Source organism: Cheilinus undulatus, linkage group 10 (assembly GCF_018320785.1).
Source record: "Cheilinus undulatus linkage group 10, ASM1832078v1, whole genome shotgun sequence".
Classification (NCBI taxonomy): domain Eukaryota; kingdom Metazoa; phylum Chordata; class Actinopteri; order Labriformes; family Labridae; genus Cheilinus; species Cheilinus undulatus.
In genome coordinates this window covers 13,982,865-14,054,953 of record NC_054874.1, presented here as the reverse complement: position 1 = coordinate 14,054,953, position 72,089 = coordinate 13,982,865, and the positions used below count along the sequence as shown (strand labels likewise).

At 39.3% G+C, this 72,089-nt stretch overlaps 1 protein-coding gene across 3 annotated transcripts; it reads left to right on the top strand.

Moving 5' to 3' along the window:
* The first annotated feature begins 44,023 nt into the window (after positions 1 to 44,023).
* Positions 44,024 to 54,770, top strand: adrb2a (adrenoceptor beta 2, surface a). Of its 3 annotated transcripts, none has more exons than XR_005992456.1 (3): positions 44,024 to 44,175; positions 44,450 to 45,868; positions 49,906 to 54,770. XR_005992456.1 is itself a non-coding variant. In XM_041797377.1 (2 exons), the coding sequence occupies exon 2, from the start codon at positions 44,450 to 44,452 to the stop codon at positions 45,704 to 45,706; it is 1,257 nt and encodes a 418-aa protein (XP_041653311.1). In that variant the 5' UTR covers positions 44,024 to 44,175; the 3' UTR covers positions 45,707 to 54,770. The 3 variants fall into 3 exon arrangements, 1 of the variants encoding a protein (XP_041653311.1); XR_005992455.1 differs by having other exon boundaries at positions 46,373 to 54,770; XM_041797377.1 differs by having other exon boundaries at positions 44,450 to 54,770.
* Positions 54,771 to 72,089: the final 17,319 nt, after the last annotated feature.

Genomic DNA, 72,089 nt, shown 5'->3' with positions numbered 1-72,089 from the left:
GTTGTAACTGATGGCTTGTGAGAACTTAAAGCTAAAGAGGGAGTTTTCTGAACCAAAATAAACTAAATTCACAAGTACAAATTGGTCTACACATTTGCAGATTTGCATACTTGTGGATTTGTGCTTGCATTTGTGGATTTTTGTGCAAATTTGCAAATCTTTTTACAGATTTGCAAATATCTGCATGCTTCTGCAGATATGTACACACATTTGCATTTTTGTGCATGGATTTGCAGGTTTGTTCGCACACACTTATAGATTTGTACATGCATCTGCAAATTTGTGTGCAGATCTTTGTATGCATTTGCAATAGTTTTGCATAATAGCTCCACACATTGTGCCTAATGTGAAAAGCTTGATTTTGTTCTTATTTTCCATAACTTCACTGTAGGTACTATTGAAGAGGACCATACTGTTATTGCTCTAACCTCAGGACAATCTTTGTACACTTCTCAAATAATGACAATGTCTGCTGACACAAAGCAATCTGTCTTTTTAATGCTCATGAGTCTTGAAGAATACGGGCTGATCGCAGCTGTTGAGATCTTTTTTTTATTTGGATCAATGTTCTAGCCCATCACTGAAAGCTTCAAACACACGCAAGCACTCTATGTAATGAGGAGAAATCATGTTTTTTTTTGATAGGAGAGGGGAGGATGAAAGGCCAAAGCCTTTGATTCATGCTCGTATCAAAGCTCTGTCTCACACAGTTGTATTGATCGTGTCAGTGTGCTGTAAAGAATGATTGTCTGTGTCCTAGTGGGAGAAACCATTTAGCTCCACTGTTCCTAAAATCAAAACCACACCGATCTTCAGCCTGCCTGCACAGAGGGTCGAAATACAGCATGGAAGGTTTACAAGAGGCTTATTGATAAATACTTAAGGCTCAGGTTGTGCTGCTCGGTCCACATGTTTAGCAGAGGGATTTCTCTTTGTGAACATTAACATCCTAATGCAAATCAAAGCACTGAGGAGGTTTTTTTCACTGAGGCGTGCTGGATGGGTAGAGTTAAGTATTAAATCTACATGATCCCTCAGGACTAGAACTAGCGGAAAGAGAGGCAGAGAGCAGCCTACTTTAACAAAGGCAGTCTAGCACATAGCACAGTGTGACGAGTTTGCTACAACAAGAAGTTTCTTCCTTTTATGCAGTGATGCCAAATTAGCAAGTGAAACAACAGGGATTTATGCTTCTATGAAAGCCTCACTCTTTAAGCCACCAATTAGTTAACTGAAGAATGAGTGAAACCACAACGCTACCCAAGGAAGAGTTTTTCTAACTGGAGCTCCTAAGAAAAGTAACTTTAAAACATGAAGTTAAAACTTAATAAGTTAAATGTAAATGAAAAGGAATATATCAGTCTAAGATGCTGCCTAACTTTGTCGCAAAAGTTGAACATAATGTTGATTTTTCCATCCATCCATCGACATATACATTCATGCATAGATACATTTTCTTCCACTCATCCAGGGCTGGGTCACAATGCCCCCCCCCAATATACGAGCTCCTTGCCCTATTGTTAAGACTTAATAAGGGGCAGCCCCCTTGAGCAAGCTTGATGACAAGTGTCTGGTGGCTTGGTTTCTAACCACTGGGCCAGGCAAGGCTTAGTCTGCACTGTAAACCCTGATATAAAACTCAAAATTTTAGAGATAGCTGTCTAGCAGTTTTTTTAATCAATACTCACTGAAAAAGTAGTATTTGTAATGAGCAAGTACTTAGCCACTTTAAGTTAAATCAACTCATTGATATCAACATTGCAACATGTTAGGATAACACAGCTTTACTTTTTTAGTTTATCTGAGCAGTGGAAACTTTCCCGACCTTAGAAATTCAGTTTAAATCCAACTTTAAAAGTGTTCAAATGCTTTTCTTTGACCTACGTGTTTCCGATCTATTGCAATTTCCACATACTGTACATGCTATATCAGAGGTGCTCCCCACAGGTAGGATTCTCTGTGTGGGTAAATCCACTCATGGTGCAAAAAGGTCTAATACCAAAAAGCATTAGAAAAGTAAAGCTGAAATTGCTGTTTTGTATTTTGAGTTGCCAAACACGGGGCCACTGCCTGCAGGAATGGGCTTAGGGGTTGGGTGCAAAGCAAAGTGGGTGGTAGGAGACGGTGCAGACCGGGGCGTTCTGACCCTCTGACACCTCACTAGTTGAATTATCCAGTTACACATGCACATGCTCACAGCTGTCGGTTTACTTTGTGCTGGTATGTAGCTGATGCTGACAAGTAGGAGAGACACAACAATGGAGAAGATGCTTCTGGATTTTGTTCTGTGATGACAAAAAGAAGTATTTTTTTTAGGAACGTAACTTTTATGGAATGAACAAATGATTGGTTGAATTGCAGAACTAATGCATAACATTACTTGTTCCAACAACAAAGGTAATCAGAGTACTCTATCAGGTGACTTTGTAACACATACCCTCTGTACTGATGAGGTGAAGGCAAAAACAGAAAACCTATGAGGGGGCTATGCTGGATGTAATGGGATAACAGAAGAGGACACCCGGGGATTTAATGCACAGATGGTCAGAGAAAAGAGACACCGGTAAGTCTTCTTAGAGTAGGATGAGACACAAGACAGGAAACCCAGGGAGGGGGATTCTTAAAGGTCATAAGAAAGGAAATGACAAAATTGTATACGAATAATGAAAACGTGACTCAATGATTGGTGGAGTGTTCCCTCTGGGTAGCCAGCCAAAATTAAATGATGGAAAGACCAGTCAAAAGAAGGGGCAACAAAGATGACAGGGGAGAGAGAGAGAGAGGAAACAAACTAGGCCCATATTAAGTTAACATTCAAACTGAAATATCCGGTTACCAAAAGTGATCCTTTTTTCTTTCAGTCTAGTTTAGTCAGTGAGAACTCCACGTTGGGACACTTGGAGGTTGTTAAAAAAAAAAATTAAATCGTTAAATTAACTTAAAAAACCCAAATAACCATAGCAGCACTGTTTGCCCGAGTTAACAGGACACATAAGTAATTTTAAGTAGACAGTATTTGGTCATTTTTACCATGTTTTGTCATTGTGCTCAAATTTTTTGTTTTTACAATTATCACTTAATCTGCAGAGTTCTCCCAGAATGCCCTTGGGCATTAGAGACTTTTACACCATGAGTGAAGTTACCCACACAGTTAGTCAGTCAGAAAACTCCTGCCTTTGGAGAACAAGAACAAACAATATATGGTATACTGAACAAGATGAAAGAGCACATACTGATTCTATGTGCAACTTTCAGTTACTCTAACCTGTAGTCATTTAGAATGGCCTACCTTAAGTGGCCTAAAGGTGTCCAAGATTCAAGTACTGAAACACACACGGGGAAATTATAAGGACAAGGAACATGACACTTTACAAAAAGTACTTGATCATGGTGGTGTTTGTTGGATTTAAACAGAATTTTTAAGTGCAGGAAAGTTTCCCCATCATAGATTTACTTAAAAAAAAATTTCACATAATTGTACAAGTGAAATTGAGTTCATCTAACTTAAAATGCCACCAAACAAATGTTGTTTTCTTCAGTGAGTATTATTTAAAATCTTTTTAGGTTATCAGTTGCCTCTAACATTTTGGGTTCAATAAAATTGTTGGGGTTTTACAATGTAAATTATATATTTATAGTTGAGTCAAACTCAAAAATGTATTTCTAGTACTTCAAAACTTTGACGTGATCAGTTAAAATAAATATTTTAAGTACTTTTTATCTTGTTCGGTTTTACAGTGCAGTTTGAATGGAAACAACAGTCGCATTAACATAAATGTGCACTCATAAATCAGTTTCTAACACTTTCCATTTTCAGGCACCTGAATGCTGCTGCCATCTATAAGAACAGCTGCAAAATTGTATCCATGCAAACACCAGCATGCTATTGTCCATTGTTCTTAAATACTCTTTAAGTTTATCACTTCAAAGTAACCCTGGAGAAAGACAAGGTTGTTGTCTGAAGGAGCTCCACATATCCAAGAGTCTGCATATTTCTAACTTTATTATACTATTGCAGAGCTAATTAATTCATGTGTACAACAAATAAGTTGACCAACCAGGAGGAAAAGTCCATTTTTAAACTTTATCTCTGGTCCTGTTTAATGCACTTCTCCGTTCTCCTCTAACATTAACACATCGCTGTGGTCCTTGGGGAGGATTTACAACTGTGTGTGTGTGTTGGCAGTTGCATGCTTGTGTGTGAATATCTCCCACTGCTAGGCACGTCAGCATTGCATGTCACCATTTGGCTAAATGAGGTTTCCACTTACAGGCTGCTGGCTGCAGTAACAGTTAAATGTGTGGCTCTGCCCGTTGTCTATCTCTCTCCAAACAAGGTGAACAATCAACGCTGTGGTCAGTGTGGGAATAAGTGAGCCAGAGGAACACAATAAGGCTGATGATACAGAGCTAATGTTCATGTTTTAATGACCACCCCTATGTTTTTAGTGGAGTACTTACATTATTTTAAATAATGAAAACAGCCTTTTTGAAGTCTAGCTACAAATTCTCTCTTGGATTGAGATCTGGACTCTGACTCCAGAACATTCACCTTGTTGTCTTCAAACCACTCTATGTAGCATTCACTGTAAGTTTCAGGTGATTGTCTTACTGGAAAATAAATCTTCTGCCAGACCGTAGTTCTCTAGATGACTGAATAAAATTGTCCTGCAAATTTTCTATATTTCAACTTTACAAGCCTTACAGGGCTGGCTGCTGAGAAGCATCCCCACAGCATGATGCCGCCAACAACTGGCTTCACAGTGAGGTTGGTGTGTTTATTGTGATGTAAAGTGTCAGGTGTCCAACAAACATAGCGTCTTTATGATGGCCAAAAGCACTGTTTTGGTCTCATCAGACTAAAGAACTTTCTTCCACTGGACCATGGAGTCTCCCACATCTTTTGGTGAACTCTGGTCTAGATTTAATATAAATTTTCTTCAACAGTGGCTTTCTTTTTGCCACTCCCCCATAAAGCTTTGACTGGTGAAGAACCCAGGCTACAGTTGTTGTATGCAAAGTCCCTCCCATCTCAGTTGCTGAAGCTTGGAAATCCCTCTGAGTAGTCAATAAATGTCTTGGTAACCTCTCTCACTAGTCTACTTCTTGTGCGGTCACTCAATTTGTGAGGACGGCCTGATCTAGGCAATACACATGTGCCATATTCTTTCTACTTCCTGATGATGGATTAAACTGAACTGAACTGGATGTTCAGTGCCTTGGAAATCTGTATCCATCTCCTGACTTATACTTTCCAATAACATTTTCTCTGATTTGCTTGGCATGTTCTTTTGTCTTCATGGTGTAATAGTAGCCAGGAATACTGATTAACCAATGACTGAGCCTTCCACACACAGGTGTCTTCATACTACAATCACTTGAGACACATCCATTGTACTCAGGTGATCCCATTTCACTAATTGGGAGACTATGAGCACTGATTGCCTGGACCTCTGTTGAATTAGTCACTTTAAAGGGAGTGCAATATTTATGGAATCACTTATTTACAGAAGATGTTTTTTTTTAATTATTACTTTATAGAGATCTGTTTTGAACCTTGACATTTAAGCCAAATTATATTGGCCCTGATTGGTATATAAACTCAATAAAAGGGTCAAACATCCAAGGGGGTAAATACTTTTTATTGGCACTTTATATGCCTTCACAGCCAGCAGATAAAACTGACCCATCATTTGAGTGCACTGATTTTCACAAACAGCACTGATCAAGTAGAATAAATTAACTACAGACAGCTTATTAGCCACACAGAGAGAACAGGATCAGCTGTTGAGTGATGATCCATCACATCCAAAATTGTCTCAGGACTGATCGCTCAGCCCTGCAATGTCCCCATCTCCAGAATCTTCTCTGCTCAAAGCACTGAGCAAAACTACTGACCTTTCACAATAATGAATATCTTTTTTTTGGCTGTGGTGTCTTTTTGACTAGGTGGTGCAGCAACAGAGAGAAGTTGTCTCCATGGCAACATTTATTGCTTATCTACTGGGGTGGAATAGGGCGCTTTCACATTAGGCCCAGTTGTTTCAAACCGCGCTGCGGCGCAATTCCTCCACCCCACCCCTTCCCCCCACTGGCTTGCTTTCACACTAGCAACATCTAGCTGTGCCAGGGCACACTTGGGTATTTACTCAGTCTGAAACAGCAGGTGGCGGTATGCACGTAGCTGGTTTACAACCCCACAAAGGAGGAGAAAGAAGAAGAAGCTACCATGGCAACCACTGCAGTCATTACCTGAGCAAAGATTATTTTTGTTTTGACCTGGCAAAAAGTCTATCCTGCAGCCATGGATGATTTAAAATCACTTTTTAAGATGCCAGCAACTTCGCTCTTTGTATCTGCACATATACTACAGCTCAGAGGATTCAATGGGCTCGCACTGAGCAGATACAGTGGTTTTTGAGGTGACAGGAGACTTTTATTGCCTTTGCCCCTCCTCTCAGTGACTCCAACTTGAGTTCATCTTTAAGGTGAGTCACAGCAGACTGTTTATTGTGACTGGATTCTGATGATTTCCGCTCTTTATTGAGGAAAAATGTGAACAAACTGCCGCACTGTGGAAAGAAGTTTAGTTTTTACGATGATGTCATAAAACTAATACGATGCTCTGTCCCAAACCTGAGTGCGGTTGTATTCACATCGCATCCAAACCATGCCAAAGTCCACTTGAATCGTGCTCGAGCCCACCTCCCCAAATGGGCCCGGGTGCGGTTCGATTGCATTCACACTACCCAAACGAACCGGACTTTGGGTTCAAGTGCACTCGGATCCAGGACGGGGCCCCTAGTGGGAAAGCCACCTAAATCAGTGCTCTCTTATGGGATACATTTTACCCACATGGCCATGGAAATAATGGCCTTTCAAGAGAATCCAGATTTTTTAAAAACAACAACAGGTGCTAAATGACAAACTTTATAGGAAAAATCAAATGACTGATTTTAAAATGCTATTAATATAAACCAGGCACTCCAAACAACAAAATGTGCAAATGAGGAAGGAAATACTAAAAAGCCTTTATTGTAATGGCCAAAACATTAAAAAGCCAACATGTTTCAACCAAACTGGTCTTCTTCAGGGCTAATGGGTGTTCAGATGTTTGTTAGCCCTGAAGAAGACCAGTTTGGTTGAAACATGTTGGCTTTTTAATGATTTGGCCATTACAATAAAGGCTTTTTAGTATTTCCTTCCTCATTTGCTCATTTTGTTATTTGGAGTGCCTAGTTTTCTCCTCTTTTTTGGACAGTTTTTTTCCCCCTGTTTTCCAAGAGCACCCAATTTTGGTTTAATATTGAACACCTTAGTCATATTGAGCAGCCAGTCAACCTCCCTCCTTTGCTATTAATACAAAGTTTAAGTCAGACACAATTTTAAAAAACAGCCTTGGGGAAATGTACCTGATGGCACCCCAGTGTTAAACCTGTAGTCAGTGTGTTGAAGGGTGTAGCCTCTAGGCCTGTATGTGAGAACATGCTCCACCAAGTAAGCTTAACTAGCAACCATGATGGCCACTTTTAACAGATTTTCTCCCTCATTCTATGGAAGTCTTCATGACATGAAAACTTGGGTTTACTGTTGAGTAAATCCACCTTTGAAGGGCAGTTTTTAACTCATGCTATTGTTTTGATTGAGGGAATACAGAATTTAGATACTGTAAATTAAAGAGCTGTATCTTTATGTGATTGACAGAAGAACATGCACTCCCCTGTGGAGAATCTGAACTATTGTTATCACATGCTAACACTGAGCACTAACACCTGACATGAGTCATAGGACCCCTCCATTCTCTGCTTTGTCTCTAGTGCTACCTCTAACTCTTTATGGCCCACTCCCACACACACACACACACATTAACACACACTTGCATACATTATGGCTGCACGCTCAAATCAAGAGTTCTCAGGCATGTTAGTCCTTTTGGAACACCAGGGAACATTTCTCTGCCGATTAGCACTCCAGAGAACATACACATATGCAAAGCTGCAGCAGTGATAGTGGAGAGAGAGTGCAATGGGAAACACTCACATCTCATCTCTCACACAGGAAGAAGAGGCTTTGTCAGCAGAGAAATTGCTCAATTTGAATGTTGATGGTGTTACTGTTAGATTATAGAGCAAAAATTTAATAATATAGAGGAACAGAGAAGGACATTTAAAGTTGTCTAGGCTAAACAGAGTTATAAAAAGAGTTTATTTTCCATTCTTGAACACATTTTCTCAGTTTCTAACTGGCAATGTACAACTCTCCAAAACCAAACAGTTGAAGGTTGTTTAAAAAAGAGTTGTATTAATTTAAAAGTCCAAAAAGGTATTTCTGCTCTATTTTTCAACATGGTGGCACAGGGGCTGGTGCTTTTGCCTCACAAGCAAGGTTCCAGTTTCACTTCCTGGTCAGGGCCTTTCTGTGCAGTTTGCATGTGTGGATTTTCTCAGGGTACTCCAGCTTCCTCCAACCGCTAAAGCAGTGGTTCTCAACTGGTGGGCTGGGACCCAAAAGTAGGTCGCAGAGCACTTTTCAGTGGGTTGCAACTATGTGTTTGAAAACACAAGTTGTGGCAAAAGTCCTGAAGTTCTTATCTGACATGCATTGATTCTTTTTTATTTTACCCTGGTTTACTATGAAATGGGTAAATTAAATTTTTTTTTCTGTGTCTTCAGAATTTTATGTTGGTAACTTTTTTTTTTTTCTAAAATTGTTGCACAGTTTTAAGAAGCAGCTCCTGGTTGATTGGTGAACCTCTGTTCACCATTTTCTACTGAGAGACTCCGCCTCACTAAAATGCTCCTGTTACACCCCTAAATGTTACTGACCTGTGTAAATTAACCCAATTATTTGCAAAATGCTCCTCTAATGCCACTCACTTTTCTAGACTTTTGTTGCCCTGTCCCTACTTTTTGAGATGTATTGCTGCAATAAAATTCAAATGCAGATCATTGCATGCCATTTTTGCACAGCGACCCAACTTTTTTGGAATTTAGCATGCTCCTTGCACAGGCAGATAGTTAAAAAAAATTATTTTAACAACTGTAACCAAGTTGTATTGCTCTGTAGTCAAAATAAGCACTGAGATCCATTTTCTTCTCTTTAATGCACTTTTTTATGGGATGTTGTTAAACGCTGTTAAAGTTTAAAACGTGGTGCTTTGTCATGGAGGTCAGTGTGTTCCTGTGGTGTGATATCTGTTATTCTTCACTAACTGACATCTTTATTTGGGGGAAAAGCAAAAACCCTCGATGCTGTGTTTGTCAAACACCCAAACTTCCCTAAAGTGAGCAGGCCAGCAGCCAGTCGCTGACTTCACTTATGCCTCCTAAGTGGTTATGCAATCTCAATTTGCTTCTTCCTCTGGGTGGTATCTGATAAGCGCCAACAGTGTGTGTCTTGGCAGCAGAAAAGAAGAACGAGAAGTGAAGGCGAGAGCAGAAATGCACAGTAAAGAACACCTCCCAGTGGCACCATAAGGCCGCCTAAGTTGAGCAATCAGCATTTCTGGGGTTTGCTTTTAGAGAAAAAAGAATTTTTATCACTTCATTCAATCAAACAGCCTTGGACCAGGGGAAAGTGTGAATCACACTGAATACTGAGTGTTAATGAATCATTCAAAAATCACATGGCACAAAAAGAGTCAGCGCAAACTTTAGAAACAACACATGAAAAAGCGTCCATCCATCCATTCATCATCCACACCACTCCTCCCAGTCTGGGTATCAGCTGAAGTTAATGTCACTGGGTAAGGGGTGAGAGCACCCTGAACTGTTGATTAAAGGGTTAATCTATAGAGACAAATAAGCAGCAGTGCTCACCCTGACAGGCAATTTAGAGTCTGTAATTAACCTAATCAGCATGTTCATGGTTTGTGGAAGGTAGCAGGACTGCCCGGAGAACGTGCAAACCCCACACAGAAAAGCAGGTCAAACCCAGATTCAAACCAGGAACCATTCTTGTTGTGAGTCACTAGATCAAACTCTGCACCATCGTGCAGCTGCCCCCCCCCCTCAACATAACATCCAATGCAGGTCACTTTTCTCTAATTTTACCCAAAAGGTTCAATATGTTACATTTTTCTGCTGAAATGTCGACATTGGTTAAAAAATGACTCTACTAATATTTTATTTCTCCTTTACTTTAGCTTTTACAATACCTCAATTATTTCTAACAGTTTTCAAAGCCAGAGAAAGTCTTTATTTTTGTAGTTAAAACCTGAACGCGTCACATTGGCTGCTATGTTGGAGCTGCCATGAAAAACACAACAGGTTGATCACTGATGTTTAGCCACTGTATGCTGCTGGTTCATATGCATAAGTTGTATGTTTGTGCATGTTTCCTTTCAAGTCAAAGACCCAAGGGCCCATCACAATAGTCAGTGTACCCCTTCCAACACACACTCACTCATTGGGTTTGGACTGAGATCTTAAATTCTTGAGATTTTAGATTTTGAAATCTTGTGCTTTGTACCACATTCATCCACTGCAATCACTCCATCAACACTAAAAGTTTAAGTCATTCAAAGAAAAGTTATCAGTAATCACCACAACATAATGAGAAAAGCAGTTAAGTGAAACACAAATGTTATTTCTAAGGGTCAGGGGCAGGATCATTCAGTTATACAATGCTCTCATCTAATTTCATGTAAAATGACAGATACTGTCACTTATTGTTCCTTCTATTGTTAGAAAGCTAATCATCTTAAGGCTCCTGGCACCACTGTAAAGACTTGAACTGACAATGTGTCTGAATCCGCTGCACATTTAACTTCATGTACTTTTCACCGTTACCAAGGAGAAGGCGAAGTTGCATCGTGCTTCCTAACATGTGGGGCTACTTACACCATCTCTGAAGAATCAAGCACAATCCTTCCCATTTTGTTAGTGTAAAAAAGACTCAAATTGACATGGAGCAGCAGGACAGACGGCCAAAGCAGAGCCCATAATCAAACTTGGTAAAAGTGATTATGAAATACATTTTTTTCCCTCATTTCATATGCTGAAAAAAAATGAAGACAGGCTACAAATTCTGTTGCAACTCTTGAGTTTCCCCTCTGGGGATCAACAAGTGATAATCCTATCTTTTTAAAGCAACTGTGCCAAAATATTAATTATATTGTACTCTGCAGGTGGATTTGTTGTATTTGTATTTTGTCTGGTTTAAGCTGTAAAGACTGTTGAGATAACAGCTGTGCTATAGCAGCCCAGGATTGTAATTCAGTCTTGAGCTGCTACCTCCTATGGATACATAACATTTATCAAGCACAGTTTCACACCATTAATCATTATTTTGAGCTGAAAATCAGTTTTTCCCTGTTTCACAATCCTTCCATTTCTCTCTTCTATATCATGTATCAGCTATTTAAACCTTTTATTCCCTCAGTACAGTTGACAAGTGCCAGCCAATCTTCACATTCTGTATTGTTAACATCATCAGCCAATGATTTTATTACAATCTAAGAAGTATTTATAGTTGTATTATTACTCCATTCAGGAAAATTGGGACACCGTATGTATTTCAGAACAGAAATACACACTAAGTTAAAATCCTGACCAGCAAAAGCTGACCACAAAATATTTAATAAATACGAGTAACATTATCTATGTAACTTTGTAAAATTTAGCTATGCTCATGTTGCTAAAACTAACTTACCTATCAATAATGTTGCTAGCAGAGGTCACTTAAACTGAATATTCTCCGTCATTGACAGATTTTTTTGAAGGATGACGGAGAATTTTGAAGGCTGTCCGTCATTTTGATGGGCTGGAATGATGAGGATGAGCCTGCATTTCAGCGCACACACACAGACAGATGCATAGACCTTTACCATTTTGTACACATGGACTATCAAGGAGGTTATTTAATCTATTTTAAATGTTGTACCTAGTGGGCTCTCTCACTGACCTCGACATCGTAGATTAATGAAAGCGCGTCAGTCTCCGTGCTGACAGCGCACTGAGAGGCTGCTGCAGGTGTCTCAGTTCACAGGACAGCATGCTGAGTTCCCTCTGCTTCCACCTCGCTTGCTCACCACCGAAACCTCACTTTAAACACCGTAGTTTTCCCGTGTATTATGTGAATATCTACCATAGAAATATAACAGATAATGGTATATATTTGTAGCCTATTTACAGGTCATAACAGAGACAGAAATAAAAGTCGTTCTCCATCTCTCCAACTTGTCTCAGCGCTATGACGCATGAGTGATTCCTGTATGAGCCTCTGTTAGGATGGATCCAGCGAGATTTTGAAGGAGGGACAGAGACACAGGCTCACAGTACAAAACAATTTGCCACATTCTACAAATTTTCGCAGTCAAGGCAAATACAAACGCAATGGACTCAGTGTGCAAGGTCCAAGTGCATGACTTTTTTTTGGATCACGACTCCTATGGAGCAGACATATGCGCACAGCTCCACAGTGCAGCTTTTTAACAACTTGTTATCAGCTATGGTTGTCAAACTACAACATCTTGATATTAAAAATATCCTCCAAACTGTGCGCTATATCTTAAATGGGTCAGTCATAGTTGCTGGCTTAAAGACAAGAACTGTTGCTCCACCGTCACTGCGTAAAAATGACGAGGAGTAAGCACTGTACTGTTGTGTTCATCTTTCTCTCAGTGCCATTAAAATGCAGAACCTCAAAGATTGTTTTTTGAATATAAGTTTAGAAATGGTGCTTCATTAATTAAACACTACTAATAAAATCTTATTGAATTATATCATATTACAGCTATTAAAGAGGAAATCATAATGACGGATTGTAAAATGGCATGATGGAATTTTTACGACCCTTTCCATCAAAATGATGGACAACAAAAATGTCCAGTGCAACCTCTGGTAGCTAGGTAGCTTAAGCTATGCTTACAAGCAGCTATGCAAGCTACATATACTAAATACATATCTAAGTTAGCTTTAGCTACAATTGATAAAGCTCGCATTGCTAAAACTAACTTAACTATAAATATGACAGCTGCATAGCTAACATATCATGGCAGCTAACACTGCTAAACCAAAACTCTTAAAGCAACTATGTAAGCTACATAAATGATCTATATAGCTACGCTAGCTTAAGCTATGCTCGAGTTCACATTGCTAAAGCTAACCTAACTCTAGATAACATAGCAACATAGCTGACATAAATGAGTAGCATATGTAGGTAAAGCTAAGTTCTCAAAGCAGCTATGTAAACTACATACATTATCTATTACTAATTTAGCTTTAACTGTGCTCAAGCTCATGTTGCTGAAGCTAACTAGATAATGTAACTTGGTAGCTAACATAGGTTGGTAGCTACCGTAGCTAGATTTTATCTCTCCAAGTATGTGAACTATGTGAACTACGTAGTACATCTAAATATCTGAGTCAGTTCATGCAACATTTGCTCAAGCTCTTATTGCTAAAGCTTACTTAACTATCAGTAGTTAAGTAAGTTACTAAATGTAGCTACATGGCCAACATAGCCAGGAAGCTAACATTGCAAACCTAAGCCCTTAAAGAAGCTATGTAAGCTTTGTCAATGAACTACATAGCCAGTGTAGTTTTAGCAACATTTGCTCAAGATCATATTGCTAAAGCTAAATTAACTATAGATGCTGTAGCTTTGTAGCTAACAAAGCTAGGCAGCTAACGTAGCCAAAGCTAAACTCTTAAGGCTGCTATGTAAGATCTATAGATTATCTATGTTGCTAAGTTTGCTTCAGCTCTTTTTGTTCAAGCTCATGTTGCTAAAGCTAACTTAACTATAGATTACATAGCTATGTAACCAATGTAGATATGTGGCTAATGTAGCTGAAGCTAAACTCTCAAAGCAGCTACGTAAAGCACATAGGTTATCTATGTAGCAAAGTTAGCTTTAGCTATGTTTGCCGAAACTCACATTGCTAAAGCCTACTTAGCTACACTGGCTTATGTAATAACATTGGTTGCATAGCAAGAGTTGCTTTGTTTGCTTTAGGTTAAGCTTGCGCAAAAAAAAAAAACATTGTTCCTTTCTGAGATATAAAGCATTCCTGTGAGAGTGGCTGTCAGAGACGTACAGTCTGCAGTCAGACCCCTCTTACTTTTTTTTGTATACCTGTTCAGCTGCTCATAAACAAAAATATCTTATCAGCCAATCAAATGGCAGCAACCAATACATTTAGACACGTAGACATGGTCAAGACGTGCTTTAGACGTGCCACTCTGATCATCAGAGTGGCGGAGAAGGTGATTTAAGTGACTTTTATAATATTAGATTTAAACCACAGCATACGCCAGGCCTCTGTGAAGGTTCATGCAATAACAGAGCTCTTTATCATTCACAATCAGCTATACACGTGGTAAATATATCCTCTTTATCTCTCTAGAGACCTCCTGAGTATAAATGTTAGCAAGCTGTAAAGCATTACTTTTTAAAGCCGTTTCCATTCTCTCGTATATTCTTGAGTTCCAGCCTGTCTTTTTGTCCTTAAAATAACAAAGTAATGTGTGTGCTCAGCTTTGGTGTGTTTCTGCTGGCAGATTTACAAAAAGAGGTCAAAGATTAATTGATTATATCTGTGATAAGGAAGTCAAAACACTGTTCTCTTTCTCATGGAGGATGAAATAAAAACAAGGTGATTTTTCTCCAGACAGGACAGATTAATCATGAATTTGTACAAATACATGACTCCAGCTGAGAAACAAATCCAAGAACACAAGGTTTGTTCAATGTACCCTGTGATTTTGGTTCATTTATGAGGCCATGTCACCGTCTCATAAAGTCATTAGTGTGATAACGATGGCTGATTAGCCTCATCCTGCAGGCTCGTCTTATCCTTCTCAGGCTGAGATCACAGAGATTCGTCACAGGGAGAGCAGCTCGCTTACATTTGTCTCCATTAGCTTTTACAGACAGAGTGAGAAATTAGAAGGCTCCTTAAGGAAAGGATGAGGCTGTAAAGTCTGCAGGCGTGTGCTCCTGCACGCCAGCAACAAAGATTAAAAGGACTCGTTCATGTTCAAACTTCACAGTTTTGAATTTAAAATTAAGGTCACGCTAACTCAGCAATGCTTTAACCCAAAAAAGAAAATGCTTTTTTGTGTTTAGGCTGTTTGTTTACGCAGAGTTTGGGGCCTAAAACCTTTTACCCCTAAGACTTCTGCACGTTCATTTGGCTGCTAGGTAGACTCCAACATCAAAGGTGGACTCCTGAGTTCTGTCCATATTTTATGGAAATGCATTCTCTGTAGTTTAGGTTCACTTGGAGTAACAACGCCATCTCATCCTCTGTCCTGAAAACATTGGTGCTTTAGCCATTTTTTTTTTTTTAGATGCTCAAATTCCTCATAGTCTCCAGCACAGCTATCCTCACATGAAGCCTACTCCAGGGCAAATTGCTCCCTTTCTATTCAATCATTTGGATTACACAGCATGTACCCTGGTATATCTGTGTGTGTCAGAAGCCCCACTCCGCTCTACTTCCCTTCCCCAAATCTATTTTCAGCAGAGGCCACTGCCAAAACATATTGATCCACATAGAGCAGATCTACCCAAACAGGAATGAGAAAGCACAGAGCATCAGGTTAAGTTCAAATACAACACAATACATGCAGCCATCAGTCATCCAGAGGGTCATAACCTTACCCATGATGCCATGGATGGAGACAAATTTAAACAAAGTACATTTTTGAGGTAGAAAAGCACAGGATATTATTTGAAACCAAACATTTCTTTGTAAAATAAACATTTTGATATCCCCACGATTAAAGCAAAGTGAACAGCAAATCAGCCTCAGAAAGACAACCTCATACTTTACTTTACATACTACTGTCATGTTAGACTCGGTTGTTATCACTTGATCTTGTAAACCCTGTGTGAACCATGATCTTATGATGTTGTTCAGAGCTGCTCAGTGCTGCAGAAACATGCATTTAAGCACACATTGATTTTTGGCCTGCATGGGCCTAATATGTCCTAAATCACGTGGAGCCTCTGTACCCGTTTATAGGACTTTATAGCCTAGCTTGCTTTCCAATACTCTGAGCACTCTTTCCTTAACCGCTTAAAGCCTGTTGTATCATATTTGATACATACTTTTATGATACCTCTATGTAATCAATATGATCAATAAATAACAAAAAAAAAATTCTGAATACAATATGATAACTGATTAAAATGCCATAAAGTGAATTATCAGTTACCAAAAACACCTAATGTATCAAATGAGATACAAAAAATATATATGTTAAATTTTATGGACAATGAGAATTTTCTGGCTATAATTTGTGTATTCAGGCATTAAGGGGTTAAATGAGCAACACGGTCTGAAATTTCTTCTGGCTAATATAATTACTATTAGCAAGTATTCCTTTAACCAACAAAAAAAGTGCATGCAGAGACAAGTCAGAGAGAGAGAGGCAGAAAGGGAGAGAGAGAGAGAGAGAGAGATGTCAACTTGATAAATATGCCCATAACCTGATATTTTTAATTAATACACTGCCTATAAAAAATATTCACCCATTTGGATGTTCTTTGGATGTTCCTCTTTTATTGATTTTTTGACCAGTCATGGTCAATATGATTTACCTGTCTGACGATGAACATTTCAAAGTGAAAACAGATTTCTACAAAGTAATGTCAATTAAATAAAACCATGCAATGTAAAATAAGTGACTGCATAAATATGCACCCCTTGCAAGTCAGAACTTAGTAGATGCACCTTTGGCTGCAATCGCAACATTGAGTCTGTGTGGATAGATCTCAGTCACGCTTGCACATATCTTCAAGTCCAGCCACAAATTCTCTTTTGGATTAAGGTCTAGGCTTTGACTCGGCCACTCCAGAACATTCACCTTGTTGTCTTTAAAAAAATACTGTGTAGCTCTCGCTCCATGCTTCGGTTTACTGTCTTGCTGGAAAAATAAATCTTCTCCCAAGCCATAGTTCTCTTGCGGACTGATTAAGATTGTCCTTTATGATTTTCTATATATTGCCGCATTCATTTTCCCCTCTACCTTTACAACCTTCCAGGGCTGGCTGCTGAGAAGCATCCCCACAGCATGATGCTGCTATCACCGTGCTTCATGGTGTGGATAGTGTGTTTGTGGTGATTTGCTGTCTTGTCTGATGGCCAAAAAGCACTAATTGTTCACATCACACGACAAACTTTCTCTCCAACTTGACCATGGAGTCTCCCACATGCTTTTCAGTGAACTCTAGTCAAGATTGAATGTGAGTTTTTCTTCACCAGTGGCTTTCTTGCATAAAGCTTTGACTGGTGAAAGAACCAATAACAACAACAGTTGTTGTATACAGAGTCTCTCCCATCTCAGCCGCTAAAGCTTGTAACTCCTTAGAGTAGTCAGATGTCTTGGTGGCCTCTGTCACTCATCTCCTCTCACAGTCACTTAGTTTGAAAGGACGACTGATCCAGGCAGATTTACACATGTGCCATATTCCTTCCATTTCTTTTGCAAATTCAACTGAACACTGGGGGATGTTCAGTGCCTTTGATTATTAATTTTTTTTTTGTTATTATTATTTTTGTATCCCCCCAACTTATAATTTTAAAAACTTTTTCTCTGATTTGCTTGGAGTGTTCTTTTGTCTTCATGGTGTAATGGTAGCCAGGGACACAAATTTAACCAGAAACTGGACCTTCCAGACACATGTGTCTTTATACTATAATCACCTGAAACAAATGCACTGCACTCATGTGATCTGCATTTCACTAATTGTGAGACTAGTAGCACCGATTGGCTGGACCTAGGTCAGTCACTTTAAAAGAGTTCAATATCTATGCAGTTACTTATTTTCCCATTCATATTTTTATTCAAATGGCATTACTTCGTTGAAATCTGTTTTCACTTGAAAGTATTTTTTTGTGACATTTCTATAAAATCAGTGAAAGGGTTACAACGCCCAAGAGGTGAACACTCTTTAGAGGCACTGTGATTATTGTAATTAAATGTAATGAATTATAATTAGACAGAACAGGCATAATTATATCTGTCCTAATGGTCCAGTCCCCTTCAATGGCATTCTTATGATTCATTTGTCCTTTTTGACAGCCTTTAGTGTTGGTGATATAAAATACTCATGGGAATGAAAATCTTGCCTGGGAGTCATTTCACGCTCACCACTGGCTTCACCGGAACCAAAGATAATTCACCTCTGTACCCAGAGGTATGAAGCATCTGTCAGCCGATCGTGGATGATGATTGCAGATGGTTCTAAGATTGACATGCAGAAACAGACACTGAAATATGACAACAGTGTTTTATGTTTGCATCTAAATTTCTAGAATACTTACTAAAGGAGTAACAATCTTTTTGCCATAGGCAGCTCAAACTCATACGTAAAGATGACCTCCTGACCTTTTGATATGAGTCAGTGTATACAACAATTCAATAGATCTGTCATTATCATTGTATTACTTATAGCATTGATGTTCAAGACTGACAAGTGCCTCTTATGTTGCTGTCATAAGAAACTATTAGGCTTGTATAAGACAGCAAATAGAGCATGACTGTCAATCAAATCACTCATGTATAGCATGGCAGTAGCTGAGCTCCTCCTGCAGCTCCACTGAGGCTGGAAAAATTCTCTCTCATTTGTCACAAGCAGCAATTTGGGGGGGGGTTGAGGGTCTGAAATGAGAGAGTAGAGTTTTTTATTCTTCAGAGGAATATTTTTACAGGGAAGGTCTTTAAAGCTTTTCTTTTCCCAAGTGTTTCACATTTTATTTTTGCCACATGCAGTGAGCAACAGTCATGTTTTGGGCAATTTGCTGCTGTGTGAAGGTAGTTTTTCCATTAGCATATAAAAATGAGAGTATTAAAACTCTGTGTCAATAATTTCTTCAGCAGGTGACTGTGGCAGGGGCAGGGGCTTTAACCCAGTGTGCCTTTACACCTCTAGCTTCTTTGATGATTCACTGCTGCACTTTTTCATGGGTTGCTATATGCATTGAAATATTGTAAAGCAAATCAAAGCACACACCACTCAGGCTGTCCTTACATCACAGCCTGCTTTTCCTACTGCACAGGTAAACAAATGCAAAATGTACAGCATGAGTCGCACTTAGCATTGCAGGTCCACTCTAAGATGCTATAGCTAGTTACCCTGCCAACAAAATGGTAAATGGACTGGAGCTTTTCCAGTCGTCTGACTACATTCACACACTGATGGCAGCAGCAGAGGCTGCTATGGAGGATTGGCCTTCAGTATTTGCTAATCCCATTCGTACCCATTTTTGCAGAACCAACAAAGCAGTGGAAGCAAAAGTGGGGTTAAGTGACTTGCCCATGGACACATCGACATGAGCTGAGGATCAAACCCACAACCATACAATTGCGGGACAACCAACTCTGACCACTGAGCCACAGTCGCCCCATCATGTGTTAATGTGAAGGATCAAGGAGGTCAAATGTGTCATGGCCTTTGGGTAGATGAGCATGTTATTAGTCAAATGTTTGACATAAGAATAGAGATGTTAGCAAAATTCAAAAGTTAGAGTTCAACTTGTGACCGTGTAAAGTGGTTTTAACTGGCATATATGATTAGCTGGTTTTCATAAAATAATAAACAATGAACCACTAACTCTAGTACTCGTAAAAGTTGCTGACAATCTGCTGATTCCATGGCTGAAGATTTCCGAACTTCCACTGCAGCTGCATGTGGTCCTCACATCACCAAGTCCAGTGCAAAGCCCCAGATGTAGTGGTGTAAAGCACACCAACACTGGGCTGTGGAGCAGTCAGTGGAAATGTGTTCTATGTAGTGAGGAATCACATATTCCTGTTTGGAAGCCAGATAGGTGAGCCTGGTTTTGGGGGATGCCAGGAGAACATTACCTGCCTAACTGCACTGTGCTAACTGTGAAGTTTGGTGGAGGAGGGATAATGATAGTGGGCTGTTTTCAGGGTTTGAACTAGACCACTTATCCCCAGTGAAGGTCTTAATGCTTTAGCAAGACATTTTGGACAATGCTATGCTTCCAACTTTGTGGCAACAGTTTGGGGAAAGTCCATTTCTATTCCAACATGACTGTACAACAGAGCACAAAGCAAGGACTATAAAGACATGGTCTGATGGGTTTGGTGTGGAGGAACTTGACTGGCCTGCACAGAGCCCTGACCTTAACCCCATGGAGCACCTTTGGGATGAAGTGGAATGGAGATTCTGAGTCAGACTTCCTCATCTAAGGCTATGTTCACACTGCAGTTTAAAGTGACCTGAATATGATTTTTTGCACACACGTGACTTGTATCTGATTTTTTTGCTGACAGTGTGAACAGTGCAAGTCACATTGAAACTGACCAGTTCAAATCAGACTTCCACCACTTTCATATGAGCTTCTGAATCAGCTACGTATCTGATCTTTTGGAATTTGACTGCGGTGTGAACACACAGAAGAAATCAGATCTGAGAAAAGATCCAAAATGCAGTCTGAACGTAGCCTTACATCAGTGCCTGACCTCATAAATGCTCTGCAGAATGAATGAGCACTAATCCCCTCAGAAGTTTGTATGTAGCCTTCCTAGAAGAGTGGAGGTTGTTGCAGCTACAAAGGGCTGCCAACTTCATATTAAAGGTTATGCTTTTGAATAAAATGTCATTACAGTCCCTGCTGGTGTAACGGTCAGGCAGCCACATATTTGTGTCCATGTTATGTGTCCAAACATCTTTTTATTATGAACTTTGTTTGGGGTTGTTGCTCTTACTATAGTGAAGGGTCCAGAGATAGATTTAATAATCCTGGAGAGAGGGGTATGAGATTTTTGAAAATAAGTGAAAATTTCTTCTTCCAATAACTTGTGTTCTGCCCGCAACTTGAACTCTAGATTAGATTTGATCTGCTCTTCACACATCCGCTCTTTAACTCAGCACTACTTCCTGATTTGACCAACAAATATGATCACACTGATAGCTGCAGTCATCCTCAGGAAATCCTCCAAAAAACCCCAGAAACTGTTGGTTTGAACTTTACTCTGTATTGATGTATTAGAAATGCTGAGAAGCACACAAATGTATGCTATATCCAAATGCACAGTATGCAATTTTTTTCACTAGGCTCTGCTGATCTCTGCTCTTTATTTATTTTTTTTATTTTGAATTGAGGACTCTATTTGGTAAAAATGTGTTCCATAGGATGTATTTTCTGAACATTAAACCACTGTTTCTGTTTCATGAATGAATTTCACATAAAGGGGGAGAGAAGCTGCTAAAAGTGGCCATCATGGTTTGCACCTCATGCTATTTGCAAAGCACAGTGATGGGGTTCACAACCCCACTGTTTCCACAGCCCAGCCTGTCTTTATGAATTTTACCTCCCTGCAGGTGACTTGACCCTGTTTATTAAAAACCAGGAAATTCAGAAAAAAGCATTCTGTACAAACCAGGTAAGTTTTTCTTTAGGAACGACAGAAGTGACAGAACATGCAAGCGATGTAAGAAAATAACCATGTTTCATCACAAGTAAGCAGCACAAAACATGAATGCAATACAGCAACAGAACAGCACTCAACTGACATAGGAGAAGTATGTTTTGAAAAGTAAGTAAATATTTTAATGCAAAAATGTGATGTTTTTTCACCTCACATAAACATGGTAATGTATGTTGTAACTTTCTCTGCAACACTTGCCTCTAGATTTGTGTACATGACTTCCGGAGCAGACATGATTCAAGTGTTTGTTGTTCACTAACAAGTACATTTTGTGCAACAGAAAAATACAGAGCTGAGAAAAGATCTTCCATCAAATGACTAAGCCGTCATGTTGCTTTGTTAAAGCAGCCGTCTCAAACTCAAATGGAAAATAGCCTGTTCTCACAAAAGGATTAAGGTTTTTTGTTGTGAATCAGGTACTCAGAAAATCAGCATTTCTTTGTGACAGCCTTTTGGGAGCTTTGAGTGGAAAATAACATCCTTTTCTTTGTGATGGCAAGAGCTTTATGCAAATTCTAAAATATGAACTCAAAATTTGATTTGGATTTGATGGACGCTCTTAGATGTGCGGTTTGTGGAGAGAAGACACTCCAGCTAGTTGAACTTCTTACACTGACCATATAGATGCTCTAGGTGAAAATGACGGTAGGATTTTTAGTTTTTATAGTCTTTAAAATGATGGAAAAATAATCTAAGATCCAGCGAGAGATTTGAAATTGCAGATATGTTTTCTTTAGATACTTTGATCAGTGATTCAAATGCTCTGATGGTTCTTGAGAAGAAATCTCATACTCCAATTCTTTGAATGCATACAGTGCTTAACAAATTTACTAGACCACTACCCAAAGTAAAGTTTATGCCACAGATGCCCTAAATTAACAGCATTGGTAATAACCAAAATCATTGTTTATGTTTCTGCAATGGTTAATACACCGATATGTAGAAGCTCTTTAACCCAAATGATATTTTTAATGCTAAAATATAATTATTATTGTTATCCATGAATTTTCAAATTAACTGATTTACAATAAAACTGAAAAAATAGTAAAGCACATTTTAATTTCTTGATTAATATGTCAAATTATAGTTATTTACTTGCATTACTGAACAGAAAAATTAGTTTTAGTGGTTGAATTTTATGCTTGATTAATTTCTGACTTCCCAGAGAAGCCCAGTGAGCCGGCTCAAATTTGAGTATAAAAAGGTGAATTCAGTTTGAAATTCCTCTTTCCTGTTCAAAATAGTAAAACGTGGAGAGCTCACTGAAAAGAAAGAGTCTGCATTAAAGCACTTCATGATGCTGGATGGTCTCTGAGACAAATATATGTAAAATGTAATATAAATATGACAGGTGATCTAATAAATTTGTTAAGCACTGTATATAAATTATATTTCTTTTGTCATGTGATTCATGTTTTTTTTAAGACATTATTCTTCATTTAGAAGAGAAATAGTCTTTCGCCAATTTCAAGCTTCACTGAAGTGAACTGCCAAGTCAGAGGCCTACCTCCACTGTGCATTAAACTAGGAGAGACACAGAAATTCAAAGGCCTCTGCACAGTTGCTTTATAAAACTTACAGGACCTAACAGAAAAACTGGGATTACAGAAGAAATGCAGCGTGCTGTAATGTAATGACTAAAGACCCAATGATTTAAGTGACAACAGAATTTTTAATGTGAGCTTTGGGTCAAAGTCACAAATAATGCATGAATTTACATTAGGCAGAATCCTCCCTCAAAGTCCTTTTAGGGAAAAGAAGCAACAAGGACGTTTCATAAAGGCCAAAAAGAACGGAACGCTTTATGCTTTACTTGTCTACAGGGAGGTGGGGAGGCTTGAAGGTGCACAGCCAGGGTGCAAACCCAGGGTACAGAGTGCAAAGAGATTGGATTAAGTCTCTTGTTTAAACATGGGTGTGTTTTGGGGGTAACATTAATCCCATTCAGGGTCGTGGGGGGCTGGAGCCTATCCCAGCTGTCATCAAGCAAGAGGCAGGGTACACCCTGGATTGCTTGCCAGCCAATTGCAGGGCTGACATACAGAGACAACCAGTCGCACTCACACTCACTGCTATGTCAATTTAGAGTCGCCTATTATCCAAATGATGCATGTCTTTGGTGTTGGGAGAAGGCCGGAGTACCCAGAGAGAACCCAAGCATGCATGGGGAGAACATGCAAACTCCATGCAGAAAGGCCCTGACTGGGAACAAGGAACCTTCTTACTGCGATGCTACAATGCTTGGTCATTTTATTCCTTTTTTACTAAAGTGAACTGAAGCTGGAATTCAGAACATGTGCACATTTTTATATAAAAAAGTTCAGTCTGAACATTGAATAGCTTGTCTTTGGGGCACAGACAGCCTCATGGTTAGGTCATGCCCCATGTACGTGAGCAACCCAAGCTGAAGTCTAATAAGTGGCTCTTTCACTATTCGATCCACTGGCAGATCATCTCTTTCTAATAAAGGCACAAAAGCCCTAAAGTGAATCCTGACAGTATTCTTTTTATTCAGATTCTAAAAAACATCCCAACCTTTCTGGAACTGGGGTCTTTATATGTATATAAGTATGCTGAGGTATCTTGTACCCCATAGACTGCACATTCACAACCCACTTTTGGGCCCTGACCCACCATTTCCATTTCCATGAATTCTAGATTCATATTATACAAAGTGAAATATTCCGTGACTTTTTTGTTTTAATGTTTATCAGAACACCTTACAGCTCATAACAAAAAACAAACAAAAATACATTCACTCAAAATATTAGAATATCATAACACATAAAAATGTTGACCTTCTTGAAAATTATGCTCATTTATACTCTCAGTATTTGGTTAGAGGTCTTTTTGCACAAATTGCTGCATCTATGCAATGCAGCATGCAGGCAATTTGTCCGTGGCACAGCTGGGGTGTTGTGACGCTCAGGTTGCTCTGATAGCAGCCTTCAGCTCGTCTGTATTGTTGAGTCTGGTGACTAATTTTCCTCTTCACAATTCCCCAGAGATTCTCTACAGGGTTCACGTCAGACCAGTTGGCTGGCCAATCAAACACAGTAACACTATGGTCAGCAAACCAGTTTCTGGCAGTTCAGGATCAGGATCTCCATAAATTTCTCAGCAGATGGAAGTGCTCTATAATCTCCTGGTAGACGGCTGATAGTGTTGACTTGGCTTGATGCAGCAAAGTGGACCAACACCGACAGATGACATGGCACCCCAAACCCTCACTGACTGTGGAAACTGAAAACACTGGACTTCAATCACTGTGGATTCTGTGGCTCTCTGATCTTGATTGCCAAATGAAATGCAAAATCTAGTTTCATCTGAAAACAGGACTTTCACTGAGCAACAGTCCGGTTCTTATTCTCCTTATCCCAGATAAGACACTTATGATGTCTGTAGTTCAGGATTGGCTTGGCACTAAGAACCCAACACTTGTGGTCCATTTCCTGGACCTGACCATATGTGGCGGCTCTTGATCCACTGACTCCAGCCTCAGTCCACTCCTTGTGAAGCTCTCCTAAATTCTTGAATCTGCTTTGTTTGGCAGTCTCCTGAAGGCTGAGCTCATTTTTCCCTTCCAGTCAACTTCCCATGAATCTGCTTTGACACAGCGTCTGAGAACAGCCTGCCCTTTCAGCAGTGACCTTCTGTGGCTTACCCTCCTTGTAGAAGGTGTCAACGACTGTCCTCTGGACTTTTGTCAAGTCAGCAGTCTTTCCCATGATTGCGGTTGTGTCAACTGAACCAGAGTGAGAGAATGAATGCTCAGGTAACCTTTGTAAATTGGATTTTTCCAATTATTCTAATACTTTGACACAGTGGATTTTTAATTGAACTTTAAGCTGTAATCGTCAACAATAAAACAAAAACTTTTACATGATATTCTAATTTTTTAACATGCAACTGTGTTATGTATAATGTTGAAAAAAATCTACATTTGATTACATTTGATTGTATTAGATGCTTGTATCCTCAGGTTTTGGTCATTTTATGTTGCCATGATAAAGTACAGATCAGTTAACAATGAAGACAGCAGAGCTGTAGGAAACACCGACCTGCTGATCAGTCAGACTTGAGAGTCACTGGTATCCTAGAAATAAGCAGCTGTCCCAAGAAGAAGACACATTGCATCTCACTGATGCAGATATAATCTCTGTTAAAAAGTAGATATAAATACAATTTTGAAGCTCAACTTGAAGGTCAGTGATCAGGATAGGATTAGCATTGCAAATATCAGTGCACTTTAACTTGTGAGCGTTACCCATCAGATTGAATTTACTGCCCCGTATACTATTTCTACTGTGTTAATGAAAGCTGAATTTAACAGAACAATAATTTAAGGATATTTTGTGTTTTTGCGTTTACCCATTCATCTGTTCTAAGATTTAACCCTGCCAAATAAAAGCCGCTCCCTCCTCTCGTGTTATCATGAACACATAAGGATCCCATCACGACTGCTCCGCTCCGTCCTTGTCTCTCGTACAGTAAATACTTCTCATGTCTCTTGGTTCCAGCAGACACAAACCATTCATGACCACAGCTATTTATACAGGCTGGACGTCTGCCAAGGTTACGACAAATAACAAATCCAGAGACAGTCGTTGGTTTCAGATCTCTTTCTTTGTTGTGGAGTGGGTCAAAAGGTCACTTTTTACAGCAATTAATTACTTTAACAGAGGTTTGAAGGTGACACTGAGAAAGCAAGGAGCTGTGGGAGGAAGTTTGAGAGGATGTTAGAGTCGTTAGTTGCTTCCTTAAGAGGCAAAGAGACAGAAATCAGCACATGCCCTGTTTATTCTCACATTAATCAGAGTAGAAGTGGGGAGCACAAAGGACTCTTATTTCATGGGTCAGCCCTTTTATGAGGATAAGAGTGCAGCCCTGCTTGTGCGACCTCCAGTCTCTGAAAGTGGAAAGAGAGGTAGACCGTTAAGTTATTAGGGTCATGGAGTCAGACACCCACTCAACCTTTAGAGTGATAAAATTTTTTTTAGTATTCTAGGTTTGTTGTGTGACAGGCAGCTGTATATGAACCAGTGTTTGAGTCAAATCATGAAAACATTCCTATTTATATAAAATAAGTTTCACAATCATGAAAAATGAGGCAGTAATATCTGATCTAGGATGATGTGTACGTGTTTTGAATGTGCCGAGAAACAGACGATCTCCTCTCAAATAAAAAAAAAAAAAGCCACAACCTGAATGGTGTACACATACTGTATGTCTGCTCTACTGGACTGGTCAGATCCATGTTTCATCCACAATCACATTCATGTTATAACAGACAGTTTAGAGCTAAATGTCTCTGTTTCATTTTTAAATCCTGCATTTAACACTTCAGATATTCCTAATATTTCATTTCTAAATGGAGGGATATTACGCTTTTCACATTTATGAGATGGCCAGATTGTTAACTTGCTGCTAAAAACACAATTTCCTGATAATGCTCTTAAAAGAAGACTTCAACGATGAAAAGAAGAGGAGACTATTATTGTCCTAAACTTGGCTCAGTATTTATACAAAGTGTTCCCTCCCTTGTATGTTTTATCCTTTTATTTATTTTATACATCAATCAGGCTCAATAGAATTTGGCTTTTTGGACAAAAAATACAAAAAATACAAAAAAACCTCTTTAATGCCAAAGTGAAAACAGATTTTTACAAAGTAATGCCAAATAATAATGTGTAAGGTAAAATAAGTTACTGCATAAATCATTAAACTGGCGGCTCGAGGGCCGTATCAGGCCCCTCGATGCTTCCTGTCCGGCCCCCAGAAGGAGAAGAGAAGATGTTATAGTTTTAAGAATATCTGTTGACTTTAAATGTTGTCGGCTGTTAAATCATCCCAAAAACAATCAATATTTATTTATTCATTTAGTTTGTTTTGTTTTTACAGAAAATCACTTGTCAGCCATTGTTAGTTAATATTTGAAAAAAAAAATTAAGACTGGCAGAAATGTTTAAAAAATGGCCAGATAAAGTGGTGAAAGGGCGTTACCACGAATTTCCACGTAAGATGACTGCGCTGCACACAGATTCACAGCAGGTTTGACCCGACCAAAGGCGAGTGACCTCGCCCAATGGAAGTAAGTCAAGAGGCGCTGCGGCGTGCAGCTCTGATCAGCAGGCAGAGATCACGGGAGAACTGCAAGTTCACGCAATAATAGTATGTCAACAGTGGACTATTTACCTTTTGAGGTTACTTTATTCTATCTAGTATATCCTTTCCAGTATAAGTCCATGATATCATTGCTTCCGCCACTGGGTGAGTACATTAGGAAAGATCTGTGTTTTTTGCAAAATTCTTTGGCTAAATATCCTCAAAAGTTAACCTTTCCTCGTCAATGGCGTCGTTGTAGCTCTGTGACCCACTGACCTCTCAGTGACCCTTTGCTCTCGCTGCAGGATGACACATAATGTTGATATAGTGACAAATCTGTGCATTGTGTTGTATTTTGAAAGAACCGAATATTCCTGCTTATGACTTCCTCTTTTGGGTATTGACGCGGTTTGGCAGCGGCTGGTGCTGAAAATAGACCTGCAACGTATTTAGAACAAAGCGGAGTGAAGTGTCTGTACAGGCACGCACCGCTGCCGGTCTGGAGCGCTGGCTGCAGAAATGGTCTAATAGACTAGAGAAGGAGCGATTCGCTCTGCAGTACAATTCACCGGTGGATCGCAGCACGGCCGCTGTGTGTGCAAATTGGAGGTAAGAGAGTGGCAAAAATGGGTGATAAGTGCCAAAATGTGTGTGAGTTGTGGAGTGGCACAAAGGGACAAAAATTGTCTGGGAAAGTGGTGAAAGGAGGTTAAAATGTCGCTAAAATTGGTAGAAGAGGAAAAAAGGGACAAAAAATATCAAAAATGGGTTGAAGGTGGCAGAAATGGTGCCATAAGAGTAATGAAAAGGGGTTAAAAAGCAGCAATAAATCCATGAAGAGTGGCAAAAAAATGGATAATAGGGTGGCACCAAGGGGATAAAACATGCAGGAAAAGTGGTCAAAAGGGTTAAAGAATTGAAAAAATAGGTTAAAGAGGCAGAAAGGGGCAAGAAGCGTCAAAAATGGGTTACAAATTAAAAAACATTAGAAACAATAGCCTGGCAAAGTAATAAAAAAGGGGTTAAAGAGTGGCAGAATGTGTGAAAAGTGGCAAAAATGTTACAGAAACTGTCAAATGAAGTAGTGAAAAGGGGTTAAAAAGTGTCAAGGATGAGTTAATATTGGTGCAAAATCACAGCTGGGAAGGGCCCATTCTCTGGGATTTTCTCCTGGGCAGGGCTGTCTCTTGTGGCTTGCTGTATTATAGATAATATGGATAGATCTCACTGATAATACCTCAAAATTTCCTGCATTTTGAAAGAAAATAGAATTAATAATACCATATGGTAATCCTACCATATATATTTTTTTTATTTTTATTTTTATTTGAAAGTCTGGCCCCCAAAATCCCTGTCAAGACTAGATGTGGCCCTTGTGCAAATGTACTTGATGACCCCTGATATAAATATTCACCACCTTCAAAGTGACTGAGCTAATTTAGCAGAGGTCCAGCCAATTGGTGCTAGTAGTCACACAGGGGATCACCTGAGTGCAGTGAATGTGACACCTGTGTCTGGAAGGTCCAGTCACTTGTAATTCAACATTCCTGGCTACCATGACAACATCAAGACAAAAGAACACTCCAAGCAACTCAGAGAAAAGGTTATTGAACAGTATAAGTCAGGGGATGGGTACAAAAAATGTCAAGGCACTGAACATTCCCCAGAGTTCAGTTAAATCCATCATCGAGAAATAGAAAGAATGTGGCACATGAATAAATCTGCCTACATCAGAACGTCCTCACAAACTTAGTGACCATGCAAGTAGGAGACTAGTGAGAGAGGGAGTTACAAGCTTCAACAGCTGAGATGGGAGAAAATCTGCACACAAGAGTTTCCTGGGTTCTTTACCAGTCAAAGCTTTATGGAAGAGTGGAAAAGAGAAAGCCACTGTTGAAGAAGGTTCAGATTAAATCTCGACTAGGCGTGTGGGGGACTCCATGGTCAAGTGGAAAAAAGTTCTTTTGGTCTGTTTCTTGGCAATCACATGAGATGCTATGTTTAGAAAATATCAAACACTGCACATCACCAGAAACACACCATTCCCACCATGAAGCACGGTGGTGTCAGCATCATGTTGTGGGGATACTTTTCAACAGAATGAGCCCTAGAAGGCCTGTAAAGGTAGAGGGTAAAATGAATGTGGAAAAATATAGGACATCCTGGAGGACATGCTAGATTTATTTTCCTGCAAGACAATGACCGAAGCCTACAGTGAAACCTACACATAAATGGTTTAAAGGCAACACGGTTAATGTTTTGGAGTGGCCAAGTCTAAGCCAATCCAATAAAGAATTTGTGGCTGAACTGTTCACCCCTAATCCTTGCACAAAAGACAACAAGAATGGAGTAAAACTGCAGTGTCCAGATGTGAAAGCCTGATTGAGACCTATCCACACAGACCCAAAGGTGCATCTACTAAATACTGACTTGGAGGGGGTGAATATTTATGCAGTCGCTTATTTTACATGGCATATTGGCATTACTTTACAGAATTCTATGTGTAATTACTATGCACATGGTGGTTTAATGTTTGGTCTTTATAAAAAATAAAACAAAGTATGCTTTTATCCTGAGATAACATTAATCATGAATCGATGCTACCTTCTTTAACATAAATGAACAAATTATGCATCAGTTAAATGGAATTTTAGATCTCACTTTAAAAGGATTGAGTGTGCTCAAAGTTTCTGAGGGCTAAAATAAAACCAGAAAATGAAAATGGTATGCATGATTATTCAATTACATAAATACAAATTGGTCTTTTAAATTCATGTAATGGTTAATAAGGCTGGCAAATCCAATATTGGTCCCAAGATCTAGTTCTGCCCTTTTCATCTGTGTGTTTGGGAGACAAAGTGATAGCTGTTCATTTATTTATATCTCTATTTACTGTGCAGCCATCACCTGACATCCTCACAGCTTAAGGCCATTAACAGTGAATGAGACACACAACGATTAGGACTCAAGTGGCAGCAAGACCCATGAGTGAAAACAGCAGCATGCTACAGAAATGCCTTATACTGTGAGAGAAAGGAGTATTTCATTCCTTTTATGCCTCCACGCTGGGGAAAGTAAGAACTGAAGGTGTTGTGATTTTGGTTTGTCCATGTGTTTATGTCCATCCAACTGTCCAGATCAACCTTGAGCACATACAAGTAATTTTTCACGCACCATTTCAGCCCCATACACTCGACTTGCGCTGTAATCCTCCATTTGTTACAAAACATGCACCTACACGGATAAAGAAATAAGGTTTCCCCACCTGCCCTTCTTTGTGGCCCACCACCGCACTTTCACTGCCAGTGTAATTGTTTACCTAAGGAAGCATGTAACTGCCAGGCGCTGGCTCCAGTTTATGTTAGTGGTTAAATCTGAGGTGTCTTAAACCAATTCTAATTTCCCTCTGTGCTTACCAGAAGTCCACAGGGACTCTGTTGCAGAACTGGACCAATTTGCTGGCTAATCAAATCCTCACAAGGACAGTAAAGCATTCGTTTTTTTCCCTATAGGGATACCCAAAGGTAATAATTTAGCGCAGGCCCTGACCGCCCAGTTCATAAAATAAATCCTCCCTGAAACTCCAGAGATAAGGCTGACTCCCCCACAGTCTGGTTAACTAAATAGGTGGTCAGGTCAATGGGGCATTTAACCTTTAACCTTAGCAAACATGTTTAATAAGAATCAAATGTGTTTATCTCTGTGCACCACGTTCATTAAGACAGATAAAAGTAAAAATATCCTCCTTTGCATTTTCTCAAACTGGAAAGCTAATTTTCTGAAGAATGCCATGTTGTAATTTTTTGTTAAATTCAGACGTTTACTGTACCTTTTATTCTCAGTAACATTATACTCAAACTATTAAAGACACAAATGAAGAGTGCCTATAAAATGTATTCATCCTCTTGGATGTTTTACCCTTTTATTGATTTTACAAATTAATCCTGGTAAATATAATTTGTTTTTGTGACCAAAAATTACCAAAAAAATCTCTCTAATTTCAAGGTGAAAACATACTAATATCAAATTGAAACATGTCATGTAGAATAAGTGACAGCATACATTTTCACCTCCTCCAAGTCAGTATTTAGTAGAGGCACCTTTGGAGTCAAAACCCAGACCTCAATCCAATAGAAAATTTGTGGCTGGACTTGCAAAGACGAATGGAGTAAAGTTGCAGTGTCCAGATGTGCAAGCCTGATCCACCTATCCACACAGACTCAGTGCTGTGATTGCAGCCGCCACTCCAGAATATTTATCATGATGTCCATTTCTGTGTAGCTTTAGCTGTATGCTTTGGGTCATTGTTGTGTGCAGACTGAATAAGACTGTCCTCCAGGCCTTTCTAACATTTTACCACTTTTATTATAGCCTCTACCTTTACAGGCCTTCCAGTTCCAGCTGCTGAGAAGCACCCCCACTGCATGATGCTGCCACCACTGTGCTTCACAGTGGGGATGGTTTGTTTGTGGTGATGTGAAGTGTTTGGTGTCTGCCAAAAATATAAAATCTTGTCTGATAGGCCAAAGCATTTTGGTCTCATGAGACTAAAGAACTTTCTACCACTTAAACATGGAGTCTCCCACATGACTTTTGGTAAACCCAGGTGATCCCTATTTCACTAAATGTGAGACTACTTTGAGAGCACCAGTTGGATGAACCTCTGTTGAAATATGTCAGTTACTATAAAGGGGATGAATATCTATGCAATTTCTTATTTTACGTTACACATTCTTATTCAATTGACATTACTTTGTAGTTATCTGTTTTCACTTCGACATGAAAGAGTTTGTTTTTGTATTTTTTTGTCTAAAAAGCCAAATTATATTGATCATGATTAATTCAAGGGTAAACACTTTTTGTATTAACTGTAGATTTCCCCACCACAAAGCTCTCGATTAACATGACCTGCCAAATTGAGTGTTTACAGTTCATCCACAATTATATCCTCTTTGATGTTTTTTCTAATCAAGTTAGAAACTGTAGAGGAAAAAAAATCAAGATTTTATACCTTTGAATATTCTGATGTTGAGATGAATGCAAGGTTAATCATTACTTGTAAAAATGAGTTCCAAGGATTTTAGGTTTTTGAAAGCCTTATCCATGAACCGGTGTTGATTTATGTTTCACCCTAAAACACATCAGAACCTGGGAGATGAACCTGAGGTGTAACACTGGTCAGACCCTCATAACAACAATTTCTAATTTATCTTTTGTATCAGTGAAGCTGTGTCTGGAAGCCACAGCCCACACGTTGTTTAACCCTACAGTGATGTGTTTTTACAACCTCTTCCTCCGCATGAACTTTACCAGGGCCAGAGTGAATGAACAATAACTAACACCCTTTTCGTCTTTGTATGGTCTGAGTGGTTTGCAGTAATAATGAATACAAAAATGCTGTTGTTTATCTCAGCCCATGAAATTCCAGCTTTGATCCCCTCTGATTTGAACAGAATCACACTTTCCTCTGTTTTAGCAGTGCCATCAGTGTTTGATTTTTGCTCTTTTGTTTTGAGTTGGACCTCACCCATGGTCCCCTAGGGACCTCTAATACAGCACCAATCAGTAGTGCCTTTTCTGGATAATTCCCAAGAGGAATGTCTTTGTTCCAAGGAGTTAAATAAGGACATGACTGGCTCAGAAAGGATAAGACATGGCTCGACAGTCAGAATTACATGTATGTAATTGATGTCTGTTTGCTAAAATAATTCCTGCAGGGGTGAGAAAGTAATGGTTTGTGAAGCATGCAACATGTAACAAATGAAGGAATTCATAGCTATCACATGATGTCACACACTCATAGTACCGCTCTTGGTGGGTAAAAATGGGTAAAAAATAGCAAAAATTGTGTTAAAACAGTGGCATAAATTAGCGTAAAGTGGCAAAAAAAAGTTCCACAGTTGAGGGAAAAACTGCAAAAATTGGTTAAAGTGGAAAGAAAGGATGACAAACAGCAAAATTTAGTTAAAAGTTACAAAAAAAAGAAGTAACAATCGGCTGAAAGTGGCTGAAAAAGTGTTGAAAAGGGGTTAAAAAGTAGCACAAATATATAATTCCATCATCAGAACTCAATGATAATTTAACACGTTCTCAGGTCTAAAATGAGGCAGCTGTTAGCCAGCACACTAGTACTAATGTTACATCAATAAATCATAACTGGGTAGGGCCCATTCTCTGGGGTTTTCAGGGGCTCAGCTCTGCTTATTGGAGCTGCACATGTCGCTCTGGTGGTGAATCTTACAGACTGAACGTTTGTCCATTCCACTTCTGAGAATTTTTTTTAAAGTCCTGCCCTTCCCCAACACTGCATGGGAGGTTTCCTAGAATGAATGTGAAATATATCCCATGCAACGGGCAAATGAAAAGGCCATCTGGCATGTCAGATTAGAATTTCTTGTTTGCACAGCTGCATTACTGACCCAAAGACATCATAACTTAATAAAGCTGTTTGTACTTCTGTCAGCTCTATCCTGCTGGCACAGTAATGACAAGGATGCTCCACTACCATAGTTACACCAGCATGTAAACATCACCAAAGCTAAGCTGTGGCTGGGAATGTTCTGAATTTTGGAGATTTAATATCTGAGCAGCTGTATAATCACAGGCAGTTTCACCACAAGGCAAAGGTAAGCAATTGCCTGGGGTCCTGCACTCTAAGGGGCTTCGAGATCTTGTCCCTATTGGTAGCACTGGGCAATATATGCTGACTTTAATAATTATATTAAATTATATTTTCTAACAAAATGTAGGAGCTGCTCCTTGCCAGTTCTTCCCACGTTTCCAATGTTCACTCTCTAAGTTAAGAATATAACTAAAGATAATGATGTTTCTGTTCTTTTTGACACCACTGATACTTAAAATCACTGACAGTATAATTTTCAATGCAAAAATTTGGTTTCTAAGACTTCTGTTTTTGTGGTATCATATTAAAGTTTAGAATTCTGGTCTTGGATTCGCATCTGTGCAAAGTAGCATGCAGTCAGTCAGCCTGTGGCACTGCTGGGGTGTTGTATTGTTGAGTCTAGTGTCTCCTCTTTCTCTTGAAATTTCCCAGAGATTCTCTACGGGGTTCATGTCAGACAAGTTGGTCGGCCAATCAAACACAGTAATACCAAGGTCAGTGAACCAGTGTAGTTTTGGCTTCATTGTGGGCATGTGCCAAGTCCTGTTGGAAAAGGAAATCAGTATCTCTGTAAATTTCTCAGCAGATAGAAGCATGAAGTTCTCTAAAATCTCCTGGTGGATGGCTGACAGCATTGACCCTGGACTCCATCCACTGTCCTTCTCTGTCATACAGGCATAAAAAGCCCAAAATTAATCTTAAAAAGTAGGGCTTTAGTTCTGCTAACCCTTTTCTACCTGCTGTTCTTCAGGCTCAGACATGTGAATCTAAGTAATAAGGTGGATAAGCCTTTCTTTGGCTGTGTTTATTATTACAGATTTGAGACAATGTGCTATATGTATGAGGCAGTGGTAAAGAAATTTGACATTTACAAAAACAAATGAGGCAGCCTGTTTCTAAGCTCTCATTTCCTCTCATGCTCCTGAAGCCTCTCCCTATAGACCAACAATGCCTCCAGGTATTGTTCCTGCCAGATTACAGGAAAAATCAAGTGAGGAGGTGGTAGGTGGGAGGCCAGGTGCAGGTGGGGTCACCGGGTTAACATTACAACTTTCTGTGAAGATGAAATCCCAGAGGAGATGGTGTTCAGGGAAGACAGATTCATTTGAAGAGTGTTTGACGTAACCGAGTCGTGTGCAGTATCTAACTGTAGACAGGATTTAAGAGTGTTACGGGGTGATCCAAATGTGAACCGGCTCTGCCTGGGAGTGACAGGATACAGGAAGACAGATGTCACAGACTGAGGAAACCAGACATGATTAATCGAACATGCAGAGCCACAGTTTCTAAAACAGAGCACACAAGTGGATTTACATTAGATTGAGAGTATTAAGCCCTTAAAGAGTATAGAGGGATAAGCAGACATGAAAAGTCTTAATAGTGTAAGTGGCACTTACAGAAAAATACTGAGAAGACAGGGCCACTATGATAAACCTCACCTTTAATTTACTGAAATTAGTAAATCCATCCAGCACCACAAACACGGCCCAGAAAGAGGGGTTAGTCGGGCCCTTCTGGAGATCCTTTAAAGTCTCTGCAAAGCAGTAAAAGCATGTTATTAGGGTTGTTGTATGGCAGAAGGCTGTGTTTTTAACATCCAAGTATTGCAGGAATGAAAAACATCACTAAAAACATTTCAAATAATGATCAAATGTGGCAGTAAAATCTGCTCTAGGGTGCTGTGGGCAGGCCACCCACAAGAAAGATGATCCACTCTCAAAATTCTAAAAAATGCCACAATCTCAACAACAAAGATCCAGGCATTTGGGATATCTTGGAAGCTGTCATTGAATCTGTCTGTGGATGATGAGGGCATAGGAGTTGTAGAGCAGTTCACCTACCATGGTGGCATAATCCATCAATCTGCTGGACTTCTTTATGATAACTTCTCTTTGGTGCATTTTGGGGTATCGTTGGCAAGACCATGTGTCTGATACTGATGTGCTCAGGAGAGCAGGGATGGGAAGAATCAGCTGCCTATACAGGAACAGCAGCTGCGCTCTTATGGGGACCTGGCGTCATTTCCCAGACCTGATCCAGCTCACCGCTTACTGACTGCCCAGGACCCAGTGAGTTGGTCTAGATGCTGGGGGTGGCCACATGTGTTGTGGAGGGGGCAGATAAGAAGATACCTGGAGATAAGGCATGGACCTGGACAATGGACAGAGAGGAGAAAGAAGGAGAGTTTACAATTTATTATAGGAAAAGAAATGAAAAAGTTGAAGTTTATAGAGGCTGAAGCATAACACTACATAAACTGTGACATGATAACTGGGGGAGAAACCCCCAAACCCTCTATTGAGGCCTTTTAACCATTTCGTCTCACCTGGACTTACTGTCTGAAAACGCTTGCAATACATCAGCCCTATGATGCACATTTAAGTTGTTAACATTGTTTTTTTTCAGGACAACATGGGCTTTAAGAATACATGTGCTGCAGCAATGCCACTCGAATTTTACAAGAGTTATAAAGACAAAAGATAAAATCAAATGGAAATTAAAACTCCAATGACCAAGACTTTTTTTTTGGAACAAACTTTATCCCCATCTCTTGGTGACCAAAAAAAAAGAAAAAAAAAATCATTCTGTGACAAAAGTCTTCATATAGTTGAAAAAAAAAGTCCTTGCGCTTCTTTGTGTTAGCCTTATTGGAGACTTTATTCAAACATCACAGGCTCTCTGTCTCTCTCTCTCTTTTAAGAGCTATTCAGGCCCTTTCCTGAATTATATACCCACCCAGACGTGCAGTTTGGCAAAACATGACAAAACGATGGAACAGCGTGCTATTGGTTGTCACAGCTCATGTGACCAAACAATGTGGTGGCTAATGCTAAGCTAACAGCAGCAGAAACAATAAAATTGATTAAAAATGTATTTTAAAAAAGACATTAAACATTGGTTACTGGTGTAGATTTAATCTTTAAATGCTCTGGACAGTCACCCAAGTTCCAGGCCTGCTAGAAAAATCTCTTTAAGGGCTACAAAGGCTTTGATAGTGTCATCAGAACGGCAAATTGACGGGCTGCACGAAGAAAAAAAAAGTAAGTGGCTACAACTCATGGTTTAAAAGTTGTTTAACTTTTTGGAACCTCTGTTCCTGTCCTATATGAGAGAGTCTCAGAGGGCTTTTAATGGGCCCACTGACGCCCTTGTTATACCTTTGCTGTACTTAAATCATGATGTGAGGTCTCTAATGAATTTATGTTTGTCATTTCACAGTGAATTATATGAAAAATGTTTCTTACCAAAGGCAAAAAAAAAAAACAAAAAAAAAACAATCCTACTCTAAAATTAGTGTTGGGAATGATGGGTGCCAAACTGGAATCTCACCTTGGGTTCAAAATGGCTAAAGCCCTGCCTAAACCTGAAAGAGTGGAAAAGCTTTCCAGTGGTCTTTATAAGAAATGCAGGCATTTATAGTTGTTAGTCTTTTTTAAACCTGACCTTGAGACGGAGCAGATAGCACAGTTTGGACACCCCTGTCTTTAAGGTGGAATGCTGAATGTACTCAGTAACCTTTAAATTACTCAGTGGAGCAGAGTGAAAACATAAAAAGTCATCTGAGAATGAGGCTCAACATGTTCCCTCTTTTCTGGCTGTGAAAGTGATGCCACACAGGAATCCCATTTGTTTTGCAAATTTCTTTTAGAGGTAGAAAGTGTGACGTTGACATTTTCATCCCAAAAATGCAAATCACCTTGATAAATACCAGAGATACTCAGAAATAGAAAAGGGATGTGCTCATGCCAGTATCAGAGAAGTATGTGTTGATGCATTGTATATTTCCTGGACACAAGTAGAAATTGAAAGAGTATCCTCCTTATCTGAAGCCCTGATGTTATCTGTATGAATTCTGGGCATGACCTCTAGTGCCTCCTGTAACAGTGATGGTGAGGTGTGTTTATTTATGTTTCACCTTTCAAACACCAGGCTATTCAAAGTGCCTTACAGGGCCATAAAAGACTTTCTAACAGGGTTGGGTCAATGCATTTAACTCACACTTACTAGACATTTATGTGCTAGCAAATGTGCAGATAAATTCATATGCATGCATAGGTTTGACCATGCAAATGTGAAAACACACATCTATGCACAGGTATAAAATATGTGTATGCACATGCAGTCATATAAGTGTATATGTACATGTGCATGCCATTGAAGGGTTACAAGGATAGTACACATGTAGTAGTTATTCACTGAAAGAAAAACAGTAAACAGAGACTCATGAAGAGAATAGGAGACTAAAGACAAATCTACCTGACCTGTGACCCAACAGCCTTGACCCAGCATTTGGGTTTTGAAAATAACCCAGCTTTGTGTATGATATCTACTGCAAATGTACCGCAGTAGTCTGTGAATTCACCCAGATTTGGGAGGATCAAAATAACAGTCTGAATTTATCTCAGTCTGGAGGGAAACATATGTGTCATTTCCTCCAACTGATGTTCCTCCAAGGCCCGCAGTCTAGCAGCAGGCAATGCATGCATGGGATCATTTTTTTTAACATCAGTGAAGCCAAAGAAAATGCTTTTCAACATTGGTATAAATGCTGAGTACTGCTGATTAGTTCTCCGTCATTGGTCATATGGACTCATGTGAAAGCACTCTGTGAAGCACAGAACATGGATGAAGCACAATGCCTGTGAAGCCTGCATTTATTCAAGGTTTTAGCTCTGGAAGTGATCAACACTTCTTCTCAGTAAGGTCATGACAGTCCTGGACACAGAAACACTTGGAAGCACCCTCGGAGATCTAAACACATCCTCTTTTCTCAAGGCTCGTGTGTGATTCGTTCTCAATCATGATGGTTTTATTATTCACAAACCCAGCACGACCTCTTACTGTACTGTATATCAACTAAATGGCCTCCTCATGTGATTACCAGGGAGAAGACGAGTCCAAAATCAATACAGGACCGGCTGAGAGAATATCGATACATTGATGAGGAGTAATATCTGTGAGACTGCTGATCTTTCAGTTTATTAGTGTGATACACATAAAACACAGAAAAATGGCTTACAATGCTGAAATAATTGATGAAACCACACCATGTGAAGAAAATACTTACCAGCTTTTTTAACGTTGTGACATGTAAGATCTTTAGTAGAATATGTCAGGAGTTGTTTGAAATTAGGGCATCCAAGTTTAACCCTCAAACGCCTCTGAATTAAATCGAAAAAAAAATTGTATGAACTGAAGACCACTCCTTTGGCCACTATGAGGTTACCAGTCAGGTACTACAAGGATGAATTCTAGGACTGTTACTTTTTATTCTGTGCATGTTAACCCTGGGTGGTTTCATCAGGAGGCATGGCATCTATTTCCACACCTATGCTGATGACACTCAGCTCTATGTGGCTTTGTAATTTCATGATACCAGACAAATATATTTATGTTTTAACTGTATTTTAGATAGGGAGCTCAGTGGAAGTTCAAGTAGGAAGTCTAACTTATTCATTAGTCACCACTCAGTCATATCTCTCCCTTCTTCCATTCTTTCTCTCTTCCTGCTCTGGTGATCAGCTGATTATGGGCATTCACTCTCTTAGGAACTAAGCTAATCAGATTTGCTACAAACTTGACTGACCAATCATCATGCATCTGTCATATTTTAAACCTGTTGTCCTATCTTTCACAGTCAGCCTGCAGATGCTGCAACCCTCCTCCACCCCAGCCACCTCCATTCAGTTCATCAGCGTCTAGTCCAGATCCTCACAGGTCTTCTGCTCATGCCTGCATATCTTGGTTTTCTTTGCCATGCCTTCTCATTTGTGTCCCTGTCCAGCTTCTCAGAAGTCTACTCCTCATCTCATCCTGCATCCCTAATAAACACCACCCTCAGTCTAGACTCCATGGGGGGTATCATATTCCTGCTTTCTGCAGGATACATGAATTCATCACAATGCACATTTCTCTTTCATCAAAATTAGTGAGGCAAATAATTGTTAACATTGTACTAAGTCTCTCCTGGTTGAAGTTGTATCACTGGTTCAAAGGCTCAGAGAGGGAATTTGGCACCCAAACTTCACAAAATAGGATGCAACTCAAGCCAAGGAGCACAAAGTACTTTTTAATTTTGGTTTCTAGGCTTGTGTTTAAGGGTGTCACAAAAACAGAACTTTATTTCTTGCAAAATATTGTGAGAGCAAGGCCATTCCCCTTCCTGTGCTCAACAGAAAGACTAATGCATGCTTTTATAACTAACAGGCTAGACTACTGGACGCTCTCCTTTCTGCTTCAGCCAATTCAGAGTTCTGCTGCACAAGTACTGACAAAGACCAAAAGGATGGCACAAATCACACCAATTTTAAAGTCCTTTGCTGGTAGTCAGTTATTATTTTTCCGTATTGATTTTAAATTCTTTTACTTGTTTAGAAAGCAGTACATAGCCTTGCACCAGATGACCTTTTCAGAGATGTTATAGATTTTGAACCAGAATCGCCACTCAGATCTTCAGGATCTTCTCTCTCTCAGAGCAGAACAAAAATGTTTGGCTCTGCTGCTTTCAGCTGTTACGCTTCGAGATGGTGGAACAGCCTTACAAGATCTGAGAGAGGCAGAGAATATCAAGACATTTAAACACAACCTAAAAATATCATTAATATAGTCTGACCATTAAATAACATATAATAACTTCATGAGTCTTATTTATCATGATCACAATTGTATTTCTATTTCCATTTATGGGTTTACAATTCTATTTCAATCAGGTGAATATAATGTGGCTTTTTCCACAAATATATTTTGCAAAAAAAAAAAAAATACTCCTCAGTGTCAAAGTGAAAACAGATGTCTAGAAATAAATGGCAATTGAATAAAAACACGTAATGTAAAATATGTGGTTTAATAATTTATAATAACTCAATGAAGTGACCTAATTCAACAGAGGTCCAGCCAATTAGTGAAATGGGGATCTCCTGAATGGACTGAGTGTGTCTCAAGTGATTGTAGTATAATGACACCTGTATCTGGAAGGTACAGGTACATTCATCAGTATTCCTGGCTACCATCACACCATGATGAGAAAAGAACACTCCAAGCATCTTAAAGAAAAGGTTATCAAAAGTATAAGTAAGGGGATGGATGCAAAAAAATCAAGTCACTGAACATTCCCCAGAACTCAGTGAAATCCATCACCAAGAAATGGAAGGAATGTGGCATGTGTAAATCTGCCTAGATCAGGCTGTCCTCACAAACTGAGTGACCGTCAAAGAAGAGACTAGTGAGAGAGACCACATCAGCAGTTGAGATAGAAGAGGCTCTGAATACAACTATTGCCCAGGTTCTTCACCAGTCAAAGCTTTATGGGAGAGTGGAAAAGAGAAAGCCACTGTTAAAAAAACTCATTAAATCTCAACTACAGTTCCCCAAAAGGCATGTGGGAGACTCCATGGTCATATGGGAGACAGTTCTTTGGTCTGATGAGACCAAAATGGTGCTTTTTGGCCATCAGACAAGGCGACAAACACTGCACATCACCACAAACACACCATCCCCACTGTGAAGCATGGTGGTGCAGCATCATGCTGTGGGGATGCTTCTCAGCAGACAGCCCTGGAAGGCTTGTAAAAGTAGAAGGTAAAATGAATGTGGCCAAACATAGGAAAATCCTGGACGATAGTCTTATTTAGTCTGCTAGAGAACTAGGGCTTGGAAGATTTATTTTCCAGCAAGACAATTTCCTGAAGCATACTTTAAAAGCTACACAGAAATGTCTCAGAGGGAGCACGAAGGTGGTCGAGTGGTTTAAGGTGTCACCCATATACGGGGGCGGCCAGGGTTCGAATCCGGCCTGTGGCCCTTCACTGCATGTGTATCCCCACTCCCTTCCCTGTTTCAAATCAAATAAAGGCATGAAAGAGGCCAAAAAGAAATGTTTAAAAGACAACAAGGTGTATGTTCTGGAGTGGCTGAGTCAAAGCCCAGTTCATGGCTGAACTTGGAAAGGGTTGTTCACATTCGATCCCTGTGCAACCTGACAGAGCTTGCAAAGAAGAAAGGAGTAAAATTGCAGTGTCCAGATGTGCAAGCCTGATTAAGACCTATCCACACAGACTCGGTGCTGTGATCGCAGCCAAAGGGGCATACAGTTACAGTTACAGTCACTTAAGTAAGTGTCATTAGTTACTTTCCATCTCTGGTTAAAGGCCGTGGGAAAAGTGTGCTGTCTCTTTTGAGCTCTGAGGTGATGGAAGCTGGCACCTAATCACCTGCTTCCAAATCAGCCAATAGAAGTAGTAGTAGTAGCCTGGTTTTGAACCATTTGGACTCAAATGTTGAAATTTGAACCCTAACTGATCAACAGTACTACTAAATACTCATATACTTTACATGAGTTTTCAGCTTGGAAAAAAAAAAAAAAAACTGTCCGAGGGTTTAGTTACTCCTTAATTGGATGCTGTTATAATGACATGGGTCTGCGTTCATGTCACGACCTCAACTTGCCTGGCTTGTCTTTTTTCTTTTACTTGCAGATAAGATCAGCTCTAAAAGCCTTTGTGTCCATAGCAACAACCTCTGCCCACTCACACAATTTATAAACTACTTTAAAATCCAGGGGTCTGGTTTCTTCTCTGTATAAGCTCGCTCTTTGGACTTGGACAAACATAAAAGAGTCTTAATGCGACCCTGATCATCAACAGATTCATTTTTACATTTGGTTACACAACATGTTTAAAGGTAGGAGAGAGTGGGGCACAACCTTACACATTTTTGGCTCAATAATTAAAAAAATATTTGCCTTCCATTAATCATGACCGAAAAAACATCTCTGCCACAAATTAACAGTGGAATTTTGTTTTTATGTTTAACTGCTTTTTAGAAAATTGCTCTGATATTGACAGAAGTGAAATTTTACAACTTACCCCAAAGACGGGGTTGGAACATCAAGGGGGGTTGGTTGTAAGACTTGCCAGAAAAGTTAGATTGAACACAATTCAATACAGTTCTCATCATATATACTGGTGCATCTCAACAAATCAAAATGTTTTATAGCTGAGCGGTGCATCTCTTTTGTTGTTGTTTTGACTGAGAGCCCCCTGGTGGTGGAATCTATATTTAGTGCATTTAATACCAGACACAGAAAGTTTTTAATCACCTCTTCCATTTGAACTGTTTGGCAGAGACTTCACAAGCTCCTTATTCTTATGAGCAGTTTTTGAGTTTATTGCAGCAGTATGAGGATTTTTTTTCGTGTCCTGCAGGGTTCAATCAAGACTAGGAGTACGGATTTTAAAGTAGGGGGGATTTTGTTTTGTAGTTTAACCTTTAGATAATCATCAATCCAACAGTGCAAAAACCCAATTTATTTTCATTCCTACAGCGAAGTCAAAGACATTTTTTGTGCATGGTCTCATTTACATTTTTTTGTTTGCATGGAAGGAAAACAAATCACACAAACACAGAGAGGTTTTTTCAGGACAAAGAAAGACGTCATCTGTAAAAGCGCCATATAAGTCAAACATTATACAGTCAAGAGTGCTTTAATTTGCCAGCTGGATTACATTTGCCCCCAACTTTCTCCTCAAGACTCAAAGAAACTGCACCTGTTTTTGATAAGATCCAGACTTACAGCTGCACAACTGAGCTAAATATTTCATTTATTTTCCTTCAAACTCTGCAGTTTGAGCATAAGCAAAACTCCATGGAAAGTTTATAAAATTTTTCAAAAAAGAAGAAAAAAGTCTTTGCATTCGTCTGCAGCTCTTGTCACATGCAGCCCTGCAGCAGCCGGCTGCAGGGACAATGTGTTCAAGCTCTCTGGAGCTCTCAGCACCCTCTGCAGGCTTGCTGCCTGATTGGCTGAACACTGACCATGATGTCATCACTGCACGTTATAAGGGCTCTGACAAATAGCCCGGGAGACACATTAGAGGAAGCACAGCTCAACTGAGGGACTGAGTGAGTGAGTGAGACACATGGTGATCAAGAGACACGGCGAGCAGACAGAAGGGCATGTGACGGTGAATACTTTGTAGGAAGTAGGTGAAAAGTGACAATTCTACGTTGTATGGGAGGCTACAACAACCTGTGGAGGTTTGTACTTTTCTTTGTATTTGGAGTGTTCAGCTTGCTTTCCATCATTTCAAGTGTTTTTTAGTGGTGTTTGTGCCTTTATTTTAGTTCCTTTTTTAGTTAATGTATAAGCAGCATCAGACTCTTTAGTGCTATTTTGATAAATTAGTTTCACATGCATGCATGAGTTTTAATTTTTTGTTTTTCTTCCTTACCTTGAGGTTTAAATTGTGCCCCTTACTTTTGTTTTTCTGCATGTTTGTCTCTGTGTGATGTCTACAAACAATCTTGTCAGATGGGAAGTACAATCCCCCCAGGAAACCTCAATGTGAGTGCAGGGATGATCAACTCCTCCTCAGAAGGAGCCACGAGCAAGGAGGGCTACAGTGAGGCAACAATGATCCTGCTGGGCATGGTTATGTCTTTGCTGGTTTTGTGCATCGTCTTTGGAAACATCCTGGTCATCACAGCGATCGCACGTTTCCAACGTCTTCAAAATGTCACCAATTGCTTCATCACCTCCCTGGCCTGCGCTGACCTGGTCATGGGTCTCATTGTGATTCCTTTCGGTGCCTGTTATATCATCTTTAAGACCTGGCACTTCGGCAGTTTCTGGTGTGAGTTCTGGACTGCGACTGATGTGCTCTGTGTGACAGCGAGCATCGAGACCCTGTGCGTGATAGCTATAGATCGATATCTGGCCATCACTTCACCTTTCAGATACCAGTCCATGCTGACCAAGTGCAGGGCTCGCATCGTGGTCGTCCTGGTGTGGGTGATCGCTGCCTTGATATCTTTCCTGCCCATTCACATGAAGTGGTGGATATCAGATGATAAGGAAGCCAAGGAGTGCATCGCGAACAGCAGCTGCTGTGAGTTCTACACCAACATGGCGTATGCTATCACCTCCTCCATTGTCTCCTTCTACATCCCTTTGGTCATCATGGTTTTTGTCTATAGCCGTGTTTTCCAAGAGGCCAAACGTCAGTTAAAGAAGATTGACCAAAGTGTTGGACGCTTCCACAACAGCGACAACAGCAACCTCAAATCTCTAGAGGCCAGCAACGGGCGCAGCCAAAAGAAGGCTAAGTTCTGCCTGCGGGAGCACAAAGCCCTAAAGACGCTGGGCATCATCATGGGGATCTTCACATTGTGCTGGCTGCCCTTCTTCCTCCTCAACGTGCTGGTGGCCATATGGAAGGAGCTCCACCATGACCTCACCTTCAGGATACTCAACTGGATAGGTTACGCAAACTCGGCTTTCAACCCGCTCATTTACTGCCGAAGCCCCGAGTTCAGATACGCATTTAAGGAAATCCTCTGCATGAAGAGGCACCGCCTGGGTAACTCCGGTCCTGTGAACGGCTACATTTACAGCAGGCACAGCTGGCAGAGCGAGCAGCAAGGCAGGAGTAAGGGCAACTCGGAGGACAGTGATGCCAATGAAGGGTGTCTGGGGAAGGGGGCTGAGGTCTGCAGTGTTGTGGACAGATCAGTGGACCCCAATGGGAATTGCAGCAAAGGTTTATCAACCGTAACGACTGTCCTTTAAAACTCTGAGACTTGGACGACCCAGACATGTTTACACTGCTTTCAAAAACTTTTTTTTCCGATTGACTAATGGCTGTAAAGCCAGTTGAGCCACCGATGGAATCTCTAGAGACCGCTTTGGAGAAACTGAAACGCTCAAATGAGGAAAAACAGACTAAATACTGTAGGTAGATCACTTCTCTTTTTGTTACACTTTAATTCCCATCTACCTCATTCAATGCTATTTTTCATTTTTGTTTCTTAACCAAGTTCACATTAATTGCTGGCCACAGGGTATCTCTGCTACCTTTTAAAACTGGTCTGTGCATTGTTTAATTCCATTTAAATTCCCAGGCTTGATCTCTTATCTTTGCGTTCTTGGCAAAATATCTCACAACAAGCTTAAAGTTGTTTGAAATTCAAATGAAAAGCTGTCGGCGGCTGTGCAGCAAATTCTATTCAGGCATGCCAAGCCAGTATGGAAAGTGAGTTCATATTTCCATCAGAAACAAGGACATGCTTTTTTTGGCATTTTTGCTCAAAGTAATGCATTCCAAATTAACCAAACTTATAATTGGCTTAATCTTGGTTCCAACTTTTTGACAGATGCCTCGGTGTTAAAGATGATTTAAAAGCAGCTTTAGCAGAACCCGTCTCTCTTCTTTCTCTCTCTCTTCTCACTGCTCAGAAATGCCATGAGGCCCCGCTCCCCCCTCTGAGGTTTTACAGCCTGTTGCGGGGAGTTTCTGGTGCCAGCAGACAGCACCAGAGATATGAAATTATCTTCATCTCCCTGGTGTGAGCTGAGAAACGCCTGAGGCCATCCTCTGTAGGTTTTAAGAAAAAGCTGGCAAGTTTTCATATGTTGTATCAGCCTGAAGGCATTTGATATCTCTATGTGTAAAGCAGATGGTGTAACAGGGCTTAAGCATGGGTATTGACCCCCAAAGCTTATGGGGTTTTTTACTTCTGCAAATCAATCAGTCATATATTCCAATCCATAAGATGATTATTCAACATTGAAACCAGTTTACAAGATAATCTGACAATGCAAGGCATAAAGGGCCACATTCACCAACAACTTCATAAGATTTTCCTTAAATCTGCTCTTTAGAAATCTTTGAGAAATCCATGCCACATTTATGACGTGTCCTTAACCTGATGGATTGTTCCTTCTTATGTTCCTGGCTGGATGGATGCTATGTCCTTGTAAGCTAGAAGCCTATGCATGTTTTCCCAATTAGCACTGAGAGTGCAGGGCTGTTTGCAAACATAGGAGGTACACAAGAGTATATATATATATATATATATATATATATATATATATATATATATACATTTTCAATCACTACTATACCCAGACTTTCTTTATTTAATTGCAATTGATTGCATCCATTTTGTCCCATTTTAAAATTACAGTTTTTTGCAACCTACTGTCTTATCTGTCTTAAAGTGAAATGGGACATTAAGGGGCAGTGGTGGACTTATTTTACATGTCTATTGTTGCAGGGAGTCACTGAAGTGTGACAAAAGGCCTAAAAAGCACGCGATTAATGGCATTAATAAAACTACATACACACACACATATATATATATGCACATATATTATGGTCAAGATTAATTGAGTTAATTGAAATCAATGAAGGTCCGCCATTTGTGCAGTATTTTAATCGTGATTAATTGCATGATTAACTGTCCCTTACACTTTGGTTGAGGCATTTCAGCGTCACCCTGCAGCCACAGTGATGTAAAATAAATCCACCACAGCTCCTTAATCTCTCATTTCACTCTAAAATTCAAAAACAGCTCAGTGGAAGTCAAAGTCATCTGACCCTTTTTTATATTCTTTTATTTCATTTTCAAATCCTGACAAATGCTTTTCCAATCAAGTTCACATTAAACTCTTCAGTCTACCAATAAAAGCAGGTCTGAATTAAAACAGGATGTCAAATACCCCTCATTTAAGTCATAAGAAAAACTATTCAATTCATTACAGTCAAAAATTTTAATCTTTTGAAAGCCCTTATACACAAATATATTGGGTGCACTTGTGCAAACTTAACTAGCGGATACCACAGATTATATTGAGTCTTTAAAAAGAATTATAAGATATATACCAATGAATGTGCAGATTTAAGTTGAGCCATTGAACATTTTTTGGGGGCTCAACTTAAATAGCTGCTGCAACTATTTTTTCTCAAGCCCAGTTAATTGTATATTTCTGTTGGAAAGTTTTCTGCAAACTTGACCTTTTAGCTTGTTATGTTATGTCAACTAAGTGACAACATGAGGTGTTAAGTTGGGGCCGTTACTTAAAAAAAACTGTAAAAACTGTTTCATGTTGGGCCCTCATATTAATTTCTATAGTGTAATTTGGCATATTTGAGTGCTGCTAAGTGCAAAATTAACCATGCTGTCTTATCTTATCAGCATTCATATGTGTAAGAGTGCTGAAGCGTGCATAAAAACCCTATAAGTGGGTTTAAAGAACAAATTTGACTCTTAAAAATGGTCGGTGAATGTGGCCCAGTGTTTCCTGCCCCCTCCTTATGCCAGAGGCAGCACTGAGCTGTTACACAAGCTCTGTTTATTTATCATGTTTTGTGGTTGCTGTGCGTCAGAGTTTACTGAAACCATGAGAAGCCGTTTCCTTAGTCATGGCACAGGGGCACAAACCACCCACAACAATAAACAGGGCATCTCGATAACCAAGTGATAACAAAGTTCCAGTCGTGTCAGTGGTGACTTCTCAGGCCAATAAACTGAGATGAGAAAACCTGCACCTTGGCTGCTGCTATCTGACATTTCCCAAAGGCTTTTCACTGTAAACGGATGTGTTTATCTTTATCATATCTGTCTGAGTCTCCTCACTGTAAACCAGCATGTGTATCTTTATGAAATCAGTCTGGCATTAGGATTAGGAAGGAGTCCGCTGAGAGGGGTCTCAGCAGTGACAGATTTTTTTCTTCTGTCGTTTTCTGTCTCCTATTTGGATGCTGCTTGATGTCTAGCCCTGGGAAACACACATACCAACCAGAACCAAACCCAGTAAACACAAATCAAGTCATTATCTTCACAGCCAAGCTGCAGAATCAGATAACTCGGATGTATTTGAAACAGATTGGTACATTCTTGATAATAAGGCTTTGAATTTGCAGGTTGCGATGAGATCTAATATCTTGAATGTCCATTAGGAGAGTCATTCTTTGACTTATGCAAGCTTTAATGGACAGTTAGCTTTCACATGCAGGGCTTGAATTGGAAATATCCAATTTTATAGCACTAAATGCCTAACATGATCATTACGCTCACTTGCTGCTGCTGCTGCAGATGTAAACCTATTTCCACACATGGTTCCTCACGTGTTCTGATCAAAGTGACAGCACGCTAAATGTGGCGACTGAAGGCCGGGGAGGGGGGGCAGGGATATTGTGCCAGTCTAAATCTGTGTTAGTGACCTGTGTTTTAGTGCTTCGCCTCTAGTGTTAAGTAAGCTGACTTGGTCAAAACTGTGAACTTTGATCCCTCAGAAGAACTTTCATGTACTGTACCTGAATCCGTTGGTTTGTTGAGCGACCTTGTCAAAGGCCTCAGGAGCTGACGTAACCACTGTGTCATCATACGTCAATGTTTGCTATGTGAAAAAAAGCTTTCCACTCTGTTTTTCTTTTTCACTGCTTTACAGCAAAGTAAATCAAGGGGTAGGATGTCATTACAAGTTTTTTATTCACTGTACAGAAAAAAAAACACAAAACAGATAAAGAAGGAAGGTTTTTATGCATGTCTCTTTCATTTTTTTTACACATAATTAATCCAAGCAGTGATGGATAAGCTCCTGAAAGGTTTTTAGGCAGCTTTAAAGCAGACTCATAGGCCTCAGGCAAAGGTAGGACATTATTTTAGTAGACGTATCTAATTCGAACAAAGGCAAAGTTAGGAGTAATATAAAGCACAATTAAAACCATCAGCCTAGTGGTTGTTTTTTTGTTCGTTTGCTATCATAGGCTGCAAAATGGTACTGAGTAATCCTGAAATATCTCACAAGAACCGAAAGCTGCCTTTTCCCCCATGTGACAGAGCTGCATAACTAGATATTTCTTAATTTTGTCTCTCAGCGCTCATACTAATAAGCAAGAGAGACAGAGTGAGAGCAATTATGCAAAGCATTTGACTGAAAAGAAACAAAATCCTCATTTGATCATCCATCCTTATGAATCTCAGTTTACCAGTGAGGACTGCAGACTGCAGCCGCTGTCAACAAAAATACGCTGCTTCATACAAACAGCCCCAACATGTGAACATCCATGTCTGCTTATCACTCGCCACCAACCGGATGTGCCCTTACAGCTCTATTGCAGACAGGTCGGAGGCCACATCTGTGTGAATATTTTAACATAATGAAGTCTGCATGAGCTGCTGCTCACCTTTGAAGTTACAAAACAACTTTAAAACTAAATAATAAAATGTGAATTTATGCAGCTGAATTTAACACATCACTGAACGTTTGAAGGTTGTTAAAGAATGACTTGTGTTAACTTTAAATTTAAAAGAGCAATTTCAGCTCTATTTTTCTGAGTTAATAGAACACATTATTAGTTTCAAGTAAACAGCTGTCCATTATTCTAAGTATTTTTGGAGCTGTACTCGAAGTATTTGACAATCATCCCTCAATCTGCAGTTTTCCCAAATGCCATTTGGGCATTAGACACTTTTGCACCATGAGTGAAGTTACTGACTCAGTTAAAGCAACAACTATACCCAATAAGTGGTACACTAAACATTATAGAGGAGGACTTCCTGTCCAGTGTGCATCTTTTAATAATCCTTGAGTGGCATAAACGTTCAAAATCAAACTATGTGGCAAAATTAGGTAAAGTTGCATCTGATGAAGTACATTAAGCTTAAATACTTAAAAATGTTGTTTTGATTCTGATTTAAACAGAATTTTAAAGTGTATGAAAATCTCCACAGTGTAGTTTGACTTTAAAGAGTCAAGTAAACCAAACATTAATGTACGCATAATGAAAACTCAAAAAATGTAGATCCAAGTGAAGAAGGTGCCAGAAGGCAAAACTTGCATCGAGGTAGATTTTTTTTATTGTCTGTGCAATGTCAGATTTTAAAAAAGGCCTCAATATTACCTGATGACCAACATATTCACATGGCACCTTCCCACTCTTAAAATTACATTTTCTTTATCAGTACCTCCATCTCCAGGTTCTTTCCTTCCCAATACTTTTATTACTTTTATTCAAATGCTTGTTTTTCATTCTGGACCAATACTTAATCAAAAATCAACCATTTACATGGCCATATGTTTTTTTGTTTGTTTGTTTGTTTGTTTTTTGTTTGTTTGTTTTTGGTGTTGTCAGATTAAAAACAGACAAACAAAAATGTCCCAAATCACCTCTGATTAATAGAAAAAATCATGCCACCATCCACTTAGTGAAACTAGCCCATACCAAGCTGTAACTACAACCTCTGGCTATATATTTTTTTTTTTTTTTTTTTTTTTTTGCTGATGTCCACTTCTTCAAGAACAAAAAAAGGAATTGAAAAGATGATATGAGCTAATATTATGAGGCTGAAGTTACCATAGCATTTGCAGTAACAGCTGACATGCATAAATGTTATGTAACAAAGTGGGCTACATGGTGATTATACATGCTGTAACAAACTTAAAGAATGAGGACAATGGAACAACAGTATTTGTTTAGTAGCAGGAAAAAGTCATTTTAATTTATATCAACTTAAATTTACTCATACATTTATGTTGGGTGAACTTGACTTTTTTAAGTTAAACTAAACTGTGGAAACCTTCCTACACTCACAATTCCTTTAGATTAAAATCAAAACAATGTTTAAGAATTTGTTTGTAAAGCTACGTTTTTACACTGAAATTTTCCTTAATTTTTATCACATACTTATACATTTATGCTGCTCAATGTTGGCCAACCTGTGTGTCTACAGGTATCAGTAAAGAGCGGGTCAGACTACACATATTCAGCCAGATTTTAGCCCGATTGCAACATCACAGCTCATGGTCAAAACTCGGGCCCGATTTAGAGCGTCAGGAACGAAAAATGATCTTGTAGTGTGACATAATCAATGATGCGTCCAAGATGCCCCATGACCACAATTTACCAAGATTAGCATGTCGGAATTTTTCTTACATCGTCGTCCAGTTTGACACACTGACCCAACGTCAACGACGCGAATCCTAATGTCTAACAATAGGAGAGCATTTGCTCCTCATCTTTGCATCAATATTTACTAGATTAACTACTTTTTATCCCCTTTTACTCCCTTAAACTCCCTAAAAATGTGTACATTTTATTTTATTTTGTTTACGTTATCACTTGCATACCTTAAGTCCTATTTGAAGGACAGTCAGTCCATACTGTTCTCCTCTTGACACATCCATAACTGTTATCCATAAGCCAATCTATCATTGTTTCTTATTTCCCTTTTTTATGAGCAAAAGACCGCTACAGTCACATAGAGCGCTTCTGTTGACAGACACTCTTTGACCTGGCCCCTGTCAACCTGCAAACTTGAAAGTGGGAGACAATGGTTACGTCTTGTAGTGTGGCCTAGTTGTCAGCCAAGACGGGGCAAGATTTTTGTTGTATAGTCTGACATGATTCTGTTGTGAACGACCAAAAATATTGTGTAGTCTGAGCGGGACACTGAAGTAGGAAGCCCTCTTTCATCATGCTCAGTATGCCAACTATTGGACATTTTGATTGAAATTACTTCCCATAGGCGGGACTTCTGTAACTGAGTCAGTAACTTTGCTCATGGTGCAAGAAGTGTCTTATGCCCAAAGACATTCTGTGTACATTTGCACAAAATAATACTCAAAGTGATTGACTTTAGTTTACTTGAATCTTAAAATGTGTGTTTTTCATAAAGTTGGCAAAACAGACCCAAAGTGTTTGGTTTCTTAATTCAACACAACTCAGGTATTTCAGCAATGTAGAGCTGCTCAAGTGGGACTTCTCTAACTGAGTCGGTAACTTCACTCATGGTTCAAAAGTGTCTAATGACCAAAGGCATTCTGGGAATTCACTGCAGATTAAGGGATGATTGTCAAGTAATTTGACAAAATGTAAATGTAACAAAAATGATATGTTCTATCAACTCATTAAAACAGAGTTAACATAACGGTTTCAAATATTTTAATTAACACAACTTATTTTTAACAACCTTCAACTGCTCTGCCTTAAAGTGTAGGAAAAAATGTAAAAGTCCTTGTAAATCTTATTTGCATTGAGCTGACAGAGTGGTCTGCCATATAGCTTAATCCATAGGAGACATTTTGCTATGCTTATGTGAGTTTTAGGAAACGGGATAAAATACACTCCATTCTCTGGCTTGTCAGGATACCTTGTATCAGTGTTTCCTTTACCCATGCAAATGGATGGCCCATTTCTCTGAGTTGTATAATTTTCAGTAAAACCACAGGAAAATGATTTTTTATGCTTTTCTATAGGGGTCTATGAGACGGATGTCTGAGTGCACTGTGGAGTCGAGAAAAATGTGATTGGCTTGCTGCATTTGAGGGCGGTGCTTAGCATCAGTTAGTCAGTTCAGAATTATATCCAAAATCCAGTTTGCTTGATTCTTTTAATTGCAAAATTTTCACCTTTGCCAAGACAATTGCCCTCTCTTCTTCCTCCAGCCCATGACACACAGCCACATCTGCTAAACAAATTTGCAAATTTGTTTATTTATTCAAAATAAAGGCCTGAGGATGATCACAATCAAAATGAATGCAGAAAACTCAAACGACCAGACAAAAGGTCAACAAGGGTACACGGGCTAATGCTTGTAGAATTTGACAGTATGTGGTACACAATGCTGGGTCAAAAGGTCAGGATACAAATAACATGTCTAACTTAGACGCTTGCATGTCTTTGATTGTTTGTGGTAATGTGCTTGTGGACTCTGGTGCCATTTCCTTTCCACAGTGATTTGTTCAGGTTCAAGTGGGGCAGGTTGTGAGCGGTACGTCCATACTGCTCTCTCCTGGCGGTGGTTCCTTCTTGCACCTCAGCTGCCTCACAGTTCTGACCTACTTCATGATACACCTTTAAGGAATGATATTCATGTCTTCACCTTCTCATGCTATAGGATGTAACCCAGTTTTGTGTGTCTTGAATGTTAAGCTGACAGAATGACATTCCATGCTTGGAGGAGGGTTTGGGACCATATATCACACGTCTGCTGATGCACTGAATGAACATTCAGTTCCCAGAATGAAGTAAGCCTGAGGTTACTGATCTTCTCCGGTGACATACTTAAACCAGCTCTGCTAACAGGACAGGGTGTTTGACAGGTGGAGTCTGGGTTAAGACATCTTCAATGATCTTGTAAAATAGTTGACATATACAGCCATGATCACTTTATTAGGTACACCTATCTCCTTGGTTTGAACTTCAGCACATCTTTTTGACCATGTCTACAAACCTAAACGCACCAGTTTGCTGCCTTGTGATTGGCTTATTCGATATTTGCATTGATGTGTTGGTAAATCAAATAGCGTGATTGGTGGGTGTATTCTCATCAGGATTCAGGTGGGCTAAACCTAATGCTAATGCTGTCATTTGTGGACAATTGCTCCTTTCCAAGCCACTCACATCCTCACAAGAAAAGCTCCACTTTGAAACTTAAAGCAGCACTTTAAAGCACTTTCATGGTAAAGGTTTGAAGAACTGAATCCATCTTTGAGTTCATGGACTATAAATAATTCAGAGCTTGAGAGTTTTTACCCTTGTTTGTACCTTAACATTTTTTTTGCAGAAGTTCTACTTCCTGTTTGGAACAAAAAAGAAAAAAAAGAGACACAAGAAACTTGGCACAGATGTTGAACTGATGCATGTCAATGTGAATTTTATATCAAAGTTGAATATTGATTTAAAAGTCATATGAGAATAAATCTATTACATGTGAAGCTTTCTTCATGGCCGGAGTGAAAAACCTCAGCTGAATGTTTACTTAATGTTTGCCAGCTTTTTTCGCACAACTTTTTGTCACTGTTAAAATATTGCCTGTTAAATGTGGTGTCTTATTGTATTTATGAAAAAAAAAAAACTAGTGACTGTGCTGTAAGATTTGTATTGAAATAAATGATGTGTAAAATGTCTGCAATGACTGCAATGATGATTTCTTTTAGAGCATTAAACACACAGTATGTGAATATCACTACTAGGGGGCTCTCAGTCAAAACAACAGCAAAGGATGAGACACACACTCCCTGGACACCCTGGACTGGTCGCCAGTCAATCGCAGGGCTGACATATAGAGATAAACAACCAGGCATGCTCACATTCACACCTACAGCCAACTTAGAGTCACCAATTAACCTCCTGAGTATGTTTCCGGTGGTGGGATAGAATCCACGCGTGCACAGGGAGAACATACAAACTCCACACAGAAAGGCCCAGGAAGCAAACCAGGAACCTTCTTGCTGTGAGGCAACAGTGCTAACCTCTGTGCCGCCACACAGCCCAAAAAGCTGGACCTACTTGGAATAAGTACACATCAATTTTAATTGTTTTCGGCAACAAAATCCCAAGATAATAGGCCTTCAGACACTTGCTCTTGACAAAGAGATCAAGGTATAAACTATCTATTATCACGACTGTATATCAGGGGCACTCTAGAGAAAAAAGAGGATCTTTTCACTTCCTGTTAGGTAATTGAAAATTATAACTTAAACCCCTTAAAATTAATTGTATCATATTTGACACGTAATTTTATGTCACCTCTGTCTAATCAATATAATAAAAAATTACTTAAAAACCTTCAAATATAATCTGATAAATGATAAAAAAAATTCCTCTTAAGTGGATTATCAGTTGCCAAAAGCGTCTAATGTATAAAATGTGATACAAAAATAAATACGTATGTTAAATTTTATGGCAATTTCTCTCTTTTTTTTTTTTTGATTTCAGTAGAAGGTTAAATAAACATTTCCATTTCAAAAACGAGAATTTACTGGCTATTATTAGAGTTACCTGGCTTTAAGGGGTTAAAGTTGTAAATGAAAGTGAACCAAAACCTGGAATTTTTGAGATTATAAACTCCAAAAGTCAAAAATCCAACTACTGCTTTCTGTTTGGTTTCTTGTCATTTTTTTACTTAACACTGCCGGATGTTTACAATTATAAAAACCTTCTACACTCAGAAATGTCATGTTTTTTTCTTGTAAATTTCAAACATTTTTTAAACTCTACAATTCTGAATTAGTTCTCTTGTAAATATGTGACATTAAAATCAAAATTTTTAGTGTTTCTTTCACAGAAATGTGGATTATTTTGCTTAGATTCTTTTCATTCTTTTTCATTTTTAGGTTGGCGTCAATACATTATGTTTTTTATTTATGATTTTTTTAAACTATAAACATCCAATTTTGACAACAGAGCAGACAGGGTCACAAACAAAAATTCTCCAGGAGGTAGCTCTCGGCTTTGCAGTGTTCCACCTGCACACCTGTCTGCCTCAGCTTAATCAAGTCAGCGGCCCCCTCCTCTCTTCAGCCGCTGGCTGTGAGAACAGGAAGGCTCGCCCTCTATCAAGCTTGACAGTTATGCCATACTACTGATCAGGGAGTGTTGCTGTAACACTCCTGAGCAAATTAAGAGCAGCGATTTTGGTAGGCATCTAAATGCCTTCAAGACAATAACATGTCCCTGCCAAGTCTTTAGCTGCCTTGAAGTCAGTTAGGCTCTACAAAATAGGACACAACTATGACTGGAAATTTGAGCTGTAAATTCACTAGAATAAAATAAGGAGCTTCTAAATGTAGCAGGCCTGCAGATTCACTGTAGTGAAGTCTATTTTAGTTGTGGAAATAAAGTCACCAGCATGTGATGGAACATTAACAGGGGGAGACTTAGATATTATGGATATATTTTCCCAGTGCTCCAAATTGTCCTACTTTATAAAGAGCACCTAATTTTATCACAGAAATTTGAACAAGTAAATATATAGAGCCATAAAAGTTTCTTCAAATATGGCGCCAATGTGGAGTCTAGAGAATTTTCTTATTGCTTTTTATTAGATGGTGCCATCTCCTAATTGAAGACTAAATGCTTTAAAGTGCATGCAGAACACCGTGACCAGAAACACATATGTAATAAGTTCTGTTAAGTCTGTACATCTGGATTTCATGGTAAATAAGTTGAACACTTATGGTATTTAGAAATGAGATAATGTGCTTAAATCAATCACAGCTGTTTTCTCTTTCTTTCATGTGACTGAGCCAGTCAGAATGAGGTCATGTAAGAACAGGATGCTTTTTCGGCCCACATGGATGGCCCAGATGTGATCGGGTTTCAGATCCGCTTAGGGTCCTGCGTCTGTGACATGACACGATTTGATAGGCTGTATAGACTGATACATGTTTTAGTTAATATTATCTTCACATAAAGTATCTATGCAATCATTGTAATCACTGCTAACAGGCTAACACCACGAGCTCTTGAATTAAAGTCATATAGGTTTATAATTCAGAAGTGTTTCTTTCAAATCAGAGTCAGTTTGATTGGCTAGCTATGCTGTAATTCACAAGGAATTTGTCTTTGATAAAATGTGCTGGCTATATACTAACAGTCCATAAAAAAACTGTAACTTTATATGTACAAGCATGGATAAAACATTAGTGCAGTGACTCTCTGACACGAGCAAAAGCCTCCTCAAAAACTATTTCTGTGAACTTTCTGGTGTATAGTCAATCACAATGTGCCAAGCCATCATTCCAAAAACAGCCAATCATGCTGTGTGTTATCACTAGCGGATGCAGGATCCCTACTGGGTTAATCTGAGTTTGTTGTGTGTTGATGTCACTGAAAGAAAATAAAGAACTGTCATACAATCACTCTGAGAAAGATGTGTTGGACTGAAGCAGAGTGACATCATCGAGACGACATAACATCTTGGCCTTGAAGGGGAGCTGCAGCAGGTAAGGTCCGCCCCACTTACCTTGAGCTAGGCAGCCACATACTGGTATGTCACAGTCAGCAGATGCCTGGAAGGCCTAGACAAGAAGAGCTGTTTCCCATGGTTGTGTTTGCCATGACATATGTCAAGACATGAAGTCATACAAGAGCCTTGACACTTACAGCTATTTCCTTTGTGGCTGGGTCAGTGACCTCGGATCTAAAGCTGCATTTAATGAATGCAGTTTGTTTTTTGTTTGTGAGGTATGTATGTAAATTACAGTACCTATAAAAAGTATTCACCCCTTGGATGTTTTACTCCTCCATTGTATACATACATCAATCATGGCCAAAATAATTTGGCTTTTTTGACAAAATCATTTGAAAAATTCCTCTTTAATGTCAAATTGAACACAGATTTCTACAAAGTAATGAAAACTATATAGAAATATGTAGATTAAAATAAGTGAATAAATCATCTCCCAAGCTGAAGCTCTCTTCCAGACTGAAAAAAATTGTCTTACAAGATATTTTTTTTAACCTTTACAAACCTTCCAGCCCCAGCTGCCACAAGAATCCCCATGGTGCTTCACATTGGCGGTGTGGTTGTGGTATTGTGTTTGGTGTTTTGCACCATTTTGGTCTCATCAGACCAAAGACCTTTCTTCCACTTGACCATGGAATCTCCCGCGTGCCTTTTGGTGAACGCCAGTTGGTGCTTTTTGGCCATCACACAGATTGGTCTTGGTGGACCCTTTTTCTAATTTCCTTTTGCACGGTTGTGAGGACGGCCTGATCCAGGCAGATAAACACGTGTGCCATTTTCCCTCCATTTCTTGATGATGGATTCAACTGAACTCTGGAAGATGTTCAGTACCTTAAATTTTTTTGTATCCATCCCCTGACTTATACTTTTCAATAACCTTTTCTCTGAGTGTTCTTTTGTCTTCATGGTGTAATATTAGCCAGGAATACTGATTAACCAGTAACTGGACCTTCCAAACACAGGTGTCTTTATACTACAGTCACTTGTAACACATGCACTGCACTCAGGTGATTCTGGTTACATTAATCGTGAGACTACTAACACCAACTGACTGGACCTCTGTTGAATTAGAACAGCCACTTTAATGGAAGCCTTGCCCAGAATTCATGCAATGTATCACGAAGGAAGAAGGTGAACGATATAAACTGATATCAATGAATGGCACCATAATCTTTGTGTAAAAAAAGAAAAAAAAGTGAGAACACAGAGTTTGACAGAAGTTGCCAAAGAAAGCAATGCAAGGCTTAGCAAACAATCAATTACAAAGAGCTACGCTGTAACCTATGAACTACTAACACTGCAGAATCCAGCCATGACGCACTTATGATTATCCAAACAGTCTGAAAGCTCACTTTTAAATCTTTAGTCCTGCCTCTATGCTGCAGGTGAATTCCACCATCAAACATCAACATTGATCTGTCTGAGGTGTAAAGCCATACGCTTTCTACTAAAGACCTGTCAGTCCCTCTCTAATCCGTGAAAACTCAAGTTTTCCCCTGCAGCAGCAGATCATTCTTTCTGTCTAAGTCGTGTCAAATGCTTCATGTCTCTGAGGGTTTAGACATACGCTGAGGGCAGTAACCCACAGCAGACAAAGTATGACAGATCTGCCACATGCTCACTGGAGATTCATGGCAGGTTATCTCATACTGACAGAAAAACAACACATTTAACCCTTCTTATTCAGCCAACAGTCTGTTTGACCTCAAATAGTCCCTGCATGGTAGAAATGTTCCCATATCCAGACCTTGCATACTGTCTGAGTCACATTTTTTCAAATGCACCAGGGAGCGAAAAAGGGTCTTTTTTTAGTGTGTCGTGGATATTTTCTCAGCTTTGTTAATCATGACATTGACATTCTGAATACAGAGTGTGAGCATGTAAAGGTTGATTCTGACAGATCGATAAGTCCCCTGGTACCTTGGTGGCTGCACAGACCGAGGCACCACAATGTCTGCAGTTCCCTCGCTCCCAGAGGCCTCACAAGCATGTGGGTGTGCATGACTGTGCCTTCTTTTTAAGGGGAGTATTTATGTTTTTGGTTCATCTCAAATCATAGCTGTCAACGTCTGAAAAACTAACTGATTCTGACCTGAGGTTGTAAAAGCAAATATGAACTCAAAAGACATGTTTCATGTTGTCTTTAGGGCCAAACAGAATGAAATAAACACATCCTCAAAAATGTTCAACTTCCCAAACAGGCTGTATTTACTAATGTATCAGCTCTGTCATCTTTTTAATTTTCTCGTATGTGACTCTGAGGGTGGTTACTCATTAGAGACACAGGCCTGAAGCCAAGTACCCTTACCTGTTGGCCATTTTAGACCCTCTGGGGGGCTTCAGCCCCCAAAATTTCATCTCAGTACCTCTAAAAATAACAGCAGCATTGTCTCACCAAACAATTAACTCTGACAGGTATCTGTTAATATCTTAATTGAAATGTTTAAGCTTTATTTTGACGTTTGAGTAATCAAATGTATTCCTCTAGACATGCCTTATATAATGCCTGTAAAAGGCCTGATATAAGGTGACGATGTCTGGATGTCACATTATCTAAGCTGAGCACCCCTAACCTTGCAAAGCAGATGGATTCACCCGTTTCCGTGTTTCTCACTGGCGAATCCATCATACAAAGCTCCCATCTGAGCAGATTTGGCTCTGGGAGAAAGTGACAGGACCAATCAGGTGTAAGAAGCAGTACTTCCAGGCGCGGCAGAGCCGTGATTTAAGCAAGCAGCGACAAGAGGCAACTATGGTGGAAAAGAATTTATCAGAACTTGACAACATTTCTTCGTTGTTGTTCTGATTGGCCCGTAAGCATGTGACAGACAGAGCATTGATCCAATCACCCTCAGAGTTTTTTTCAAAGACTCTGCCCTTTCCCAGACACCATATATGGGAGGTTTTCCAGATGGATGTGGGAAACAAATCCATCTATCCTGTCAGGTTAGAGCAACCCAAGAAGGATCGTGAAAATCCCCTTTTACCACAAAGTCTGGTTCATTTGACTTGCTTTTACAGCTCTACTCAATTAGGAGCACCATGCACTGAACCCAGTTGCATTCACATGTCCTGTGTAGTGTGCCCCAGGCAAAGACCAACATGAGGCCCTTCTCCATTTAGCTAAAAGCAGTCTTAGTGAGTAAACAAAATATTGTCAAATATCTTGTTTCAGGTACCAGACCAGAAAACTGCGCTATAATTGGCTAAAAACCAAACAGTACTTGCTTATCAGCAGACAAAGTGCCCATAAAAGAATTCACCCCCTTGGATGTTTCATCTTTTTATTGATTTTATAAATCAATCATGGTCAAAATATTTTGGAAAGTACTTAAAACTGTCTTTCACATTGAAGTCAAAACAGGCTTTTACAAAGTAATGTCACTTAGATAAAAATATGTAATGTAAGTTATGTATCTTCTGAGAGCAGTGCATGTGTCTCAAGCAACTGTAGTATAAAAACACCTGTCTCTGGAAGGTCCAGTCACTGGCTAATCAGAATTCCTGCAATACAAAAAGCATTTATGTTTAATATTTGCCTTTTGCCTTTGTTAGATCACATTTATGAATTAAAGTGCTACTCGTTTTTAGTTTGTTTTGTAATAAAATGTAATATAATCAAGATATGAGAGGAAAAAGATCAAATTTACAAATTAAGCAAAATTTTTTATAGCTATTGATTTTTATTTATTTGAATTCAACAGAAATTTTACCCATTCAGGTCAGTTTACACAACAGAAATTAAACGCATACAGTGACCATGTCAGTCTAGAGTCTAGACAACACAGCCTCACTGAACAGACTGCCTTATCATACCAGCCCATACAACACATGAGGGGCAGAGCCTTTGAAAAAAAATCGTTGTGTGATAGGATGAACGTTCTGTCTGTCACATCTTTATGGGCCAATCAGAGCAACAAAGCATGTGACTTAGCTGTAACCGATTTGTGCGTGTGCCGCTACTGAGAAATAACGCAAACCATGCATGTCAACATGTCAGTGCACGACTTTCGTCATTTTTGAAAACAACTCACTGCTGTTCTTTGTTCTTCTTTTGACAAAAAAATGTCATCCAGTTCTGTTAAAACAGGCACTTTAGCTGCATCTATGCTAATCTCTTCCGCCATAATGGCATTGGCCTCTTGTTGCTGCTTTCTTACATCACGACTCGTTGCTGATTGGTCCTGTCACTTTCTAATCTGGGCCCAAACGGTTCAGATGGGAGCTTTGCAAGATGGATTCACCAGTGAAAAACAAAGAAACAGGTGTGTCCATCTGCTTTGCAAGTTTAGCAACTTGGTGCGGGAACAGCAGGGACAGAAACACAAAATTCACACTTACACTCACACACGCTCATTCTCTCTCTCTCTCTCTCTCTCTATCTCTCTCTCACACACACACACACACACACATACTCGTATTTGTCACTTTGCGGGGCCCCACGTTTTTTACCCAATTGTGGGGCCCACCCTTTCCTTTGGTCCCAGACCACTGTAAAAAAATCAGGCAAGCTTAAAAAAAAATAACAAAATTTTCAGTCACTTTAGGTTAGCCATATTCTAAACTTTTTTCCTGTGCTAATTTTTTAGACCTCTGTAAAAAATCAGGCAAGCTTAAAAAAAATCAACAAAATTTTCAATCACTTTAGGTTAGCCATATTCTAAACTTTTTTTCTCTGTGCTAGTTTTTTTGGTCACTTATGGGACACGTTTCTAGCATTTGTCACTTGTGGGATCCACTTCCACACACACACAGATATTTCTAGTCCTTCTACCTTTGCAGGGACCAAAAACTAGATGGAGATATCAGTTGTTTCTATAGGTTTTTTATTAACAAAATACTGCAAGGCTGCATCAGAGGTTTACATCCTGCATCTTCTCTCCTCACATTGGGTAGACAGGGCAGTGATGATCAAAAAACAATCACCTGCTGAACATGAATCAACTGCTGATTATTACTGTGAGCTTTGATTACAGGAAAGCAGTCTGACAGCTCCTTGTGTTGATAAGAACAAAATATAATAACATAAAAACATGATAACATTGGCAACTTTGACAGCTTTAGTATTTCAGATGCCCTTACTGGAGGTAAAACAGAGCACAAACATGTTTTCAGATGCTCTACAGTCTCAGATATATTAAGTAGATTCTGGAATAAACATTTTAATGTAAAGTGGTTATATTTATGAATACTGCAGCACATTCACTGAATAATTTCAGAAATAAATAGTCAGACTGAGTGGGAAGTTGATGCACCTGAGCTCAGTGTACGTTATAATGCAAGAATCTATTTTATATATATGAGACTTCAGAGAATATAAAAACATTTTCGTGTTCTGTTCTGCCTCCAGTAGGCTATCTCAAATATTATAGCACTTCCTCCGACAAGCCTATCTTTTACCCTGTACAGAGAAACACTTTCACTCTAACTTTCTTCGCAGAGAAGCAATTCGATTTTTAACAAAGTACTTCACTGCCCTCCAGTCTCGACTCTTCAGGGCTTGAGGTTCTGCAGAGATGCAGCGCTGACAGTCCTCCTTCCTTGGGACTTGGTTCATCAGAATGAATTTCTTTAAATGGCGTTCTACTGCAGCACATTCCTCTGGTGTCCAGGTTCTTTTAACAACAGTTTGTTTACCTAAATGGGCATGAAAAGGACAAGTTACAGAGTTGTAAGAACTTTAACTTCTAACTAGAACTGAAACACTATCAGATTGATTCCATTGGTCATCCAATGAAGTACTGACTTGGTTGAGACCATACAGGACTGTCCCACAGTCAGGAAAAATACATAGTTTTACCAACCATTAAAGGTGTGTAAAAATGGGACTATCAACATCTAACAGTCAATTCTGGAGTGTGATGCTCATTTCTCTGGTGATAACTGTGAAACAAGTGAAGTTTAAAAATACATGCTTAACTGTTATTTGGTTCCTTCTATGGTGCCATAGAAACAGGCAAAATGCAAAAATCCAAGATGGCAGCGTCCTTGGAGGGGACCCTCCCTATGTATGAATAAAAGGCTTATTCTGAGTTAATTTAAAACATAAATTTAAAAAATGTGTTATCAGATGTCAGCACTAATTTAGATCAATCTACTTATAAATGTTATGTTTCATTTTAACCAAGCTTGTTTTGCTAAATGCTAATAGGCTAAATATTACACACTGCACCTTTAACTAAATACCTCTTGCACACACAACCCCCTAGGTGTCACAGAACTAAAATCTATTAAAGGCCAGGTGACGGAGGGCTTTTAAATAGCTTATCAATGGCTTAATCAAGCCCAGATTTCGAATATCATCCACCCCACTATGTGCTAATAAATGTTCAAAATGCAGAGTATTGTTCATTCATATGCAGACCAAAAAGGCTTCAGTTTTTGTTGTACTCCTACCAGGGTTACAACAGAACAAATTCTTGTTTTTTTTTCAAAACTTCTGACATGTCCCCTTTATCAAACTGATGTCCTTCATTTCCCTGTTACTACAAAAGTCACATAATTAATCCATGAAATAATTCATCAAATAGACACAGCATCTTAAAGGGACCCAAGTTAATCCCATGTCACTGTTCACCTACTGGGTGTGCAGTGTTTCCACTGCCATGCGCAAAACATAATTTGCCCACTTGCCCAGAAAGACTTAACCTGGTCCCCCACACATGAGTTACAGTTGCGTCTACAGAGCAGCAGGTACCTGTGTAGAGTCATTTATAGATCTAATTATGGAGATGTTTGACAGAACTTATAATAAGGCTGTTTTTCTATATGAGGACTTAATATTGATCTAGAAAATCCTTGTGATTTGAGGTCATCAACTGACTTCATAAATTCAATGTTAAGTTTGAGTCTTTTTCCAGTAATTACATAACCAACAAGAATTACATCACAGAGTGCAGCTGTTATAGATAATATTTTTACAAATACAACAGCAGACAAAGTGGAGTGTGGGATACTGATGACAGATATGAGTGACCATCTGCCTCTCTTTGCTGTTTATAAAAACCATGACTGTACTGATATAGAAATCAAAAAGGAGATATTCAAAAAGAAACAGGTCACAAGCAGCACTGATGACATTAAATGAGGACCTAAAAAAACAGAAATTGGACATTTTTGGAAATATCGATAGGTTTATATGAAAAAAACTGTAAAATCCAATGTCTTGCCCAGAAGAATGTGACTGACAAACAAGTGATGGCATAAGGATTGAAAAACTCTTTCAAAAAAAGAAAAAAAAGTTATTTAGATTCTTTTTAAAAATAATAACAAAAGAGGCAGAAAATAGGCATAAGAAATATAAAAATAAGTTAGTATGGATAATAAGAAAACAATAAAAATACTAGCTACATGGGGAATAATAAACAGTATAATAAAAAAGCTATATATACTATAATAATAATAATATCTTGAATTTATATAGCGCCTTTCAAGAAACCCAAGGACGCTTTACAGGAACACATAGACATGGACAAACTATGTGAAGGTAGGATGAGTGTAAGGGTGGTTTAGTGAAGACTGTAGGCTGTGGTGAACAGGTGGTGCTTGAGACGTTTTTTGAAAATGTCCAGAGATGGAGCGCTACGAATGTCTGCAGGAAGAGTGTTCCAGAGGGTGGGGGCTGCAGCACTGAAGGCTCTGTCTCCATAGGTTCGGAGTTTGGTTTTGGGCATGGAAAGTAAGCCGGTGTCTGAAGATCGAAGGTTGTGGAATGGTGTGTATGGATGGAGGAGATCAGAAAGGTACTGGGGAGCCAGAGCATGGAGAGATTTGTATGTGAGGAGGAGGACTTTGTAGTTGATACGGGACTTGATAGGGAGCCAGTGGAGGTGGATGAGGGTCGGAGTGATGTGTTGCCAGGGTCTAGTGCTACTAGTCAACTTCTGGTGACCTCACATCCAATGCCTGAGTTACTTACTCCACTCTGCCGGGCCCGAGAAGTTAAATAGCCCTATTATACTTCAACAAATGGAAACCAGACTACAGAGTCAGAGCAAATTAACAGAATACTTAAACACAACAACAATAAAACCCCGAACAAAACGAAACGCGGCGTGAGCATTTAAGAGATCCAAGAGTCAGACCAGAGGCAGCGAACGCCAGCAGCACTGCAACAGCATTCATCCCCACAGGAGACTAACAAGCATGCTAGTGGAGTATTGGAGATGCTAACCGAACTAAGGAGCCTCCAACAAGAGAATAACCACTCTTTCAAAGACACTAAAGCCTCACTAAAGACTCGAATCATTGGTGAGTGCGATAAAACAGAGAATTGATATGCTGAATGAAAGAATCACCCCAACGAAGCAAAGGGTGAGTGAGACGGAGGACAGGAGCACACAGCAGGAGAGGACATTGGCACACCTGCTCAGAAAGGAGGCTAGTATAACAGCTAACATCAATCATTTGGACAGTGCTCAGAGATGCAATAATATCAGAATTTTCCAACAGAGAATCTGCGGAAAGAGAAAACATCCACGCATTTCTAGTTGACTTTTTACTTTCCTCATTAAAACTCCCTGACAATCTCGACATCAACATAGTGAGAGCTCACAGATCAGCTGCAACAATGCAGAGGGCTGAGTGCCCCTCCACGACTGGTAATCATACGCTTTTACTGACTACAGAGTAAAACAAACAATATTACCGCAGGCTTGGGAGCAGTGGACCATCCGGTTCCAGAGTCTGAATGTCTACTTTGATCACAACTACTCAGTGGAAGTTCAAAGAAAGAGAAAAACATTTAGAGAGGTGATCAAAATGTTGAAGAGGAAAGACATCAAGGCACACTGCCTTTACCCAGCCCTGCTTTAACTTTTTTTGGACTCTGGTACAAGGATCTTCGCTCTATCGGGGAGGCCCAGCCAACTCCGACTGAACTGGAGATCAACAAGGAGGTTTCTGACCAGGACTTACTTGAGAGGGATCAGCAGTATTTAGGATGGACAATACAGAAGGTACGAGGAAAATCTTTGGCTCATCAATCAATCCATGCAGGTACCAACAATCATTCAGAAGGGGCACAAGAACCACCTTCATTATGACTACGGTTCCTTAACTCGCTTCAAGGTCCCCAGACACACACATTGGTGAGCACTTGAGATCACATGGTGAGACATTTGTTGTAATAGAGACATTAAAGAATAATGTTAAGTTTCAGGGCAAAATCCAGACTCCCCTCATCTTATTTTAGGTGGAGGGTGGAATGCTATAAACCGGTAAATGAGAATAGACCTGGTGAGAGGACAATACCTCAGGAAGCCACAGCGAGCATGCAGAAGAGCGATGCCCACCCAGCAACATGACAGACTTTTTAAGTGATGGTTTGTTGCATTTTTACTCATTGTGCACCACAGAGAAATTGAATTTTCTGCCCAAAGTACAGCAGGGTTGGGCTGACATAACTAATATTAAGGAGTCTGTATATTTTGTATATTTTCTTAGTCATCCCAATGGTTTTTTGGAGGTCTTTTTATCAAAGAGGGCACTTAGGGTTGTTTTTTTGTGTGTTTTTATGTGATGGCAGACATGTTTAAAATATTTCACAATAAAATGTTTTACATTCACATGTATGGAAACCAAACAGAGTATGTTTTCAAGGGTACACAATAGCCACCCCAGTATCGATAGCTTTTTGCGTCAAAACAGGACGCAGAACTAGAAGAAAGCTCTAGCTCTCATGCACCTTTTCTGCCGAATAGGATGGACCTGGTTTTTCAGGGCAGGGCAAAGAAAGGGATCATTGCAATCCATCAGCTATTTGAAGGGTGTAATATTAAATTATTTGAAAGATAAATATGGGCTCAGCCATAAGGACCATTTCAAATATTTACAAGTCAGAAGCTATCTCATGTCACATAAAGATTGGGATGCATTAAGAAAAACACCGGCCCCACTGGAATCAAAATGAATTAGTTCCATCTTAGAGAAGGACAGCGTTAAAATAATATCAAAAGTGTATAAATGTTTGCAATCTTTTATAACAGGGAATACTTCAGAAATTAAGGAGAAATAGGAACCGGAATGAAATGCGATTATTGAGGAAAAAGACTTGGAGGAGGTGTGTGAGAGAACCCATAAAATCACCAACAGCCCAGCCTGGAAAAAAATTTAGTTGGAAACTGTTAATAAGATTTTTTAGAACAGCCAATATTGTTTCTAAATATGATCAAAGAATAACAAATTTATGTTGGAGGGATCAAATTGGAGACCATACACATATCTTCTGGAAGTTCTTAAGATTGAAATCTTGTTTGCAAAGTATCCACTCAGAGATACTATCCATCTTAGGCATTGATTTAACCCTAGACCCTAGGTACTATATTATAGGCTTGACCCTAGTGGGATTGGTAAATAATCAGAAAATTATGTATTGCATACACTCTTACTGATTGCATGGAAGATGATCACCTTATCTTGGCGTAACTCCACACCTCCCACAATACAACAATGGCATAAAAGATAGTGTCCATATAATCAATGGAAAAAAATAACAGCTAAAACACAATTGAATTTGATTTTTTTTTTTTGAAAAGATGGAGACCTATAATTAACTATCTCAAACTATCAACGTGACTCCTCTATGTCTGTACTTACTACTAATTGAATGCAGGGTATTTATCCTGTTGAAGGATGAATGAAATGAGATTAGCCCACTTGCTCAATTACGAGTTGTTTTGCCTCTATTCACTTGTTTATTTTGTTTTATATGTACCTACATGTAGGCACATGTGTCTATGTGTTGGTATGCACACCTGTGTGTATTAGGGATGTAACGATATGAAAATTTCATATCACAGTTATTGTGACCAAAACTATCATGGTTATCATTATCATCGCATTGTTGAACTGTGCTCAAAATGTTCAGAAAGTACTGCTGCATGCCCACTCTGTAAATAAGGGAAAAGCAAATGTAATAGTATGAATTATAATCTGCAGAGCAGTGTCTGTTCAAACTGCACATGCACACCCGCTTCTGAGAGAGCTGCTGCTGCTTCTCCATGAATTAAGCAGTATCACTGTGAGTTTTTTAAAGTGTGGTAATCAAACACAGTTTTGACGATAATTAAAATTTGAAATGGTAACAATAACCGTCACAAATTTTATCACGGTTTATCGTTATACTAACCTTGCAAAGCAGATGGACACGCCCGTTTCCTTGTTTTTCACTGGTGAATCCCTCTTGTTAAGCACCCATCTGAAACGCTTTGGGCCCGATTAAAAAGTGACAGGACCAATCAGCGACAAGGGGCAGTGCTTTCAGGCGCAGCAGAGTCGTGACGTTAACAAGCAGCAGCAAGAGCTGGTGCAGTTATGGAGGAAGAGATTAGCGTGGATGCTGCTAAAGCGCCAGTTTATCAGAACTTGACATTTCTTTGTTAAAAGAAGAACAAAGAACAGCAGTGAGTTGTTTCTTTTAAAAAACGACAAAAGTCGAGTACTTACATGACTACAGTCGCCATGTTTCGCGTTAATCCTTAGTAGCTGCACACGCGCAGCTTGATAACTGCTACGTCACGTGTTTTGTTTCTCTTACTGGCCCGTAGAGATGCGACAGACAGAACGTTCATCCAATCACACTCCGAGTTTTTTTCAACTCCTCTGCCTTTTCTCAGACGTTTCCTATTGAAGCTGTGTTTCACACATCCATCTGGCATGTCAGGTTATCGTTATACCAGTTATCGTTACATCCCTAGTGTGTATATGCATATGTACTTGTGTATATGTATACGTATATGGGTGCTAGCTTTGAATCAAGATTGGAAATTTGTTAACTGAGACCAAATACATGATGACCTATCTTTCCTTATTTATTTAATCATCTCTGTGAGAGGAGTCAGTTTATGGAACAAGCTGGACAGAGAAACCAAAGAAACTAAATCAAACTTCATCTTTAAAATTAGAATAAAAACCATCATGTTAAGAAGATCTGATGAGATCTTGAAGCAAAGTTTGGTTCTGTCTCTGTAGTATTTTTGGATTCATTTTTTTTTACCTTCTTTTCCAGATAAAGTGTAGGTTGAATACATGTTTCTTATAGAGGAAGTGAGGGCTTCTTTGGCCCTGCAGCTATTTGATTTAAAGTTTTTGTGTTTTATTATCTACATTGTTAATTACTGTCTGGTAAAAGGGGGCTGATCATATAAGCTTATTCTTCTTTCTGCTCCTTTTCATTTATTATATTGCTTTTTGCTAGTTTGTATTGAAGTGCTTGCCTTTATTACTAAAAAAAATAAACACTGAAATAAAACAAAATGAAATTCAGCACAGGTGGGGCAGGTAAACTGAGTAGGCCTTAAGTAAGCTATACTGTGTTAAATATCAGAAGAAATTAGACTGATAAAATGATGTTGTCCAGGTTAAAGTGATTACAAACATGTTTCCAGATCTATGGCTCCTAGTTAGAATGTAGCTGAGGATCTCTGGTTTTAAACTCCTGTAACTGGTTTTTTAATCTGACTTACAGCCATGTGCTTTAGTTACTTAAAGCACAACAAAGATGAGACTGCAAATACCAGACTAACAGAGACTCAACAGAGAATTTCCCCAAAGCATGCAGATCATATATATTAATAGGAGTCATCAAGTGAATTTATTATTTATTTTCTGAAAGTGAAGCTAATTTGTGTATTTCTTTTTACTGCATCAGGTAGAGATAACTGTAAATCCAATAAGTTTAACATGTCTAACAACATTTTATTACATTGGGCATGTCCAAGATGGTGACATTTAGTGAGCTTTTATTTATTATTATTTTCCTTGATTCAGAGATTCTTAATATCAGTTAAAAACTTGGGAACAAAATGTTCAAAGCTGTTTTTATTTTTCAAGATGGAGGATTTTACAGATAATTAATAAATCTGTTTATCCCACAACTCACCACAGTTCTCCCAGCTTTAAATATATGCATATTTAGGGATATTCCTCCTCACCTGTGGTTTTCACAGCCTTAAAACTTGATCATGTAATAGAAAGCCATGTAGCCTCTGTGATACCATGATGCAGATACCAGAGCTTCAAGCTTGTCTATAAATCACAATCACATTCACAATCCGCAACTACATGAAATTTAAATGCGTTTTTCCTGTTAACACAGAGTTTGTGGGTTTGCATATCTGTTCATACACTATTCTGATGAATTTGCTGACTTTTGCAGTGAAAAGGAAATTATGATCAATTATTTCATTGGAAAACATGTCAGAGTTATTAAAAAAAACAACATATTTTGTTGAGAATTAAATTTAGTGGATATAGTTCCTGCACCTCTGATTGCAACAGATAGTTACAGGCTAACTTGGTCTGATAGAAGTTAGCTTTTTCACTGTACTCCATCTATCTAGCTTACTACACACTAGGCACTGAAGTTGCATATTAAATGTCGCACAGTCAAATAACCTGCCGTGTTCTTAACGTTCCTCTCTTTTTTGAAAACCTTGTCTGGTTTTGGGCAGACGCTGTAGAGGTCCTCTCTTGTAGTGATGCGGTGCTGGCCTCATCTTCTGATTCCTGAGCTTCTGGTATACTGCCATCTGGTCAGAGAAAATAGTTACAAGACAGCTATAGACTAAAATATGAATATGAAGTAGCTCTTGGTAAGCTGGCTGCATTTTTGTCTGTCATGCATACCTCATTTTGTCATTGACAACTATAAAATTGTAGTAATAGAGAGTAAAGATTTCATATAATTTGTACATGGTGCCTGTGTCTTTAACAGATAAACAGGCAGAATTTGTCCATTAACCTGCCTGATTCTTCTTAGCTCACCTCTAGTTTTTGCAGAGCTTCTCTGGTTTTGGGCAGATGCTGCAGATGTGCTGTCTGGCAGTGGCGTCACACTGTCCGCATCTTCTGACTCCTGTGTCTCTGTAATGCCAGCAACTGGGTACAAAGAAAGGCCATTTTTAAAAAGGAACCATGCAATGAGGAGGCCACTGAGACCTTGCAAGACAATGATTGCACTGACTGGGAAGTGCTCATCTCTCAGACAAGTGTGGAGGAAGCTATTGATGTTCTCACAAATCATATTATCTTTGTAAACACAGGGTTATTGTATTAAAAGTGATGATGATAAGAATCCAGGACCACTAACAATTTGAAAGACACAAAAAAAATTAGCCTTTGCTTCAGGACACAGGACTGAGGCTGAACTTATTTAAGGCAGGCTAAATAATGAAATAATACAGGAATTTTAAGACAAAGGTTTGCAAGAGACCAAAACCAGGGATGTCTTGAAAGGTGTGAAGACATACTGGCTTTCCAAACACCAAGTCCAACATACGCGCAGCTTCGAACTGGAGTGGGAGGAACTGAGTACCAACCTCGTGTACAATGTGCCTGCTTACACTGATATTTGTAGAGTTTTCAACCAAGGGATATTGAGGGGTGCTCAAGAGAATACACGTGAATAAAGCCCT

Coding starts and splice junctions, on each gene's coding strand:
- adrb2a (XM_041797377.1), top strand. CDS start 44,450: ATGGGAAGTACAATCCCCCCAGGAAACCTCAATGTGAGTGCAGGGATG.